General features: G+C 33.8%; 4 protein-coding genes across 4 annotated transcripts; 1 reads left to right on the forward strand and 3 right to left on the reverse strand.

Annotated features, from left to right (window-relative positions):
* The first annotated feature begins 7,623 nt into the window (after window positions 1–7,623).
* Window positions 7,624–12,686, forward strand: LOC114733771 (CDPK-related kinase 5). The gene is made up of 11 exons (XM_028921267.1): window positions 7,624–8,604; window positions 9,617–9,747; window positions 10,013–10,054; window positions 10,160–10,268; window positions 10,661–10,739; window positions 10,827–11,123; window positions 11,216–11,328; window positions 11,663–11,770; window positions 11,860–11,922; window positions 12,007–12,174; window positions 12,434–12,686. The coding sequence occupies exons 1-11, from the start codon at window positions 8,050–8,052 to the stop codon at window positions 12,572–12,574; spliced, it is 1,806 nt and encodes a 601-aa protein (XP_028777100.1). The 5' UTR covers window positions 7,624–8,049; the 3' UTR covers window positions 12,575–12,686.
* Window positions 12,687–19,491: 6,805 nt separating this feature from the next.
* On the reverse strand, window positions 19,492–20,646 carry LOC114733761 (uncharacterized; the record flags this gene model as incomplete). The annotated part of the gene is made up of 1 exon (XM_028921258.1): window positions 19,492–20,646. A coding segment is annotated over one exon (1,128 nt), but the record flags the coding sequence as incomplete, so codon positions are not given.
* An 11,131-nt stretch (window positions 20,647–31,777) lies between these two features.
* LOC114733746 (polyadenylate-binding protein RBP47B-like) lies at window positions 31,778–36,350 on the reverse strand. Its single transcript, XM_028921241.1, has 6 exons — window positions 35,820–36,350; window positions 33,964–34,444; window positions 33,113–33,195; window positions 32,833–32,963; window positions 32,511–32,607; window positions 31,778–32,131 (listed from the first exon to the last, which is right to left on the reverse strand). Exons 1-6 carry the CDS (start codon window positions 36,168–36,170, stop codon window positions 32,063–32,065), a joined length of 1,212 nt encoding a protein of 403 aa, XP_028777074.1. The 5' UTR covers window positions 36,171–36,350; the 3' UTR covers window positions 31,778–32,062.
* A 2,230-nt stretch (window positions 36,351–38,580) lies between these two features.
* Window positions 38,581–42,958, reverse strand: LOC114733747 (nodulation protein H-like). Its single transcript, XM_028921242.1, has 6 exons — window positions 42,882–42,958; window positions 42,314–42,546; window positions 41,971–42,229; window positions 39,654–39,833; window positions 39,310–39,465; window positions 38,581–39,144 (listed from the first exon to the last, which is right to left on the reverse strand). Exons 1-6 carry the CDS (start codon window positions 42,909–42,911, stop codon window positions 38,971–38,973), a joined length of 1,032 nt encoding a protein of 343 aa, XP_028777075.1. The 5' UTR covers window positions 42,912–42,958; the 3' UTR covers window positions 38,581–38,970.
* Between the last annotated feature and the right edge of the window lie 10,141 nt (window positions 42,959–53,099).

Below are 53,099 nucleotides of genomic sequence, written 5' to 3' on the forward strand. Positions count from 1 at the left end.
TCATATGTATATATATTTGGTGGCCTATCTATTTATTCATCTTTTCTGATGCAACATGTCATATATAATCCGCGTGCATGCACAAGCAACCTTGTATATAATATCATCTTAATTAATCAGCTGCCAAATTATCCTCCACCTCACGTAAGGCCTCACCTTTTAGCTTCACATAAAAAAAAGGCTATCTTTGACTTCTTCCTCCTTCTCACAAAAATACTAGGGCTCAATATACATACAACTGCTTCCATGCATGTTTCTTTCAATTCAATTTCTCTTTTTAGCAAAAGAATTCATCATCATCATCATAATAATAATAATAATAATACATCGGTTAAAAATGAGTTTTCACTACTACATATGAGGTGTAATTATATATTCCTCCAGTTATAAATGTAAGACTCATTTTATGATATAAATTATACCACAAAATGAATCTTATATTTAGGATTGAAGAAGTAAGTTATTTGTAGCTTGTGATTCTTGTTTAACAAATACCATAAGTTATTACCACTTATGTCTCCTTCAACTAAGAGACATAAAATCAAGTAGTTAAATTAGTTTTTTTTTTTGGGTTACAAAGTTAAATTAGTATTTTGTATTGGTAAAGGATGATTCCAGCTAGCTTGTAATTTTTTTTCCATTCAGCAATGTCATTTATTAGAAAAGAAAACAGACTATAAATATATGAATCCAATCAATGATGTTGTTGCTGCAAGTGAAACACTATAATTAGCAATTTAATTTGTTGGTGTGAAAACTGAATGACAACATCATCAATGCCATTTTAATGATCCATCATTAACAACACCTTATCATTAAATGTGATGTGTTGCAGTAGTAGCTAGAAGGCAAAAAGGCGTACAACAATTGAAAATTTGCTAATCAAATCTTAATAAAGAAAGATGAATAATGATATATATAGGTGAAGACAAAAACGATAACAACTGTGAAGCAAAGCAAAAGATGGGATCCAAATCCACGTCCACGATCATTCAAAATATCTGTGGCCTTGGTGGCTTCACAATGAAAGAATAAGAAGGGGGCATGGACAGATTGATCAAAGGCAAGTAGAAAAAGACAGAGAGAGAGAGAGAAGCAAGTGGAGAATAGTAACAAAATACAAGTTATGACACACACACACACATATATATATATATATGAGGCTAATGATGTATACTTGTGTTTTCATGACTTGTCCATCACAGATAGCCCTGTCACTGTGCCCACAGTTAATTATTTGTTCAAATAATGATGGCCCTCCTATTATTATTATTGCTAGTCTTCTCCTTTAATTATTACTATTACAAAAAGCTTAGGTAAATTAAGTCTCAAACAGTCACTATAGATAGGGCACGTTTTTAAATTTAAAACAGAAGTATTTACAAACTGTCCATCAACAAAATTCTTATATCGATAATGAGATTCGAACTCATATTTTTGTGAATTATAAGCTGACTCTTTTACTAGTTAGATTACTCTTGTTAGCATTGCTAGCCTCTTTATTGAGAGACATTGGAGGCTTATATATTTATCATGACCAAAATGTCCCCTCGCTCCCAGCTCTATTCTTTTTTTGGTGACCATGACAATTGGGATTTACAATTTTCACTCTTAAATTCACAAGTCAATTTTAAGAGTGGGTGGCTGAAATTCCACGCTTGGAATGAAGTTTTAGCCCCTCATCCTTCAAATTGACACACACACACACACGAATCTTATATATATGGAGTGGTGGTTGTGAATCTTAGACGTGTTGGATTGCTTGTAATTTTTTTTTGGGGGAAAAAATCTTGTATGGGTTTTTAGTCATCCACCTTGAAGTTTAACTTGTACGTGTGTAATTTTTCCTAATAAAACAGATTGCGTGAAATTTCAATACCACATTGTCGGAAAAAGTTGTCGGAAAAGTTGCCTCAATCGAAGGGGATGACCATGTTGCCGCCAAAAACAATACCTAGGGCATTCTCGTCATGACAAATATTTTATTTTTTCAAGAAAAGGCAAACATTATTGGTAGTAACTCGTAAAATTAAAAGAAGGAAAAATTGTTTGCAAAAATTCCTCATTAAAATTTTTTTAATGCTTTAAGGTATCTAAAATTTGTTCTTCAACAGACGCATGTAATATATTTTTAATTATGTATAAAAATATTCAGAATAATAAATATCTGCATATAACTGAGTATATGTTACACATAAACAAAAGACCCCTCGTATTCGCTTAAAAATCCGAGTTTTTAAACAAATTTACTTTGAGCAATAAATATTTTGAGTGGGGATTTTTCAATAATTTTCTCTTTCATTTTTTGGCTTAAGTCATTTCCCCTTAATTAAATTGGCTAATGGGCGTCACAATCAACGTAGATAAGCATCATTTTCAATTACGTATGCTAGGTGGGTGCATATCCTCATTGGAAGTCTCTCACGAATTCAAATCATTTGTGATACCTAACCAATTGCAATGCCGGGGAAAAAAAGTTTCTAATCATCTCTATATTTACAATCAAGTTCTTCAATTTGTTTTCAGACTGATTAGTTTAAGGAAATTTGCAAGTTACTCCCTCCGTTCTTTATTATAAGAGACATTTGATGCTTATGGCATGTTCCCATATATAAGAGACACTTAAAAGTTGTCTCTATTTTTTTGTATTGATTTCCTATTTTATTCCTATTTATTTTGTCTCCAACTCATACTCTCTCTCCCTCCCATTTCTCTTTCTTTTAATAATTTAATTATTCTCTCATACTCTCTCTCCTTATTAATGGGGGTATTGTTGGAAAAAACATTATACTTTTTACACATTAATTGTCCTCAACTAATTTTAACTGTTTTTTTTATCAACGTAATTTGGTTATTTGTCTCTTATAGTAAAGAATGAAGGGAGTATTAGTGGACTACTTTTCTAATATGAAAGCTGTGCCTGTAAGATCTCTTTGATTCGTCAACGCCTCTAATACTCTATAAACGTTTTTATTTGAAAGCAACGGCTACCCATAAAAGATGCGTTAATCCAATTGATTATTAATTGATACTACCCGGTCTTATTATAAGATTTTGTTTATCCTCTACAAACTAAGTGTTATAGTTATCATTATATGCAATTACAATTATGTAACAAAATCATTATTAATTATATTACCTCGAATCCTTAATATAAGACCAAGTTAACTTATATGAAGATATTAAAAAGTTACTAAATTACTTAATTATAATATATGTTACATGAGCTCTCAAAAATACTTGTGTGTATCATTACATTATATATTAATTTATAAGTATGGTAAATTAATTTTAAAAAAATAAATACAAATACTTTAAAGTAATTTAGTAACCTCATTAATTTCTACAAATTAATAAAGTGGGTCTTATATTAAATTTTGCATTTAAGAGAAGAAATGAATAGAGTTAGTGTATGTTTGAATATTACATTTGCATGCATTTAAAATTCAACTTTTTATTTTTGGAATGGAAGTCGATCGATAGAATTTTTGTGAGAATGATAAATTGATAATTTTTATGAAAAATTAATGTTTTTAAAAATGTAATCCAAACACACTTCACATAAAATTTCATAACTTCTATTGTCTGACTTCATTACATGCCAAAAAAAATTATATTATTATCGTAACAGTGCTCATGGACGGCAAAAGGGTCAAACTTGATCATATATCATTTTAGGCTAGACTTGACTGGAGACTCGAATATGAACACAATTAATTGCAAACGAATGAATTGCAGAAACATATATCAAAATTCAATGACTAATTATATATCAAAGGAGTTTATTGTCAATGTGACAATTTAAGTAAATTTTTAAAAAAAATATTTCTTCATTAAAATGTTCAATAATATTCAACTTTCTACTGGTACAAAAGTACTGTGCTAAATATATATTTCCATTTTTTAATTATTAACTATAGATCATAATAATGCGTCAAAATAAATATATTGAAAATTATTGAGTACTCTAGCGAGCTAGCTTAAAAACCTGTGAACTAATGACTTTGATTATAGACAAAAATAATTGTTTTTAGACATCAAAAAGGCTGAGCTAAGGATAAAATTTGTTTAAAAAGAACTACTGCCAGATGGGAGGAAAGGTGAAAGAGAAAGCATTGAGAAGATATCTGTATCTTCACCATTAAAAATTGGATTGAACAAGAATCGGTGCATATTGAGAAAATAAGTTGAATAGTTCCAAGACTAAACCTTCCAATCTTCCATGCGACAACTCCCAACGAGTGATCACATGCAATGAATATGCAAAACTATACAAATGCAAGGACAGATGCAAGATTTAGTTATGACATATAAGCTGATATTAAAAGAAAAAAAAGAGTATATATATATATACACACACACAAGATTTTGTGCTTAATACAAGAATTATGTAATTAATTTACAAATATTAAGAAAATTAGCTGAATTAATTATTTGTAATAAATGTATCACATATACATTTTAGTAACATATATTTTGAGAGATAAAAAAACATATAAAATTCATCCAATACTACTTTCAATTCTTAATATAAAAGCTAATTAAATATTCAATTTGATTGTCCTAAATATGAGATTCAAACCCACTTTATGTTCCATATTTATTTATTTTGCCTCCAAATAATTTCTATGGTGATTACACAAGTTAAGGAGTTTCCATTAATGAGTTGTTTCTAATGCAAATGATGATTAACAAAAATATTTTAGAAAACAACATTTATTTATTGTAAATAACCGATTTAACAAAAAAAATTTAACATCTGTAAATTAGTTATCTAGCTTTTATATTAAGAATTGGAGGTAGTATTAAGTACGGAGAAAAAAGGGGAGAATTACTATTCAATTTTGTATAAACACTCTAATCACTAAAAAAATCTTATTGATTAGATTAGCGCGTACCTAGCTTGGTGTCATTTCTGATATTAATATCACTATATAACTGCTTACTTGTTATAAGATTTTTTAGTGATTACTTGGCAGTCAGGTCTTATCATTCTCAAAGAACATAAGTTAGCATATGCATGCATGCATGCATGAAGGTTGTGCGTGGCATTGAACAAATCCACGGATCCTTGTCCCCCCAACGCTTTGTTCGATCGCCAAACGTTAACAAATCCAATAATGATTAAGGATCCCAGCTCCAATTATATTGCTGTACAACGTACGTACCAATACTTTTCTCCCCATTTGTTGATATTTTCTTAACCCTAGCGTTTAACATGTCTTCTTTCCAGGTTGGCTCCTTTTCCAATACTCATTCATATCTATCATTACGTACTCTTACGTATTTATAAATCTATTTATCTTTGGGAACACCGACTTGGAAGTGCAAGTTAGGTTATGGCCCCGCCATTCACACTTGGCTTGTGACCTGGGACGACAATGTTAATCTGCTTGCTTTCTTAACTTCTTCTTTTTCCAGAAAAGGAATTAGTAATTCATAACTATAATAAAAGTTTAAAACAGGGATTAAACAAGTATTTCTTCTAATGGGAAAAAGTATGAATCTTTAGAGTGATACGCAGGGGTTGCTTGTGAGTTACTCACTTTGGAGTAGTAGTTAGTGGTTGGGATAGCGTAGGCCTGCACATGGGGTTGCAATGTCCAGGCTGTGTTAGGGTTGGAAATTTAACCTCTATGCCTTGTGAATAAGTACAATGTCTTTATCATCCATGCTCAATTTATCAAGTTACATCATCTAATTCTATTATTTTTAAAACCTTTTAGTTTATCCTCATATATCTGATATCCATTACTTCTAATTGTATATTTGCACCTTTTTTATATTGTGAAACACACATAAAGCCGTTTTTATTATATCACATTTGGTCCTTAATATAAAACCTAGTTAACTAATTTGGAGAGATTAAGAAAGTTAGTTATTTATAATATATAGATATTGTCTTTTTTAAAATACTTTTATTAATCATATATTTGAGTTACCCATTAATAGCAATTTCTTAATATATGCAACTACTATATGGATTGCTTGAAGGCAAAATAAATAAGTACTAGAAACAAAGTGAATTGGGGGTTTTATATTTAAAACCAAATTAAATGTCACACAAACTCTTCTACTATATCAAGTCCTTAAGATAAAAACTAGTTGACCAATTTGAGTATATTAAGAAAATTAGTTAAGTTAATTATTAGTAATAAATAGGTGTTGTCTTCTATAAAATAGTCTTGCTAATAATGTATATTAGTTAGAATTACCATTTGATGAAATCTTTTAACACGTGTAACTACTATAAGGATTACTTTAAAAAAAAAAGATAAATATAAGAGACAAAATAAATTGAAATCTTATATTTAGGATCAACTTAAAAGTGAATCTCACTCTTATACTAAGTGTTGGAGGTAGCATCAAGAACCGATGGAGGGAGTACTAATAATGACCAATCATTAATACTTCCATCTTCGATCACAAAGCTGACCACTTCGTATTTTGTTCTGTTAATAGCTTCCCCCTTATTTTATTATTGCTCATTGTTATTATTTAACATTATTTTCTCAGATCATCCATACTAACATAGGTGTGTACACAATTTCGCAACTGAATTAACAAGATTATATTTTGGAAAATCAAATCCAACGAAGATATTAATCTACCAAAAAATGACATCAAGAAGTGTAGTCTAACTGGGTGACACCAAACATAACTTTGGTTTTTTGAAAATGTCAGTTCACCTGAGTTTGATTATAATGATGTAGGCGGTGCTTGGGAACCCATGCATTTAAGAAAAATATTTTTATACAAGTAGAGAGAAAACTTCTTTCATATTATTTACCTTATATATCATAAAATTATTGGAAAAAAAAAGTTTGTTCAAATTTTGGTTTCATAATGCAAGTTTTTCCTGCCTATCACATAACCAAACATTAGAACATCTGTAGCCTTTCTCAACTGGTAACCGAATTAATTAACTCAGACATAGCATTGTCTAATATCAATATTTTCATGATGCGATTCTTTATTAAAAATGTTTAGAACTAGGAGAAAAAAACAGACCAAACCAGCCAGTTCAATCAGAAAACTGGCCAGTGGTTCAGTTAGGTTTGGACATTAAATCGGTATCAAACTAGTCAAACTGGGTAAACCGGTATGAATCAGTAATGAATTGGTTTGAATGATTATGTTGCTATTGGTCATATTTTTCTGATTCAGCTCCTAATATCTTAGTGGTATATATTTGAATGAATTTTAATGATGATTTTGGTATCAATAATTATTAATTTTAGTTGTTAATGAATCATAAAGATCAAAATTTTCAATGTTATTGTTCTTTGCTTTTTTACAATCAAATTATTGTTATATTTTCTTGTATTTTGTTATCAATGATTATTAATATTATATTTTATTGTTTTTAATTAAATTATATTATTTTAATAAGACTGGCTTAATCGCAAGTTGACCTGTTCAGACCAACTGAATGATTGATCCTTGAATTACTATTTCAACCAATTTAGTATCCGTTCTAGCATTTTTTCCCCCCTTTTTGGTTTAGAAGTTAAAACTCTATAGGAAACAATTGTGCATTGTTGCCTCGTTGGTGACCAGTCCACAAGGGCAGAGGGGAACAACATGTAGCCAAAGCCATGCCAACCAATACAACAATCCTCCGTCTTCCCATCTTCTAACTCCACCTTCCCCTTCTCGCCCTTATCCAGCTTCCTGCATTTCTGAATTCCTCTCTCTCTCTCTCCCCTCTTTCCATTCATTTCACTAATAACTTATTTCCATGAACTGTTGAATTCATGAATCCTGTGCATGCCACGTGGCCACTCTGATTGTCCCCACCTTCATCTTCTCCATTAATCCCATCTTTTCTCTCTCTCAGCTCATCTCATGCTGCATTTAATACTAGGTGGTTTTGAGTCTTCGCCTCTTACTTTTCTTCTTCCTCACTGTATGCTTCTCTTCAATTGTCTGAGTCTTCGGCGGATGAAGCCCAGGAATGATTCTCATACTCTATTCTGGAATTTCTACACGATGCCACGAGTGAATTATGAGTGATATAGTGACCCAGCTTCTTTGATCGAACCCAACATGGGAGTTTGTGTCTCTAAGCCCCAGAAGCCGAACCCATACGGGGTTAGGCAAACAGAAGAAGACCATGATCGGTATGAAGATTCTTCTCAAGTCCCAAAATCCCCGCTTTCTCCCATCGCCAACAACTACAATCGGAAAGATGACGTCACGACCGGGAAGCAGTCTCCGTTCTTCCCCTTCTACAGTCCCAGTCCAGCTCATTTTCTGAAAAATTCTCCGGTGTCGACGCCGGGGGCGAGCAAGAGCGCGAGTTCGACTCCAAGGAGGTTCTTCCGGAGGCCTTTTCCTCCGCCGTCGCCGGCCAAGCACATAAAGGCTTTGCTGGCGAAGAGGCAGGGGAGGAAGGCAGCGACAGCGATACCCGAAGAGGGGGAGGAAGAAGAATCGAGAGATTTGGACAAGAGGTTTGGTTTTTCGAAGGAGCTCACCAGTAGATTGGAGGTTGGGGAAGAGGTAGGCAGAGGACATTTTGGTTATACATGCTCTGCTAGGTTCAAGAAAGGTGAACGTAAGGGTCAGCAAGTGGCGGTGAAGGTCATTCCTAAATCTAAGGTCAACCATACCCTTCTCCCATGTATCGTTCTTCGAATTCTTTCTCTATCTCACACGCCGTTATAATTGTTTTTGCTGAAAGTTATATTGGGGGCTATGACTGATTTTCGTTCAAACGGCACTGGTCTCCGAATTGTGGGGTACTTTGTGGATAATGCTTGAGGTTCTGAAGTCCTGTTTTAGTCTTTTCAAGGGGTTACTGTTGAAGATTCTTCTGGTTAGCTAATGTGGAAACGGTCTAAGTTTGCATGATAAAAAACTTCCTTTAATGAAACTTGATTGGATTGGGGAGAAAGCCTTTAACTTTATTTGTTAGGTTGAACTACGCAGCCGGTTCTTTCAGCTCTATCAATTTCCAATACGTCATTATACTTGGAAACTTTGTTGCTGAGTCTCTGCAATGACAGTTTATGACAAATCTGTCAAGAGGGCAAGGACTTGGTATATTCAAATGTCAAGTTGATGACTAGCAGCTGCAAATCACTGACTCATGAGCCAAGATTTTCAATACTTCACGTATGATCGTAAAGATGCAAAGAAGGATTTACTAGCTAGTTGATTGCTCATGATTTGGTTGAATGGTCGTCATCTAAGGAGTTTGCCTGAAAACAATCCATTATTGAAATTGTGACGGATTGTCACACCCCACGCCTGACAACTATCGAAGCTGACCAAAAAGGAAGTTATAGCTATTGAAAGCTATAAGGATTTGATTACAAACCTTTTAGTGATTGGAACTAAAACGCAATTGGGGAGGACCTATAGGGATGAATAAATTTATTAATATGTTTTAAGAAAATATAAAGATAAAATAAAAGTGAATATTAAATAATATTCCTACATTTTGGGGCTAATTTGAACTTGTGTATTCATGAATAAAACTGTTTTTTAATCTGGCACTTCTTTATGCCACTTCTGTCCATACCACTTTTCAATAAAGCATGATATCTAAATCATATATGGCATGAATAGTATTATAACTCACTTATGATTTCACCTTTTTTGTTGCCAGATGACAACGGCAATTGCAATTGAAGATGTTAGAAGGGAGGTGAAAATATTACGAGCCTTAACTGGACACAATAATCTGGTGCAATTCTATGATGCATTTGAAGACCAAGATAATGTCTACATTGTAATGGAGTAAGTTTGGTACATTTTCTGTCCTTTCAAGATTTTAGCACAGTAAAAGGTTTGCTGGTATTTTAGTGAAGGCTTTTTCCCCTTCTCGATGCACTTGATGGGATACTAATAATATACCTGTATTCCATCAAATACAACCCAATAATCTTGAGTCTTAGTTTCTTTTATGGTAATTTTGAATATTCTATCAACCTGAATTCACTCTGCTGTTTTCTTAAGAATTTTCCAAGTTTTGGACATGAATTGGGTGCTTTTGGCATTTTAGGTTATGTGAAGGAGGCGAGCTGTTAGATAGAATACTTTCAAGGTGATTCTTATGTCTTATTACATCAGCTCTAATTTTTGTTAAAAAAAACTTTTATCTTTGGGTATGTACCTTTTCCCTAACTGACATGGTTTAATCCTTCTGTAGAGGTGGGAAATACTCAGAAGATGACGCAAAAGCTGTCTTGATACAAATATTGAATGTTGTTGCGTTCTGTCATCTTCAGGGTGTGGTGCACAGAGATCTTAAGCCAGAGGTGAGCAAATACATCTTACTTTCTCTTGTTTAACTGAAGCACCAGTGTACATTGGATGGAGTTACAAATGCCATATTTGCTTTGCTGCAACAATAGTCAATGAGTCATAGCCTTGCATCTTGTTTTCAGCTGACTGGATTTTGAAATTTTCAGATGGCACATCTATGAGCAGTACCATTCAAGTAAACAGAATTTTGCAAAAATTGTTTAGTTACAGTTTCCAAGAAAATCATAGAAAAATATTGTGCATAATAGCTGCTCTAATGTAAATACCTGTTACTTGTATTTGTCACGCATCTAATATTTGATGAGTAAAATGGGTAAGTGAATATTGGCATTTCAATGTGGATTTTTAGTTTATTACATAACCATCTTGCTGTTTTACTTCTCAGAATTTTTTGTATGTGTCAAAGGATGAGAATGCTGAATTAAAAGCTATTGACTTTGGATTATCAGACTTTGTCAAACCAGGTTTGCCTTTGTAAAGCCCTACTAACTAGTTTTTTATCACCCTTGAGAATTTGTGGCATTTGCTTGATTCTTTTCCATGGCTTTCAGATGAAAGGCTCAATGATATTGTGGGTAGTGCATACTATGTGGCTCCTGAAGTTCTACATAGATCTTACAGTACAGAAGCTGATGTGTGGAGTATCGGCGTGATAGCTTATATTCTCTTATGTGGTAGTCGTCCATTTTGGGCACGAACAGAGTCTGGTATATTTAGGGCTGTTCTGAAAGCTGATCCAAGCTTTGATGAACCTCCTTGGCCGTCCTTATCTTCAGAAGCAAGAGATTTTGTTAAGCGCCTGTTGAATAAGGACCCAAGGAAGCGAATATCAGCTGCCCAGGCTCTAAGTGAGTTTTCTGACGTTTCTAATATCTAATAAGCTTCTGGGCTTCTGGAAAGATCATTTTCTGAATTGCCAGCGACATTCTTGTATTTGCAGGTCATCCTTGGATTAGGAATTTCAACAATGTAAAAGTTCCTCTTGATATTTTAATATTTAAGCTCATGAAGGCCTATATGCGATCATCATCCTTGCGCAAGGCTTCTTTAAGGGTGCGTATATTTTGATACTGAGCGAGAAGTAGAGTTTATTTTTAGACTGCTTCCTGTTGGAATCAAATATTCTTTTTAATTGCAATCTAATGTCTAAAGGTTTGTCTATAGCTTTTAACATGGAATTTAGTCCACAAAGTGAACTCACGTTATATTTATTTTTTCTCCAATAAACTGGGGATTTTCTTCTCTCTCTCTCTCTCTGCAACAAGATGCAATTGGGGCAATTATGTATTCTCTTTCTTAATGTGTTATTTATGCACCTTATATTGATATTTATAAGTATTAGTTACATTTAATCTTACTAGTTGTCTTCCATTGACCTCTCTGCCAGGCGTTGTCAAAGACATTGACTGCTGATGAGCTCTATTATTTGAAGGAGCAATTTGCTCTGCTGGAGCCAAGCAAAAATGGCAGCATAACATTAGAAAACATCAGCATGGTGAGTGGATAATCCACTGTCACATCAGCACGTAAGGCATGATGTATTGTTGAATACCAAGAGTTTCTCATGCATATTTGTCTTGGCAGGCGCTGAGGAAACACGCAACAGATGCCATGAAAGAGTCCCACATTTCTGACTTTATGGCCTCGGTAATACCTTGCTCTATACGTGTAGATGGAGCATGATTTTGACTGCTTACTGACTCATATCCATGAATATTCCTTGTATAACAGCTAAACTCATTACAATATAGAAGAATGGGTTTTGAAGAATTTTGTGCGGCTGCATTAAGTGTGTATCAGCTTGAAGCCCTTGATCGCTGGGAACAACATGCACGCTGTGCATATGAAATTTTTGAGAAAGATGGAAACAGAGCTATTGTCATTGAAGAACTTGCTTCAGTAAGTTCAGGACACTGAATTGAATCTTTTCTAATGGATGTCTAAATCTTACATTTGAATCTTGGTGTTGTTACCTCTTCCCCCCTCATCGCTGAAACTCCATTGAGAGGATATCGTTGCTCCATCTATTTCTAGGCAGTCACGAATTTGTATTAAGCTCATTTAAAAAACAAACCAAACCAAAACAAAACAAAACAAAAGGAGAAGAAAGAGAAAGAAATGGCTAACCCATATTATTTTCTCCGTACTGTTGTTTTAGGAACTTGGACTTGGCCCTTCTATCCCTGTTCATGTTGTACTTGTCGATTGGATAAGGCACACTGATGGGAAGCTAAGCTTTCTTGGGTTTGTCAAATTGTTACATGGTGTATCTGGCAGAACTCTTTCAAAGGTGCAATAGAAGAGTACAGCAATGGCTCTCGGATATACAGAAATTTCTCAGCTATTTGTGCTGCAAATGCAATAATATGTTGACTGTATATTAACATTATCTGCTGATAGTTCACTTGATATCTGGTGCTGTTGCAAGCACATCCCTTTACAGTATAGTTGCACAGGACATGATGATTCATACCCATTTGTTCACGCTAGAGCTCCAATTGTTCAAGACATTGAGTTCAGGCATGAATTGTAGAGTTAAGAGAAATGGGTGGTAACAATTTCATGTAACTTTATCAAGAAATGCTCGTGTATATACGATCTTTGTAATAATTCTAGTGTCAACTCGTAATGCATATCCTAATTTTTTTTGTTTCTATGGATCAATTACTTTGCTTTGCTGCAACCATGATTTGGTGGAGATTGGTGGCATTGTCAGCTGAGTAAGGAAGCAATTATGCGGTGGAAACTGCTGAAAGATTCTGATTATGATTGAAGTCTATCGTATAATCATAAGCTTTACCCCAAATAAAAACAGTCGATGGTCTATCACCAACTCTTGTTGGTTGAATTCTGCAAGAGTGAAATAGATTTAAAAGCATTACCAAGAATAACTGATGCAGTAACATTCTCTGTTCTTCTCCAAAGTCCAAGGCCTCATGAAACATGAGGGGTTTCTTCTTCCAGGAGGACTTTTCATAGCTGATAAACAGGGCCAGATGAAGGTGGAGGGGAGTGGTGTTATTTTCTGAAGAATATCAGGATGCATTCACATTAGAATATCACACATTTTGTCTTTAAAGAATCTGGCATGTCAAAAGGTCTGGTTTTTAAGTGCTGCCTTTTCTGTTTTCAGCCTATTCATTTGTTCTTATAAATAGGCCCAGAGATAGCGTTTATGATCCTCTTTGTATGATGTTGAGATAGATGCGTCAATGAAGAAGTATGTATTTTAATGTTTTAAATTGAGTGCACGCTCCCCTTCCCCCGCAAAGCAGGGAAATTGATTGTGATTAATATGTCCGTACTTCGAGGCCCCAAAAAGGAGCTGGCAGGCCCGATGATTTTGCAGGGCCCGTGATTGTATGCATATATGTATGGATTTGTAAGACTGGGCCTTGCTGCTAGCCCAATCGAAATGCTTAATTATTTGTATTTTTTAATATTTTATACTCTTCTTATTCTTGATATAAAACCTATTTAATTATTTAATTAGATTTAAAAAGTTAGATATATTAATTAATTATAACAAATATAAGATTTTATTAAAGCACCATAATTATCTTTTTTAATATCATCACTCTCTCTCCTATTTGAAGGAGCATCAATAGGGATGATTTAAAAAAAATTGATAAATATAAAAATAAGTCTTATATTTAAGATTAAAATCAACTCAATAGTTATATTCTATATTAAAGACCAGAGGAATATATTGATATTCCTATCTAACATTCCAATTTAGTAATTCATGGATTATCTTTTTCATTCATCTTTAAGGAAATTTTTGAATTTAGTCCATCAAGAGAGAAATATTTTAATATCTTAAATAGTTTAGTTTCATAAATTTATAACAATGTTATGTCCTTTTTCCTTTTACTTTGTGCAATGTAAAGACGTTACTATTTAATATATTAAGAAAAGAGAAAATGAGACCTTATATTTAAAACTAAACCAAAACCCTAAAACAAAGACCAGAAGGAGTATAGTAATTAATTCTAAAAAAATCCGCGTTAATTAATTCTGAAAATGTTCCCATGTTATGTTTCATTTTTTAATAAATTAGTGGGTAGGTTAAAATGAAATAATATAGAAAGTAGCATATACAAACTTTTATATTGCCAGGATGGAAACACATTACTCCTTCCGTTCCTTATTATAAGAGATATTTGATGCTTATGGCATGTTCCTATATATAAGAGACACTTACAAGTTGTCTCTACTTTTTTGTGTTGATTTACTATTTTACCCATATTTATTATTTCCAACTTACACTCTCTCTCCCTCCCACTTCTCTTTCTTTTAATAATTTAATTATTCTCTCTCATACTCTCTCTCCTTATTAATGAGGGCATTTTTGAAAAAAAAATTATACTTTTTATACATTAATTGTTCTTAACTAATTTTAACTGTTTTTTTATCAACGTATTTCTGTTATTTGTCTCTTATAATAAGGAACGGAGGGAGTATTTTTTTTTAAAATAAACCAAATAATTAAAAATAAAAAGAAGCGCACTGTTTTGTTGACGGAGAAGAACAGGCTGGTGCAGTGACGGAGCCACCGTTTGACTTTGACAAAGTCAATTACTTCGGCTGATTTGTACCAAAAAAAAGATTACTTCGGCTGATGCTGACACTTGTCCCCTCCCGCTCACATGCCCATGCGCCTCCCCATCCTCCTTGCGTATTCTCACAGATATTCATCAATAAAATTTCAATTGGTAAAAAAAAAAAAAAAAAACCAACTCGTATTAAAATGTTTAGCAAGGGAGGATTTTTATCACAAATTCACATGATTACTGTTGGTATAACATTAATCAGGTTGTTTGTACTCCCATTTTAAAAATAAAATTTAGTTAACTAATAATTTTCACATGTTAAAAAACAATTAGTTGATTATTTACTATTGTGTACGTGTAAAAAATAATAATACTATCTCGGATTCTAAATATATGATCTATTTTGTACTGTATAGTAGATCATATATTTAGAACCAGAGGTAGTGTGTATTATTTTTTTCAGAAAAATATTCCTCCCAAAACAGAGAAAGAGAGTATATTTTTTAAATTAGCCTCCACTCAATAAAAAAGTATCCGAAAATCTACAGACACAAATAGGGGGAAAAAACGATTAAGCAAAACCCAACAACATAAGACTACATGTTTAATACTATCTCCAGTCCTAATTATAAGACCTCGTTTTTAGATTACAAACAAAATCTTATAATTAGGACTAGATATAATATAAACTAAGAACTATGATGATGTAAAATCTGAAGGAACTCGGCAATTTGGCATTAATATCATTAAGATTTTCAGAACCATAAGAATGTACTAGCTATTTCTCTTCATTTTTTGGGGGAAAAAAAACTATTTCTCTATTAAAGAGTTATTAAAAGTGTCATTTTGTTAATTAAAAAAAGCGTGATGTTAATTACTAAAGGAGTTCAGAGATATATTTCTTCTAGCTCTGGCTAATTAATGAAATTAATTAAGAATGAATATATTATACATTTTCCAAATTCATTAGCCCTGGCTAACAACTCTATTGTTGGGCAAGGCATAAACTATAAAGAGGCAAAAGCGAGTTCATCTGTATGGTTGTTTTATTTTAATGTTACTTTATATATCTGGGTGGATACCGAACAAAATAGAGAGTTGGGTTGTTTGATTAAAGCACTTTTAATTTTTAAATAATTAACAATGATTGATTTGTTCCTAATGCCACCCACTCTCAATGCAAATTACACTTTTTGTCTTTGAATGCAATCTAGCTTCTTACTCCAAATTTTAATCTTTTTCAAATCAACAGCCCAAAAAAAGGGCAGTCAAAGGCGTGCAAGCCAATCTCATATGAAGTAATAATCATCCAAATTCAATTTATTAACGTAATCTTGTTCATAACCACTCCGGCGTTTTCCTTCTCTAGCTAATCATTCTATTTGGACTATTTAAATCTGATATGGACGATCCATATTTAATTTTTTTATTTTTAACTATGATTTTTTTAAAAAATAATTAATTAAAATATTAAACTTGTATCGTCTAAATCAAATCTAAATAGTCTATAAAGGATGAGCTTTGGGTGCCCAAACCAGTTCCATATGTTTTATGTTAATTACTTTTTCCCCCCTTTTTGGTACATTACTAATTAGGCACTTCAAAAGCTATAATTATATTAAGATCATAGTATTTGCCTTCGCATGATGACTTTACAATTTATAGTAATTTTATTTGTTACTGCTAATTAAAGTTGTTATATATGAAGACTAATTAAGAAACACTTCAATTCCATATCCATGGGACAACCATTGTCCATACAGATAGATCAACTCGCTTTAATCATGTTTTTCCAATCCATACCCTTGCATGTGTCGGTCGATGTTTTATTTTAATATGTCACTTTATTCTACTCTTACTTAGTCATTATTTACCAACAAAATCAATGGCTTGCGACCGCATTTATCATCAAACACAAGCTATATATAGCCAATACACGCACAACACTTTGCACACATTTTCCTATGGTGCATAATAGCACCATTTTCTTTAATTTTTTGCTCCTCTCGTGCCATATCATCATTATATATAAAAAAAAAAAACAATGACTAATGGATATTAAAGACAGCAAAAACAATTACAAAAATAAATTAATATTGATGCTTCTTAAAAATACCAACAATATTTTGTCAAGATAATTTCTATAATTTTTCACGTGCTATATATAATTATTTTACCTTTTTCATTCATATTTATCAATGAAATTAAGAAGATAGAATTTTAATTATAATGTTAATTAAGAAATATATGGAGTAGTTTGCAAAGGGTCTCTTGTTGAATCGACACAAGTTGCCTTTAACATAAAGCCTTGGATTTAAAGGGCGGGGTTACCTTTAATTTGCATGCATGCCTCCTCTCTAGTCCCTACTTCCTTTTCCATGTGTTTTTGTTTGCTTGTAGCATTATTAGTACTATTATATATTATTTTCAAATTTCAGAAAGAGTAACCTTATCATATATGCATGTGATTTCCTTATCAAATGAAATTTAGGATTAAAATTTTTAATTATCACTAACATAAACGACAATATATAATGAATAGTTTTTTCAGTTTAATTAATATGGAGTTGTGTGTAATGTTTAAAGAACATAAATGGGGAAAAAGGGGCAGAGAGAAAAAGGAAAGCAACATGATTATTACATAGTTTCAAAAGGGTCTCTCATTGAATCGACACAAGTAGGCTTTACATAAAGGCCTTAAGAGATAGAGGATAGGCTCAGCTTTAATATGCATGCATGCCCCTCCCTCGTCCCTACTTCTTTTAATTATCATATGTCTTTGTTTGTTTGTTTGTAGCTTTATTAATATTGTTTTATAATTTTCATATTTCATTTCAGAAAGATTTTAGCACAGATTTTTATCTTGTGTAGTCCCAACAGTTTGGGGTTCGGTTACTTTTAAAAAGGTTTGTTGTCATTTGTTTGATTAATTAGTAAATTAATATTTTGTTCCTCTTCTTAACACGTGTCTTCCTCCGATCCATCATGTCCCGTGTTAATTATATCACATAATATGGTTTGAGTAGATATGACCAAATCATCTTTTTTAATACTACTTCCGATCCTAATTATAAGAGCCAGTTGACTGATTTAACAGATTAAAAAGTAAATTGAGTTAGTTATTTGTCTTAAATAGGTGTTGTTTTTCCTAAAATATCCTTGCTAATCAAGTGTATTGACTAGAACTATCATTGTTAGAAGAGTACTTTGAAAAAAAATATATACTAAATATGAGAAACAAATTAGATTGGTCTTATATTTAGGACCAAAATAAAAGTTAAATAAAGTCTTATATTAAGATCGAGGTAGTATGTTTTAGAAAAGTTAATTCATACAAAAAAATCAAAATTAGAATATAATCTTACAGCCTATATATATTATATATATATATATATAACATGCCTTAAATTATCTTTTCTTTGTTAGTAGTTATTACTAGATTAGGTAGGACAAGAGGTCTCTATTGCCTACTTAATTAGAAGTCTGGTTTCTCTGAAGCGTATCTATAACACTATAAATCATCTATACTCGGGGCCGTGTTGTGGCCTAGGGCGGGTGGCACGCACACATATTATAATAAATAGCTTATCAAAAATTTGATTTAATCCAAAATATAATACATTTCTACATTTTGCTCCCCTCTAAATTTGTATTTTACTATCTAAAATGTTCCTACTGATTACGTATGTCAAGAGTTTTCCATTAAAAGGTAATCATAATTAAAAAGAGTATTTTGAAAAAATCAACTTTTATTTGTGTCCAGGAACTAATTTAACTAATTTTTTTAATATACTTAAATCAGTTAATTAATTCTTATTTTAAATCTTATATTAACCACAAGAGGCAGCATATAAATAACAATCCATCTGAAAAATAATATAATATAATATCTCATATTTAGGAATATAGTTTCGCGTGGGGTTACGTTCATTAATTTCAATGATATTAAACACTTCTTTTAAGTTTTTACGAGTTAGGATCTTCCATAAAAAAAAAATAATATCATGATGCATCACCTATGGGGTATAAAATGAAACATAGCTGCCTTTTTACCCCAAAAAAAAAAAAAAGGAAGAAAGAAAAATAGCAGTCTCAAAAATTAAAAAAAAAAAAAGAGTGTCCGCGCTGCTCACTGCTCCATCACGCAAATGAAAATGAACATAAGCTTTAATCTCTCCATCAGTGTTTTTTTTTTTTTAAACCCAAAAAAAAAAAAGTTCATTGTAAGCATTAAAATCTGTATGCTATATCTGTGATTAACTGAATACACACACACATGTATGTGTGTGTAACTCTGTATACATATACACACCTCTAACCTATGGTACAAACACGCTTTTCAAAAAAATAAGTTAACGACAATTCGGTCATCCAAATGCTAGGTCATCCAAATGCTACTCTATCCTAGTATAATTTATTAAAAAAACCAAAATTAGTTACCTGAATCTCTTGTGAATGTCTTGCGTGCAATTATATAATATATATATATATATATGTTACAATTATTTCCATACAACGAAACAGAGACAAGATGAAAGAACACGCTACCACGTTACTTAATCAAAATCTTTTTTTTTTTTCCAACCAAAATCAAGAAGGAGGAGAAGATCAGGAACATTGGTAGTTTTGTGAAACAAGAAATGGGATCATATATATAATATATAAACGTGTGAAGGAGGCGGCAATTTGGCTAGTTGATGATCCGATGGAGACTAGGATTGAATCCCAGGCATCCTAAAGGTCCGAGCTGCTTGTAAGGCAGCACCGTCTTCTTCTTCATCTCTTCCGAAGCCGCCCGGTTCACTGTGTAATGCAACTCATGGGGTGAAACCGCTCCTCTCCGTCTTGATGACACCGAACCCAAGCTCTCCGTCGACCGGAAACTGCTGTTCCTTACTTCCTCTTCCGCTTTCTTTGACAGAACCGCGTACTTCGTTAATGGGTCTTTACCGGCGGCGCGTCCCTCCGATGCACTCCGGAACAGTAGAAAATCTTTTATTCTCCATTTTCTGTACCCTTTTGAGAACGAAAGTGATGACAAGAAGGAAGCGTGCGATGATTTCGTGTTGCTTGTTGAAGAAGAAGTTGCCTTGGCTTGGGACAAGTCCTGATCGGAGACGTCGTCTGTGTCGGAGATTCTGAAAGGAGGCGCCGATCTGCTTCCTTTACGCCCTGAATTCTCCGACGAATATGAGAACGAAGAAGCCCTTCCTGATCTCCCTCGCTTTTGTTGCTCTTGTTCTACTCGGTCTTCCAGTTTTCTGGTTTTCTCAAACGAGTCAGAACCAAAATCTCTTCGATCCTGAATGATTTTCTTTCCCTTGGACCTGGTCGAGGACGATGAATGGAGCCCCTCCTCAGACTGCAACCGGGGCGACGGTGGAGGCTTCAAGGGGCGAATCTTGCCGCCGTCGAAGAGTTCGTCGGCAGAGAGAGAAGTCCTCTGTAAATGGCCACTGAAATCAAACTCGAAGTCTTGAATACCCAGCAGCGCGGCGGCATCAGGGAAGACGGTAGGTGTAGGACTGGCGGGGGCGCTGAAGAAGAGGTTGGGGAGGCGGCGGGGGCTGGAAGGGGAGGAGCAGGTGCTGTCGAAGATGAAGTCAGCCGGAGGTATAGGCGGGGCCCCTGCAACTCCATGGTTGGTGGTGGTGGTGATAGCAGCTAGTAGGGAAGGGGCTTGGGAAAATGAGGGAAGGGGAGAGTTACAGAATATATAGAGGAGAAGGAAGAAGAAGACAAGGCCAAAGATGGGGATGGGGATGGAGATGAGAGCGTAAAGCAAAGTTGACTTGACTACTTTACTATAAAATTTACTTTACCAACATCACATGATTTTTCCTGTTTGCAATATTTCTTATTTTGCCTCACGGCATTTTGTTATTTACTTTCATGCCAAAATTTTCTGCTTTTTTCTTTACGTATAGGTATCAAATTGAATTAGATTTGAGCGTTATTTGTTTTTAATATGATAATTGTTTTTAAAGACATTTTCTGCGTTCAACATATTCAAACTCGAAATCTTATATTTAAACAGTCAAAACAACTTCCATTAAAATCAACACACGTGACTGAAGTTTTACACTGATGCCAATTTTTTTTTTTTTTTTTAAAAAAGTAGAGTCAATTTTAGTATTTTACTCAAATGGGTTAGGTTTCATTGGCAGGAAATTCAAGTGCCGCCAACCTGACTTCCTGCATTTTACTATTTTTGCTCCTTATCTATTATTCCTGACCAAGCTTCATATGTTGTATGTACATTTGAATAAGAGTCGTGTCTTGTCTCCTCTATTACTTTATAATTTTGGGTAACAAAAATTTTCGAAGCAGACACAGAGCAATTGTTATTTTCGATCCTTAATATAAGATATAATGTATAATATAAGCATAACATGTATTTATAATTCACAATACTCTACAACCATTTCATAGAAGAATATTTGCTTAAGCCGCGCGAAAAACTGATAATACTACCTCCGGTCCTAATTATAAGAGTCAGTTGACTAATTTGAGGAGATTAAAAAAGTAAGTTGAGTTAGTTATTTGTCCTAAATAGATGTTATCTTTCCTAAAATATCCTTACTAATCAGATGTATTGACTAGAACTATTATTGTTAGAAGGGTTACTTTGAAAAAAAATGTATAAATATGAGAGACAAAATAGATTGGCGTCTTATATTTAGGACCAAAATAAAAATCAAACAGGGTCTTATATTAAGGATCGGAGGTAGTATAAACAAGATAATATTTTGCTGCCAAAGATAATTAATAATTTAAATAATCTTTGGAATTAAAGGGAGACAATAATAATTATACTTAGGGTTAAATATGAATTAAGGTGCTTGAAGGTGGGGACCCAGTAAGCATGAAGGGTCACCAACCCACAACATTCTAGGTTGTGCCAAAAACTCAAAGACGATGGCTCTCCCATCGAATGCCATTTATGAGGGTACTTTCATTTTCTTGACCAATTATGATTCATTTAGATTAGCTATCATTTTTACCCCATTGTCAAGATATAGGTACCATAATGTATATGGCTCTTTTAGTTTATATATATATATATATATGTATAGAGAGAGAGAGAGAGAGAGTAAATGTTTGTAATTTTTCAATTCTTGAAAATGCATGTTAATCCCCTTAGATATTTTTGCATGTTCCTTTAATCATATTGCATGGAGTTGTCACTCTTGAATAAAAATGATTGGGATCACACATATAGATATAATCAATTTTATTTGACATGTCCTAAGTAAAGTTATATGAAGAAATTAATATAAATTAACTTAAAACACCATTACTTTCGAAAATAATTAATTAATTGTATTATTAATAAGTAGTGACTGAAGTCATTTATTTCGGCCTCTCAAAGCCAACTTAACTTGTCTGATCTGGGAAGCATCCCTTCTGGTTCAGATTATTTTGGATCGCTCCTTGCAAATTGGAAATTTTGTGCTTTCGTTTCATACAAGATACATCAAATATTTCTCTAACTAATATTCTATATTCTTTTGATACTTAAGAGATCGACGATCGTTCCGATTCCGTAAGTTTTTCAACATATGTTTATATAGTAATTCTAGGATAATAACAATAATATTAATTTCAATACTTGATGCTTAAAATACTTTTCTCTCAAGTAAATTAAATAAGTGAGAAAGAAAGATTTTTTTTAAGTGAATAACCACCCATTAATCAGGTTTAGCTTTAAATTTTGATTGTTTTACATTAAATTTTATGAAATAGAAGCTTCAATCTATTTAATTAAGACATTTGCTTTTCCTTAACTACATCACTTACTTTTATAATATTTCCTTATTTGACTTTAATTTCCTGGTGGCTACATGGTTGTTGGAAATCTGGAATTACATTTACAAATTATCTACAGTCAACTAACTAATCCACAAGCAAATTAATTATCTCATCACAACAACCACAACTATTAAGAAGTGAAACTCCATGTTTTGTTCATTCGTAGAGTTATATTTTAATTTAGGGCCTGACAAATAAAATTATATGTCATTGATAAATATCTCTCAAGCCTGAATAATTTTCAGTCTGCTTGCACTTTACCTATAATGATTTTCTTTGTGAAGCAGAAATTACGGGCCCAAATTAAAAAAAAATTAAATCTACAGAAAACCAAAGTTAAAAATGCCTTGATTGAAGGGAACCCAAATAATAAAAGGTAATGAATTGATTTTTGAATTTATGAAATTTGACATTAAATCTGATTCAGTGACATTAATTATATTCCTTAAACATCTTTTATTATTAGATATACGATTGTGAGTTTGACCTTTTACGCATATAATAAGTGCGTGAGTTTCTTTCTCAAATAAAAGATGAAAATAAGGTAATCAAAACATTACCAGAGATGTGTGTGTGTGTCTGTATGTACATATATGCATATATATATATATATATATATATGATGCTGGATATTGGCTTCTCTCCTTTGCTCATTTCCGTCTGCTTCCTCTCCATTGTCCATCTCCACCGTTGGATTATAACTTAAATGGTCTAAATTTAATATTTTTAAAAAATACAAATAAATACAAAATATTTTTAAAAAAAGATAATAAATAAATAAAGGAGAAAATCTAGGTCAAATTTCTTATAGGGAAAATGGCAAATAAAGACCTTCGAAAATATAAAATGGCAATTTGGGTACTTCAATTCACAAAATAGCTATCAGAGACCGGTCCTAAATTGCAATTATGAAATGTAGGAGAAAAGTCAAAAATGCCATTCCCTTTCTCTTCCTTCCGTCTCATCCCCCCCTCTTTTTCTTTCTTCTCTTGCTCTCTCTCTCTCTCTTCGTCCTTTCTTTGCTGCTGCTGAATCAAGATCAAAGCATTGCACTCTAGTCCTCACCTCAGCCACGTCTCTCACTTTAGAATTTAGAGGGAGAGAAAGGTGCTGCTATGTTTTGATTCTTCCACCATAGCTCAAAACCCTATCTCCATTTCCACCTTCCATAGCCACAAACCTGGTGCAACAAAGAAGGATTGTACCTTAGAATATTTGGTAAAGTTTCAGCTTGTACTATTATCTCTCTTGTAACAAAATAATATTGCGATGGTTTGTTGGATTTTGAATAGAAAATCTACTTTGAAATTATTATTCCTTGTCTCGGAGAGAGAAGGAACAGTGTAGCAAAGCATGTTGGAGCATTGTTTTATGCTTGTTTAAGATTATGTGTAATGCTTACAGAGTGTGATATTCTGCCCCTGCTTGAACTAAGTACCAAATCTGCAACATTATTTGATTCATCTTTTATCACCTTGGATATATCAGAACATTATCAATTCATTATGTTTTTCTACTGTCTAAAACAGGGCTTTATGCATATCTAATAATTATCTTACCATAACTTATGAAAACTATACCAAAAACTTGAAGATACTTACGCCTTATCCTTGCTTACACTCATTTTGAATTCCTCCTTCTTTCTTTACTTTGTCTTTGGTATTGTCTTTGTGAGTCAGGTAGTTATGGAGAAATCAAGAAATGAAAATTCATGATTAACTTTCATTAGTCAATTTATCAGTTTCATGGAGAAAGTCAAAGGCTATTTTAATGTGTATGTGTCTTTTTATATATAGTTTGAACTTTTTTGTGTGTACATACCCAGAAAACATACCAAGATCATATTGGATTTTGTTTGCGTACAGGACAATTCTTCCAAATGGAACAAGATGTCAAGAAATTCTTTGAGGACTATGGTTAGATTAGGAAATACATTTCAATTTGATGGTGACAAGTTCATAATCTACTCCTCCTTAAAGAATGAAAGCTTGGATGATTCATTGCATGTGAATGAGGAAGGGAAGTCAACTTTATGATGGAATGTAAGACTCAAGATTGCATGAGGTGCAGCTCGTAATTAGTTTCCTTGTACAAGGGGTTCAACTCACTGAACTTGTCATTAATCTTACTAAACTTGTCATTTACTGCTTATCAGAAGTAGTTGCTGTCAGAAATCTGCAAATTTTAATTTCAACAGAGAAATTTGAAATTGTATGAAACCTTATGGGAACTTGTTATTTGCTATACTCAATTTGTCATTTGTCATAGTAAACTTGTTACTTCGTAAATCAATGTGAAAATTCAGTCATTTTGACAGAGAAATTTGAAATTGTGTGAAAACCTGATGGGAACTTGTCATTTGCCAAACTCAACTTATCATTTGCCATAGTAAACTTGTCACTTCGTAAGTCAATATGAAAATTCAGTCATTTTAACGAAGAAATTTGAAATTGTATGAAAATCTCATGAGAACTTGTTATTTGCCATAGTAAACTTGTCACTTCATAAATCAATGTGAAAATTCATTCATTTTTTTGAAATTGTATGAAAACCTTATGGGGACTTGTCATTTGCCAAACTCAACTTGTTATTTGCCATAGTAAACTTGTCACTTCGTAAATCAATGTAGAAATTCAGTCATTTTAATGGAGAAATTTGAAATTGTATGAAAACCTTATGGAACTTGTCATTTGCCAAACTCAATTTGTTATTTGCCATAGTAAATTTGTCACTTCGTAAATCAATGTGAAAATTCTGTCATTTTGATAGAGAAATTTGAAATTGCATAAAAACCTTATGGAAACTTGTCATTTGCCAAATTCAACTTGTCATTTGTCATAGTAAACTTGTCACTTTGTAAATCAATGTGGAAATTCAGTCATTTCAACAGAGAAATTTAAAATTGTATGAAATTCTTATGGGAACTTGTCATTTGTCATATTCAACTTGTTATTTGTCATAGTAAACTTTTCACTTCGTAAATCAATATGGAAATTCAGTCATTTTAACAGAGAAATTTGAAATTGTATGAAAACCTTATGGGAACTTGTCATTTGTCAAACTCAACTTGTCATCTGCCATAGTAAACTTGTCATTTCATAAATCAATATGAAAATTCAGTCATTTTAACAGAGAAATTTGAAATTGTATGAAAACCTTATGAGAATTTGTCATTTACCATACTCAGCTTGTCATTTGTTATAGTGAACTTATCACTTCTGATAAGGTTTTTATACAAGTTTACATTTCTCTTCGTAAATTATAATTTCCAGAATTCTTTGACAACAACCAGTTTTTTACAATGAAAGGAGGTAATAGTTGTTAATTCGAGTATATCAGTAGGAGATGAGATTGTAGAATAAAGAGAGATTGTGGAGAATGAGAGCTTTTATATGAAGAGTACTATATTAGGTTATTAGCATTACATGTTTTGCAGAAAATTAAATATGGAAGCTACACGGTTAACATGTTTTCATTTTTCCCATTGCAAATCAATGGGTTGGGAAAAACATGGAAGAACGTCATGGTTCTGGAGAAGAAGAATGAAGTCGAAGGAGAGTAGAAGAAGGAAAGAGAAGCAAGAGGGGATCGAGAGAGAGAGAGAGAGAGAGAAAGGAAGTCAGAAATTTACGTTTCTAATATCATAAGAGAGAAGGAGAAGGAGAGTAGGACGAAGAGAGAGAGGAAGAGAAGAAGGAAAGAGAAAGAAATGGGGTGCTGGAAGAAAGAGAAAAGGAAGGGCATTTTAGTCATTTGGGCTTCATTTCATAATTGCAATCTAGGACCTGGTCTCTGATAGCAATTTTATGAATTGAAGTACCCAAATTGCCATTTTATATTTTCAAGGGTCTTTATTTGCTATTTCCCCTTTCTTATATCCATATATCAAGCTATCCAATTATATGTGACCATGTATTATTTTTTATTTCATATGAGTTTATAATTAAATGCTATTAATTTTATTAATATTTTAAAAATGAAAAACATGGTTATTGAAGAATTTGACATAATGAATATAAGGAACTTATATAAGTATTATCCATAAATAAATTCAAAGCTACTAACTATGGTAGTTTAAAACTCCCACAAAAAATATTTGAAAAATAATTTTTAAAATTATTAAGTTTGGATTGTTCAAATTACAATTTAATATTGGAGAGAGCAGTACTGAGAAGGATAAAGAGGCAAAGCGAATTTGGAGATACTATTGCAAGTTGGTTGCCAATTGCCAAAGGATTAGCTAAACAAGTTTATAAATCACTTTCAGGTCTATTTTGAAAAATGGTGTGCCGCAAGAAGCGGTCACATCAAACATTTCTTTTTCTGGAGAAAAAACAAAGGATGGCTTATTTCTTTGGCATTTTTTGGAGAAAAATTTGTTTGCATTTTTAATTTTTTTTAAAAAAAGAGTAGGTACTACAATGGCAACTATCTTGATTTCGCACATGCATGAATTGGGTACTGTTCGGTGGTTAGAATGGAAATGGAAATAAAAATAAATATAAAAGAAAATTTGATGAAATGGAATAGATTTTTCTTCTTTTTTTTTTTTGGTTTGGCGGGATCAGAACAATTTAAGAAGAAAAAATAGAAGATAATCATATGACCCTATAATTTGTCAAAATACTCCTTCGCTCCTTAATATAGGATCTAATTGTTGAGTTGGTTTTAGTCCTAAATATAAGACCCATTTCTCATATTTATCAATTTTTTCTAAATTACCTTTATGGATACTCTCTCAACCATAATCAAGTAGAAGAGGGAGAAAGGGTATTAAGAAAGATGATTATGGTGTTTTAGAAAAAACGTGTCACATTTCATATAATTACTAACTTACCTAACTCCATTAATCTAATCAAATTAGTTAAATAGGTCTTATATTAAGGATCGGAGGAGTATTTATTAAATTATCAATAACTTATATTTATTTTTAAATATAAGAAGTAATTAAATACTCCTCTGGTCCTTAATATAAGACCCATTTAACTAATTTGATTAGATTAAGGAAGTTAGGTAAATTAGTTAATTATAAGAAAAGTGACACATTTTTCCTAAAACACTATAATCATCTTTCTTAATACCCCATCTCCCTCTTTTACTTGATTATGATTGAAGGAGTATTTATAGGGGTAATTTAGAGAAAATTGATAAATATGGTAAAGGGGTCTTATATTTAGGACTAAAAGTAACTCAAAAATTAGGTCATATATTAAGGACTGGAGGAGTATATTTTTTAAACTTGTTTTGTCTTGTTTTTCAAGGCTTGATTTGATCAAAGCAGCATAATTCTGGAAATTCCAAGTGGTAGAGAGAAATAACAGCCTTACCTCATTCATTCACCTCGTTTCTCTCTCACTTAACAGACACAAGTAGTTAACTGGAATTGGCAGCACTGGGGCCCACTGATCCATTTCCCATGAAAAGTTTTATGTATGATTTTTCCCATACACTTCCTTCCATCTCTCAGTTAGGGGTGGAAACAGGTCAGGCGGCCTGTCAGGAGCCTATGACCTGGCCTGTATTTGGCCTGACCTGGCCTGGCTTGTTTTTTAAAAAGGATAGACTCAGGCCTGTTTGAAGGCCTGTTTAGTTAAACAGGCCAGGCTTAGGCTTTTTAAAAAGCCTGTTAAGCCTGTTAGGCCGGTCTGGGCCTGTTAAGAATTTATAATTATAATATATAAAAAAATTAATTAATGCTATTATTGTTAATGTACTCTTTTAATTTATTTTTTAATTTTAATATATAGTTAATAGCTTAATCTTTTCTTAGATTTTGAAGTTTAGATGACAAGTGAAGATAAAAATATAATTTAAAATAATAATATTAATAAATAATGTGATTTTTAAATCTTAAAAAAAAATGGGAAAGAAAAATTTTGTTTCAAGAATGATAAATTAACTAACTTATGTATTATGTTAATTTAAGTATGATATCCTCCTTATTCATTATAAAATTAGTTTTTTTCCTCTTTATTTATTTGTCTTAATTTTAATTTTTTGTGTGTACTTAAACGTAGTCTTATTCTAAATTTTAACATATAATTACAATTAGTTTTCAATAACATTCTTATAAATTATAATTAAGATATAAATAGTACTTATGATACTAAAATTTAAATAAAAGACAAGACTAAAAATTTAATTATTATGTACGTTTTTTTTAATCTTAGCTTTTTAAAAAAATAATTATTATAATTTGAATTTTTTAAAAATACAGGCCTTTTAACAGGCTTCAGGCCAGGCTCAAGCTGAAAAATAAGCATGTAATAGGCCACAGGCCAGACTCAGGCCAATAGGCTCCAAAACAGGCCTGGCCTGTTAAGAGCAAGGCCTGACCTGACCTGTTTCCACCCTTACTCTCAGCCTCTCACAAGAATCATCTTTTCTCATTTGGACTTTTTTGACTCAAATTTCAAAATTCATATGCTGCCCTATCACAAAATTCCGCTTGTCATTAAAGCAGTCAATATGGGCCTAGCCCTAAAAACCGGCCTTAAAAAACAACGGCTACCCCTATTTTACTTTTATTTTAAATTTTTTATTTGCTTTCTTGCGACATCACTCCGTATCAATCCCAACTTCATGTTCAGAATTTAGATGATGAACTGTAGTGTGAGTTTTACGAATCATGACTTAAATTATAAGTAGCATGTTTGACCTTTAGGGTGTGTTTGGTTGGAAGGGAGGGAAAATGAGTCCCTCCCCTCATTTGGTTAAAAATTTTGGAGGGGAGGAGAGCTAAAATGTCCCCTCCCCTCCCCTCCCTCCCCCCATTTTGGCTCCCCTCCAAATTGAGGGTTTTTGGAGGGGAGTCAAAATTTTGGACTATTATGCCCTTATAATTTTTTTAATATTTCACTTCTACCCATAAAATATATTATTATAATATTTATTTCAAATAAAAAATATATTATCCTAAGTAAAAAAAATAAAAATATATACATTATTATAATTAAAAATATATTATAAAAATTATTTTAAAATAAAAATTATTTAAATAAAAAATTATAATATTATAAAATTAATTGTTTTTTATAAATATATTATTTATTAAATATATTTTAAAGCTAGAAAAAAAGATAGCCTAAAGAAAATAAAATTTCATTTTTCTTAGAGCATATAAAATTTGTTAATTTGATTATTTTAAATATATTATTATATTAATTAGAATGAAAAATTACTATACCAATTTTTTAATACACATATTAACATGATAAGACTGAATTTTGATTAAATTATATAATTTAAATTAAGATGTAAATTAATTTATATAATATATCAATAAAAAACATAAACTAATATATAAGGGTAAAATGGTAAATTGATTATTACTATCCCTCCCCTCCCCTCCTTGAACCAAACAAGGGATCATTAAATACCCTCCCCTCCCCTCCTTTTTAATCAAACCAAACAAGGTGAGGATGAAACCTCCCCTCCCCTCCCCTACCTCTCCCTCCCCTCCCTCCCCTTCCCTCCCCTTCCCTCGCCTCAAACCAAACAGGCCCTTAAATTATCGCTCAAATTGTTGAAAACATAAACTTACACTATGTTTGGTACGGGGTTTTCGGAGGGGAGGGGAGGGAAGTTGCTCCCCTCCCCTTGTTTGGCTGGTATAATTTTTTAGGAGGGGAGGGGAGGAGCTCCCCTCCCCTCGTTTGGTTAAGATGTTTTTTAAAGAGGGGAGGGGTTCTTCTCCCCTCCCCTCCCCTTCTAGCCTCCCCTCCAAAAGTGGAGTTTTTTGGAGGGGAGGTAAGAGATGATATTTTAATTCCTTATATGCCCTTTCAATTTGTTAACCTCTAATCAATCATAAACATTTCTACATAATAGAGTTCTTTTGAGCATCTAATAAGAGATTATTAAGATAATTATCTCCAAAATTAGTGAGCATTTGTAAACTTTTTTTCTCTTCTTCTAATTCTAAGAGGCCGTTGGTATTTTCTTTCACCTTCAAGGTCTTTTCTCTGATTGAAATCTATCACTTGTGACTTTTTGTCTTGATATTCTATAAGTGTGTGACTGTATCTTGTAAATCAAAATTAGTGAATTGTATTATATATATAGTTATATCTTAACAAAATAAAAAGTGAGAAAATTCATTTAAATTTTATGAGGCTAAAATAGTCAATTTTTTTAGAACAAAATAAGGTATTATTAAAATTGCTCCCTCCCCTCCCCTCCAATCAATCCAAACAGGAGATCATTAAAATCCCTCCCTCCCCTCCCCCTCCCTCCCCTCCCCTCCCCTTTGTAGCTACCCTCCCCTTTCTTCCCCTCCCTTCCCTTGATTAAAATCCCTCCCCTCCCCTTCCCTCCGTCAAGCCAAACATAGCGTTAGGGTTTGAATCGTAAATTGCAATATTACTTCCTCCGTTCTTACCATCAAAATCATGTGATCCAAAATGTTAGTTAAATTTAATTAAAAATAATAAATACATAAAATATATACAAAATTTTTAATTATATACTTATTTGTAAACAAATATATGAGAGATAATAAGTAAAAATACATAAAAATGGGAACCCAATAGCCCCAGGTTTCAGGGAAAAAGGGCTTTTAGGCCTTCCACCTGGCCCTTCAAAGATAGGCTCCTCTGTACTTGTCTTATTGAGGAATCCTGAAGTTAGAGGAGCCCAGATTCTGTGTTCAGCTTCCCTTGTGCACCTCGCCGTTCATACTAGACTCTAGCACGTACAAATTGCAGTACAATCAAGACTATCTTAGTAATATCGTGAAATAACACTCCTCAAATACCCCCCCTTTTTATTAGAAAGTTCGAATAACTAATTCACAAACAAGAAACTGTTAGTTAAAATGAATTTAAAATAATAAAGAAGTTAGAAATATAGTTTTATTTTTAAGTATGCTTTTATAATAAATGAAAAGAAATAGAAGAAAAAAAATTGTGCGGAAAAACATGATAGAGGGAGTATGATAAATGAAAGACAATAATTAAACATAAAATTAGAAAATTTGCATTAAATATTAAAATAAATTTTAAATTAAAACTTTCAAAATGAACTACACCTCTCCCCCAGATTTGAAGTTTATAAACACCCATATTCAAAGTTTATAAATAAGACCGAAAGGAGTACCTAGTACTTACTTTGTTCCCACCTCAGTAAATCATCAGGGGTTAATAATAATGATGATGATGATAATTAAATTGATAATGATAAAGAATCCAAACTAAATAATGCTACTACATATGTTGAAGCACACTTCAAAATTTCAAACAAGATATTAATACAATCTTAAGAATCTCTCACACCAATATTAACCAGCTACAAAATTCAGCATGCTGCAGCTCTGGTAAAAGGGCGATGAAATTCATCCTACTTCAATTTTGGCTTCTGCCTGGATTTGCAATTGTTACATCACCGCTGTAAAGCCCCCTGCACTTAAGCAACAGCTTGCATTTTCATGCCTGATGCTGTCTTACGCCATAACCTTGTCCTCCATGGTGACCTCCATTGGAATCCGACCTCCACTGTGAAATCTCCAACCCAATAAGTAAAACAAGAAATGGATTTATGGGTAAAAAATTTGAGCCTTAAAAAGTTTTTTTTAACTTTTTCTAGAACAAAAATTCCAATTGGGTTGCTAATTTACAACTCTTCAGACACATTTTAACAATAGAACCTGCAAATAGAGAAAGCTTGCAGCTAAAAGGCAAACTGGAAGAAGATAGACGGTTAATGATGTCTATACTCCTTTTAAATGGAAAAAAAAAATGGAAATGACATAATTTGATGCGTAAAATGTCAAACTTAACATGATTGACAAGAGAGTGACGTTCTTATCAATAGGCCCAACTGACAGGCAAAGGCAAAATAACTAAAAGACAGAACTGAATTCCAACATCTTACATGCTTGTTTCCTGGACTGCGACCCCAAGAAAGACGCACAGTCTGCTTCCCTATTACTGTCCCATTCAACGCCTGAATTGCCTCTTCTGCATTCTTTCTGTAACAGACAGCAAAAGACATAATTGAATGGCTAATTCAGCCAAAAATATATATGTATATAATACTGGCAATGATGGCATTATTTACAGCAGTTATCAATCATATGATTCAAATTATAACAGGTTGACACAAATTCACATGCATATGTGCACATTTTAAATTTTGGACTACTGGGAACCGGGGTTGAAGTTATAAACTATGTTATGGGACACCACAGGAGTACCTGTTAGCAAATTGAACAAAACCACACCCCTTTCCAACTGGTATCTTTACAGAGACAACCTCACCATACTGCAAAAATGGTTGTCTAAGATCTTCATCACTGATGTCAGAATCAAGCCCTCCAACAAATATCTACGTTATATAAAATAGATGAGTTACTGATGTGTACAGAGAGCAAGGCAATGACAATTACAACAACAAGAAGCTGGCGAAACAATAACAATTATTACGTTTTTTTTTTTACAAGCAAAAAAAAAAAAAAAAAAAAAGATCTTACTCACAGTTGTGTTAAAAGAGTCCCCTTCAGACTGGGAACCTTGGGCCATGGCACCATTAGAAGAATATCCATTAGCCAACACCACAGCTGATAAAATATCAAAATCAAATTTGAAATCATAACCAACATTTTGGCACCGGAAACAACGCATCTAGCAACTAAAAACAAAAATAATGAACTAAAGCAGGAATTTAAATCCTCTTTACTAAATTAATTCTGAGGACTTTCCCAATTGTGACAAGTTCCTAGACATAATAAAAATTTGAGGTGTACGAGAAACAGAAATTATAATTTAGGCATGGGAATAAAGGTTTTCCAGGATAAAAACACAACCATATAAAAGGAAAAAAAGAAGTCTCAACAAATTTATGAGCGTATTTAAAAAAAAAACAGAGAGAGAGAGAGACATTTACTATAAGCATAAATCTATAAGCCATAACTGTTTTGAATAGATCCTACTTAGCTTACCAAGTCACATTAATTAAATAGTCGATAATTAAAAATATTTGAGTCACAATAACTCCTAGCATTAGAAGATGAAGCAAATACATTAGTATTTGATTAGCTTAGTGAAGAATAAGCACAATACCAGCAAAATTAAGATGAAAAAGTTTAGAAAGGATAAAAAGCAAAAATAGAGATACCTAGAAAGGCGGTAAAATAGAATTTACTTGTTAGAATTACAGCATACATAAGAACCACATGACATCAATTCATAAGAATTCTAATTCCTATAAAGGAGGATATCATTACAAATGCAGGAGTGAAGTGCATTAATATCGGTTGCACTACAGAAATAAAAATACTTAACAGAGTATAGTTCAGTCCATTTACAATAAGTGCATCATTACAAACCTTGTGAAGAGTAATGTTGTTGATGTCCGAATGATTTCTTGGGAGTTGCAATACTTATTCGCATTGGCCTACTTGAACAATATTGACCATTCATTTCAGTCAGGGCCCTGGATCTCTCATTTTCATCAGCAAACCTAACAAAACCATAACCTTTTGACCGGCCAGTGCTCGAATCAATAACAACTTTTGCTCCCTTAACAGATGAATATCTGCTTGCAAAGGTTTCCTGTAGCATAGCATCAGTAACATCTACAGCCAAGTCCCCAACAAATATAGAGTAATCTGAACTAGCATCAGATCGCCTATCACCCGAACTGAAAGCAGCCCAATTTAGGCGAAACAGCTGATCTGTATTCGGCATCATAGTACCATTGTAGTTCTGTAAAACTTTCTCAGCTGTTACCCGCGTACAAAACTCAACAAATCCATATCCCTCAGACTGACCAGTTTGCTTGTTGCGTATAACCTTCACTGAATATACCTGTAAACACACAAGCTTTGCATAATTACAGCTGTTGAAACACATTAATCTCAGATTCAAATCAACAGAAAACAGAACTACGTTAACTGCACAGAAGCATTTTGAAAGCCAAACAGAACACTAGGATCAATAGTTGAAAATTCTTACACAATGTTAGCTTAGCACTTGATAGTGTCACGGACTCATAAATCTAAACCAAAAGAGGCATGTTAGGGAAAAACATTTAGCAAAGTCTCATCATGAACCAACTAGCGTATCTTCCTAATAAACCCACGTCAACATTTTTACTAAAAAGGTAAGAGTAACTCAATGAGCGTCAGAGCAGATAGCCCGCCCATCTTCCACAGTTGAAAAATGAATAGATCTTAACTATACAAACAGGTCCAATAAACCGATAACAATTCCATCCAAAAACTTGGGATAATATTCCTAAAGTTGTCATACATAATATCAACAAGACTGAGGTCTGCTTGAATGCAGTCAGTAGTGTCTTCCTAGGGTAGCAACAACAACATGGGGTGTGATCAATTAAAATGATAGGGGTGCCAAGTCTCACCAGGCTTGATTCACGTATGCATCACTTGAGCTCAAGCTTACTAAGGTCAAAAGACATGCTCAAGAATGGATTGTCTAATGCTCGTGAATTCAAAAGTTGATTCACCCTGCGATGCATACATTAATCATCAGCCCGTTCATTTACGTTGTGAAGAAAGCCCAAGCCAGAAGTTAAGTTTTCAATGAACTAAACTTGAGGTAAGCTCACAAGATGATTGCTGATGATAGGGCTAAGAGCCAGGTCAATTAATGCATTTCTCGTTATACGACAGAGATAGAAAGGGAAGGTCATTTTAAGTAATGTATGACTCACTATGAGAGTCCAATAAGAAAAAGTACAGTGCGGTATCTAAACAAAGAACCAGTGAACTCATTAGAAAGCTCAGTTGACAGTTTAAACATGATTGATTGTTTTTAATACAGTAGAGAAACCAATGGGTTTCACAATGATAGAAAACTATCCCGTACCACATGTCAAAACTCATGGCTACAGACTGAAATATTTAAATTATCTGGAAAGGTTTGTTTCCTTAGTTACAAAATCAAATTTTTATGAAACATAATATTATAAACAAGCAAGCACATGAAGATACCACTCTAGTCGTATTCCTTCCTTTCTCTAAGTTACAAACGGTTAAGATATGCCTTCTAACTTCTAAGAATATTTAACATAGAGCCAATTAATTGTATTCAAACCCAGTCTTCCATAAATTGCAATGAAGCATAACATATAATTAGCGTAAAAGGCGACATATAGAGCAAGGGGGAGAGGTTGGCCAAGGGACGAAAAATAGAGCAAGAGAGGGAGAGGTGGCGACACCTCGCCTGTGTGAGCAAAGCAGCTATTTAGGTAGTTCTCGTCCATCCAATGATGCAGGTCACCGAGCCAGATCGTCCTGATCTCATCGTTGGAACCTTGCTGGTGGTGGTGCTGCTGTGGCGGCGGCTGTTTCAAGTGGGGGTGGTGGTATGGCGGCTGATAATATTGGTGAACGTAAGGGATATAATGCGGCGGATACATCATCATCTGGTGCTGCATCATCGCCATAGCCGAAGCTGGATACTGCATGCTCATCCATTGTTGGGGATACTGATGCGGCTGCGTCCACTGCTGCGGCTGCTGCTGCTGCTGGTGATTCAGATCGGCGGCGTCGGAAGTTGGCTGAGCCATAAGGTTGAACTTTTGCGTCTCCTTAGTTGCTTTCTGTGTCCGTGACTCTTCGTCTCTGTCTCCCTCTCTTCACCTTCCCGTCTCCGACAATGGAAGTTGCTACCCGCGAGATGAGAGAGAAGGAAGAGAGAGGAGGGGGGAGGGGCGATTGTGTGTTGCTTGGGTTTGGGTTTGGGTCTGGGTCTGTGAGGGGCGCACACGCTAGTATTCCTGTATTACAGGTTGGATCTCGCTCGGTTACGCCTCGGTTATAACGTCGCCTTGCCGTCTCTTTTCACGTGGCCCTCTGTGTGGGACCCACCTCAAGGAATCGACGGCTCTCCTGCGTTTCTGGGTGCTTCCCCACCGCTTCCGTTATTATCCTCCCGTTATCTCCACTGTTATTAATTTTTTATTCTTCATAATTTCCTAAAATATTATTCTTTTATTTTTATCCAATCAAATTAATGTAAGCGGATCTTAAAGGTATGATGATATTAGTAACGAGATTTTTTTTCTAAAGAATTTATATATCTTGATCTGATCAGCACCTAAGTATATGAGGATAAGTATATTAGCTTTTTTTTCCTTTTAAATTATCATACTCTCTTTAAAGTTTAATCTAAACTCATAATTTTCGGATTTTAAAAATTAAAAAATATATAATTTGGGCAGATAAGTAACTATTCTTTTGATAGCTGCTCATAAAGAACAAATACTCGGAGCATATATAAAAATTAAATAACTAATTTATAGATATTAAAAAAAATTGGTTAACCATGTGAATTAGATTTACCTCTTAATTAGAGCTCATTAATATATATAATCAGTAAGAATAATTTTAAAAAAATTATAAGTTTAAATGATAAAACAAATTAACGTTTTATATTTAGAACTGTCTCTTACCCAAAATAAAAATAAAAATAAAGCCATAGTAAATCATAACGAACTGGCAGAAAAGCCTAAAGTCTCTATTTATTATGAGATGTTGTTATGTAAGTGACCCTAATTAATAAACAAACATTAAGAATTAACGATGCATGCATGAACAAAACTCAGGTTCTCTTCGAATGTCTAAAAGAGAGAAAATGAAGAGATTAATAAAAATAATTAAAGAGCGAAGTTCGTTGTAAGTGATAATAACAAGTGAATAATCTCATCTTTATCTCTGTTTCTGCTCGTTTTTTCTTGGAGGATATCCAGTCTAATGCATGAACTTAATTGGGCATTACTTTTGCAATAATTAATAATAAATCTTCAATTTACGGCAACTAATTTTGGATAGGTTAAGTACGTTGTTTACTATATCATCTGTGGAAGCATCAAGGTAATTAATTATGATCTTTAAGGCATGTTTAATAATCCATGTCTCTTTGTATCCTATATGGCATTAAACAAACCAAATTTATTTTCCCCTTGTTTAAATATTTAATTTAGAATCTAATTCACGGTATTAAATTTAATTAATCTTGTGGTGAACTTTGAACAAGGGAATGAAAAAGCAGATGAGGTCAAAGTCAAATGTTAGGGAACGTTGAATAGAAATGGGCATATGCAAAGCATGGTGTAATGTGAAGACAAGAATGGCTTTTAGATTTTTATCATAATACTACCAACTATGTTTGATATAAAAAATAGTTGAATAATTTAAATAGATTAAAAATTTGTCTCATTTATAAATTGATATACAATCTAATAATACACATAACTATGTTAGAAAAATTATATAATATATGTTATAATTAGATATTAAATAATTTAGTAACTTTCATAATCTTCTCAAATTACTCAACTGGATCTCATTTTACACCGCCAAGGCGGTGGTTATCACAATAATGAAGCCACCAAATGCATGCATATTGTGGTCAACGTTGGAACAATTGAATTGTAGTAGTTGTCTTTTCTTCCCTCACGTGTCAATTTTGACTTTCTTCATAACACCATCCAAAAGATAAAACGGGGACTCGGATGTTTATTCTGGGAAGATTGAGTCCCTTTTCATCAAGTGCCATATGAGATGAAGCTTCCTATTTAACCAGAATTCCATGAACATTCCACACTTCTTTCTTTCTTTCCATCTTCTCATATATACTACCTTCGGTTCTATTTATAAAACCGTGATTGCAGACTATAAACGAGGTTTTATAGTAATACTTATTTGGCCAAGAACAAAACTTCTATGTTGGCTTTAATAAAAAGAGAAATGCACATGTAGCAAAAGAGGCCCACTAGACATCACACACACACTCACACCTACGAGTTTATTGTGTCATGAAATATGTTCCCAAAAATCTCCCACATTAAAGAACTTGTACTAAACTCTCAAAAAATTTCAGAAGTTTGCTCGATGAGCTTGCCTTCACGAAAATATACAGAAACGCAACCACATAATCTCCCTTACCTAGTATTTAATGTCCTCTGTTCATGTTTCTCCTATTTGTATATTCACTTAGAGTTGTTTCTTCAACATCTATGTACTCATTAAGGAAAAAACTGACTTTACAGAAATTCTGCAAATTTAAATAACAACTTATCTTGACAGCTCAACTGCTAGTGTCAACTATCAAAACTAAAAGATAGACAGAGAGGGGCTATAAAGAATGAATCAAATTGGATTAGGGGAGCGGAATGGGATTGAAACTGGCAACAACAAAAAATTGAAAGAGCCTTGGCCAAAATTTCGAACAGGGCGATTATCCATCCTGTTGGCTCCTGGAGCAACTTGTGACTAAAGTTTCAGAGATGAAGGCAATTAGGCAAACAGAACCAGATGAGCTATGTACATTCCTAGCACCTTGCTGTATTCTTGGATGGAGGAAGCTTACTTGCTATAATCTGCATGAAGGAAGGTCTCGTATGGTGTCCCAGTGAGTGTATTCCTCACATCGTTCCAATTTTCAACTTGACCTGATATTGGTCCTTTATGTATCTTCACCTGACGGCTCGTCAAATCTCTTCGAGGGACTTTGAGAAAATCTTGAACATCCGTTAATTTCTGAAACCAGAAAGAAAGAATATTAATGGTTAATAGGGTAGTTAAAAAAATCATGAATTGATAATACTAATCCGTCTAAGTATACAAAAGAAGATGAACTCAAAGGAGTTGTTTTAGTTATTAGTTGGTTTGATCTTTTTTCGCATCATATGTAGTACGACTTACAGTGTTGTTTTTGACAACATCTTCATAGTACATGATAATGTGCCTGGTGCTCTTGAAATATTCCAAAGCCTTAGTGGCGGTTCCATTCACTTGGTTCAGATTGGATATCAGCAATGTCGTATTGATTGTGGGCTTGTATTGCGCAAGTATCTCTGCCTGTAAACCACTGTCAGAAATCGACAACATGACAGAACAAATATTTTGGGTAGGAAAACACACAACTGACTTTAGTTGCGTCTAAAGAAGACCTTTGTCAACATGCACAACCTCAGATATTCAACTTCACATATGAAGCACACAAGAAAATATATCAAGATAAGCATCCACGGGGAGGAGAGAGAGACCTCATGGGGCGAATGAACGTGAGACTTGTGAGTCCCATTTAACAACTTAGCATCCCTATCATATTGATTTGCAAGTACAGAAACCATTCGACGTAGAAGATTCCTTCGGAAAAGAAATATGACTGAAACACCGTGTGTTCTGAAGTAATGCACTATCTGTTCATGATGCTGCATCAATCCCTGTGAAGATTACAAAAGTATGATATCCCAAATTCATTACACTCTCCAATGAAGTATGCACGGAGCAGAAGTTAAAAATAGCATATCAGGCATTTGAACTATATCATCTTTTCAGTGAACACAAAAACAAATATGGGCAGGACAAGGGTCAACTGATGTAAAATTAAGATCTGACTTAAAATAACATGAAATGAAAGCAAAATGAAAAAGAAAAAGCGCATCAATGTTAAATTGAATAAAAAGCCTCAAATGAAAAAATGAGAACAGAATAAGATCATTTTTTTCACTAAAATGAATTAACCGAAGCAGAGGACATCTAGTTTTGCCTATTCAAATATTGAGCTTTCTTCATCAACCAACTTTGCAGGAAAAAAACTTAAAATTTCTAATACTTTGCACTCTTCAGCTTTCTTCCGAGCTCAGACAAAAGTATGGATACAGAGACTGACGCTATTAGACAAGGAAATATAAAGTGTCCATGTGCAACTAGATCTGCCATAGAGAGTCAACTTTCATGTTAACCCTCTATCTGACTCTGAGGATTTGAATCATTTGGCATTCATTTTCTTCGTTGTAAGATTCAATGGAATATATAAAAAAAATCCTAACCTTCATCAAAAATAAATGTTTGTTTGCCACCTCTTTCAGAATAGTTCTAACATCATTTACAATTATCTTTACTACTTTTCCCACTTATGTCCGGACTGAGAAAAGATATCAGAAACCCGTAGTCTCCATAATTCTCAGTTTCTACCCCCTGCTACCCTTCCCACCCATGTTATGTTACAGTATTTTACTGCATAAATGAACAGCCTCACATTTTGGTCAACCTTTACCACAATATGATGAGTAAAACATACGAATTTTCTTTGAATATTTGACAGATGACTGCCAACTCATCCCTTGAGAACCTATATGAGAAGGCACAACCGTGCTGATATGGTTGATGAGGACAGAACACGACAAAGGAGGCCAGAAGTTACTTGAAGTTATTGATGGTTCTGTTTGAGCGTTCCTTTCACGTTTTGGCATGTTTGAGCACATTATGTCAGTGTCGTGTTAGTGCTGTGCTTAGGAAGTTATCAGTGCCTGTGCTACCTTTCTGCCACATTTAGGATCAGTTCATGAGTCAGTTTTCGTTTATATATGTAGATGTAGAGTCTTGGTGTCTTTGTCTTGAATTTCAGAATTATGTACTAGGAGAACCTCCACTTCAAATTTATTTTCAAAACTTACACAGACCTGTCTACTTTCAATTTTTCATTTTCTGTCCCATTCCGTTTGTGGTCATTTGTTTGTCCTGTTACACATAATGTTTGACCAAATTACATCTCCAAAATTGAACCAGCAAGAATCCTAGCTGCACTCGTGGTTAATTCCAAAATCACACCAAGTGAAATGATGCTTCAAAGCCTTCAAAATTGGACACTACAATACCTAAGTTGCGCCTTGTTCTACAAGCTCAACTAAGGAGCTCAAGACCCAAGCCATGTCTATACTCTTACCCTCCCATGAATAGCTCACTGTTCAGCATCCAATGTCAACAGTACAACTGCTAAGTTGCACCCCAGTTCTTTTCCTATTATCCATCACTACTATGATGTGTGTGAGAGAATTTGTTTGATTCTTCTTGCAGAAAATTACAGGTTGCATTCTAAAGCCCCACATATCCATCCGCTTTGGAAGGTCAGAATCTTTAACTTTATTTTAATTCATTACCAGAATACTTAAAAGGATTTAGCTTCCCTCTCAGATTTTCACTGAAGATACAACACTTCTTTCTTGAGATATAGTCAATGACGGTGCGTAACAAAAACATTGCACCATCTTAGACGATTCCTCCAGCACTTACTGAATGAAAGCAAATATCAAGCATGTTTACATCCATTACAAATTTTACAAAGTACCATAATTCATCACTTTCATGTGATACTGAGTACTGACTGCCAAGCAATCCGTACTTCATTACTTTTACATAAAGACCTTCTAACGGCATACCAGTTTAGGAAGACCACCCCCGTCAAGATGATAGTCAGCATTCATACGCCAGGAGAAAAAAAAGGATAGCAAAGATGATTGTGAATGAAACCAAATATTAATAACACCAAAGGACATACACAAATAAAACAAGCAATACCTGATTAAGCATCCACTTCAAGCCAACTGCAGCTGTGCACTCGTTTTTGGAAGCACTGCTGAACCAATCTAGATTATAAACTTTGTCCAGAGTTTCCACAATTGTTGAGATATTACTTCTTCTCACTTTAACAGAGAAAATCTCTCCATTTGAGCTTATATTAACATGGCTGTTAAGAAAAGTCTCAAACCATCCACTCCCAGATCTCTGCATTGACAAAATGGCAAAGTTCCGGACAGGATTGCAAGCACATTCAGCCCTAACAACGGCACACCAAATAAGCAATGTACGTAAGATCCAAGCAGATTCAGGAACTAAATCCAATTCCTTAGCAGTAATTTACCTGCTATAAGTTTTGGGTTTTGGGTAGTGCACGTAAGGGATTTCCCAAGGTTCAATGATAGGTTCCGGGCATGCCCTTTCCGTTTGGATATGTAAAATTCCAGCCTCGGTTTGAACACCAGCCTGCTTTAGACAAATTGAACATATATACACCCCACAGATCATTGCCAAGACCAATACGACCATCCTCCATGCAATTGTTGACTTCTTGAAAGTCTTTAAGAGAAAAATGTCCTGGAATCATAAAATACAATATTTTATTCAGTTTACAACCAAAATATAAACAACTACATGTGGGCTTCAACTCAGTTGATTTAGCACAACAATGGAGTTACTGGGCTAGTCAGATGCCAGTAAAACCTCAGGAAACCATCCAATCACAGGTCAAGAAGGAGCTTCAATTTGTACATATCCGTTCCAATTTATTAAACAACCAGATCGAACAATGTCACATGGAACCCCATGAAATAAAAAAAAAATTAATGATCATACAGAATATTTTGCCTCAGATTTTGGAAGATTCAAAGGCAAAGGGACAACAGTACAGCACATGGTGGAGTGAGACTAACCTTAGCGAAGGAAGAAAGATCGTCAGCCATGGCTGCTGGTGCATTCACAAAGAAAGCGATTGAAAAGGCATTGGAAGCAGCTGCGAAACTAGCTTTGAATTTTCTTACTTTTCTCTTCCTAAAGCATTTCAGCTCTGATTGCTGCAAAACCCACGAAGATTGAAGGAAAAGCAAAGCCAAAAGAGGTTCCTTGATGGCTATAAGCTTTTCCTCGTGAAGAACAAAATGATTAGATGCTCCGAACGTTGCACGCTGTCCTGCGCTTTCTTTATTTGTTGACAGTCCACACACTAATCTTCTCCATCATGTTGCTCTCTCCTTCGGCAGAGGCTCCAGCAAAGTAAAGTGCAGTGAGGCCAAAGCAAAACGACGTGAAATAATGATACAGTGCCACGTGAAACGACACCCGAGTGGCATTGAGAATCAGGAAATTATGAATTAAGAATTAAGGAAATAAATAAATACCGTTAATTCTCATAATTTATTTATCGGGTTAATAAAGTGAGAGCCCATTCAATTATATAAAATGTCTTCAGAAGTTGTTGGACCTTGACCTGTGTTTCTTAACTTTTTAGGCCTTTATTATGCTTTTGAAATTATTTATCCATATTGATTTCTTTTTTTTTTTATAGAACATATTGATTTCTTTTGATGTGAGGACTTTTCAATGAGTGAGATCAAAGTCAAAATTATTACCCAATATTAAATTTAACTAATCATTTTATACTTTAGCTACACTTTTAATCATGGTGATTATTTGCCTTAATTTTTCCTAGTGGGGGGATTAATAGAGAAACATGACAAGAATCGAAGTTGGGCAATAAATATCATTTTAAATTTTAATATAAAAGTTATTTAATTAATTTAAATAAATTAACAAAATTAGATAAATTAGTTAATTATATATATGATATTCCGAAAACACATTTGTGTAACGTTAAATTATATATTAATTTATAAACTAAAAAAATAATAAATACTCCTTTGATAGTATTTATAGAACAGAAAAAGAAGATTTTTTTGGATTTATTTATAAGGCACTAAGAGAATTTTTTGTATGAATATATAATTTAACCCTTCATTTATTATTACGTTGATTTTGTTTATATAAAGTATAACGTATACTCCCTCCGTTCCTTATTATAAGAGACATTTGATGTTTATGGCATGTTCTTATATATAAGAGACACTTAAAAGTTGTCTCTACTTTTTTGTATTAATTTTCTATTTTACTCATATTTATTGTCTCCAACTCACACTCTCTCTTCTTTCCACTTCTCTTTCTTTTAATAATTTACTATTGTTCTCTCTCATGCTCTCTCTCCTTATTAATGAGGGTATTTTTGAAAAAAAAAATTATATTTTTTACACATTGATTGTCTTAACTAATTTTAACTGTTTTTTTAACAACGTAATTCGGTTATCTGTCTCTTATAATAAGGAACGGAGGGAGTATTAAATAAGGATAAAGTTAGAAAACTGTTAAATTTTAAGTGAAAGTTCATAAAGTTTAAGATTTTTCTTGGTGCATGTGAAACACTTGATTTACAAATAGTAGAAGCGTATAAAGTAAAATGAACTAAAAATTATATTTAAAATTAAGCTTATTCCCTTTTCATATCTCTTATATTAAAGAAGAGAATATATACACACACACAAATAAATGTTGGCATCTAAATGTTGACAAGGAGAATCTGAGGCGTGGTACATGGAATAGAACAGGTGTTATGGGCATAGTAAGAACAGAATGTGACTCTGATTCAGAGGCCATTCCGACAGAGGCTCTCTGAGATATTTATTGCCACACAAGGACAGTTTTTTTTTTTTTTTAAATCCTATATATGATGTTATTATTGTTCGGTGGGGGTGAGGTGATTGGTGAGGCAGAGCCAGGCTGGAACTGGCTGCCCTCATCATGAGCTAACAATATCATAATTAAACAAAAATTTTAAGTTAAAGCTGGCATTTAAATCAGTAACTATTATGATTAAAAATCCTCCCGAAAAAAAAAAAAATACTCCCTCCATTGCTTAATTTGCGAGTTAGCTCGATGGTTAAATATGATCGTAAATATAATATTTCAATTCAGTTTGTTTTTTATAATTATTTTTTTAAATAATTTACTGAACTTATAAATTAATAAATATTATGACATCATACAATAATATTTTAGAAAAATTATGTTATACTTATTATGATTAATTGATTTATTTGACTCCATTAATTTACCTGAATTAACTAACTACTTGTAGCTTTCATTTTAAAGACATGCGATGGCATAACAATTGGTGCTTCTTTTTTTTTCCCTCCTAATCTTGTGCCCTCTCGATTATTCCCATAGAAATAGGCATATAGATAGTGAAGATTGAAGAAGTTTAAAAGTGTTTTTACGGTTTACGAAATAAATATGTGGAGAAATTTATCTCATTTTATAAAAAAGTGCTTCTGAGAATTATTTTTGAGGTTTACTAAATACCCCTGAATGGAAGGGCAGGTGGGTTGCTAGCAACCAATTTTAGACACGTGGGGTCTCACTCTGCCAAAAGGAAAAGAAAACAACTTTATTTTGTTTGGTAGTTTGGTGATATACAGAGCACTTTTGAAAAAAAAATTAAAAATTATTATTGGGGTGCAACGTGGAACAAGATTAAAGAGCTTGAACTTTCACAACTTGCTCCAGTTGGCTCCCGTAATCAATTAATCATGATACACATAATTGAGATTTTTTTTAAAACTAAACACAAGTATCATTCTATTAGAATCAATCGTACTCCGGGTACTGTTCAACATTAAATGTAAATATGTCTTCTAGTAAAGATTAAAACAATATTCCACCATGTTACGAAAAATTAATCTTTTCACTAGACACAATTTTATTGGTTTTTATTAATATTTAAAAGTTAGCCCAATATTATTAAGTTTCCGGCATCTAATTGGGAGACTCACGGGCTGTGCACGGATCCCCCGTGATGAGGATGCAAGCCCATCAAAACTGACCCTTTGGGCCACCCTTTACTTTCTGGGCTTGGTCTGCCACATATTTCTCCCGTTATTATGAGGAAGAAAATAAAGGGCTAAAAAAACCAACAAAAGTTGCTCCGGTTGGTAAGGAGTTAGCTCATGATTTACAAGATCATGAGTTTGAATCCTACTATTGATATAAGAATCTTGATGATAGACAATCTGTATGTATCGAGATAAGCGCTCTTTGAGCCTAAAGCATTCTCTGTTAGGCATGCTTTGACCCTGGTAAACTCTCAAAACTCAATCCACCTAACCTTTTGTACATCGGGAAAAAAAATAAAAGGCTAAAATATTTATTAAGAAAATGAATGAAATGAAAATTAATAAAATACTTGGAGTGTGAATCCATCGTATTGCAATAAATCTGAGAATATTTTTGGAGTATTACAGTTTTTCAGAGATTTTATTACCGGAAAAGTTTACCCAGTTCAAAAATTATGTTATTATTTTGACAAAGTACCTTTTTCATTAGAAAAATATCACACGCTACTTATTGAAGACTAACCTACAAGACCCTATTGCAAACATGCAAGCGCGAAAACAACTAAAAAGTGAGCTTTAATTTAACCAAAACAATTTAGTGATTATATTTTAAGAGATACTCGGGAACATAATCCCAAGAGTCTGAAAACATTTGGGGAAAAAAATTATAATCCTCACATTGCTCATGGTATAAATTCAGATATCCTTTATGCAAACCACATGATAGATTAAGAATATTTTCCTAGGCTAAAATAATATTCCTGATTTAAATATTAAAAACGATTAAATTTATTTTTTATAAATTAAGAATATTTAAAACTCTTCCCATGGGCCATGGCCTCCCTCAGTCCCTCCTACAATGATTCGTTAACGGCGCTGTAGTGGATCGCGTCTCACTCAATCCGGCAAAGAGCCTAACCATGGGTCCGCCAGTACCAAAATTTTAATTGGGTGCCGACGCCAACATTTGTCCCCCACGTGACAATCCAAGCTGGCGCAGCAGGATTGGCCAGCATGAACACAGTGCGAATGAGTTTGGGGAGAATTATAATAAAAATTTTTAAAAAAATATAATCACTAGAAAGTGTCAAAAATTATAAATTTTATAATAGATAAATTAAAAAATATTTTAATTTTTTTGTTTAAAAAATTTTAGACAAGTTAGGTTTTGAAAACTCACAAGACTTTTCTTTTTTTCCCCCTACAACTCACAGAACTTTTTTTTTTTTGTGGTACTGAAATTTTAGGAAAAAGGTTAGGCTCATCCATGATCCAAGGGTAGAACACCTAATGCCTGATCCACTAGGACCTCTCCCTACGAGCACAGGAGCATGACAAGCAAGTCTTTTTTTTCTGACTCAATAGGTAGAAATCTTTTAACTTCACTCTACTGTGATGATACCTCCCCAACACGCATTTTGATATAAAGCGTACCAGTTCACTTGCCTGACAATTTTGGGCCAAGATGATGACCCGAAGTTGAACATGGGCTCTGATCGGGACTTCGAGAAGATGGGATGGGAGAAATTGTTGGGGTGTGTGGCTGAGGAGAAAGATGGGTTGAGAGAGAGAGGAGCGAGGTGGTTTGACTGAGCCGTTGAGGAAGAGTGCATGGGACGGGCGGGTGGACCGTTGCTTTCACATGTTTGACCCGAATCGCGAGCAGGTGGACCCGCTTTTTAATCTTGTCGCTGATTTTGTAACTAAAGTCCTGAGCGTTGTCTGGTTCTAGTTTTAGGTGGCAACCCGTGTGTGGTTGAATAATCTGGGACTATTCTCTTTAATTGGTTGCTTTTAAAAATCTTTATGTGTTTGCTATAAGTTATGTGTTTGTTGTCTGAATACTGCATTTTGAAATTTGAATGAACACATAGATTGAGCATCAATGGAACGGAGTGTGGCTAGAAATGAAATCCGAAGGGTAAAGTTTCAACGATGACAACCAATCAAATTAATAGAAAATTTGACTACCTGTTATTCAAATGATCAATTCATATTCCACTTCGGTCTTTAACGTACACATTCCTACCTAATCAAAAATGCATTAAATTGATAAAAAAAAAATAAGATTAACTGTTATTAAATTTTTATCTTCCTCTGTGTATTTATAAATCATTCTCATATCTCTTAAATTTTTCTCCTTTTATAATAAGAATTAAATAAAAATAAAATTAAAAAATGATCATTAAATACTGACTATTCTATAAGTAACTTGTATTTAAGACCAAAAATTTCTCTTGCAAATAACTTATGTTAAGAACTTGAGTAGTACTCTATATATGATTGAATGAAGCCGGCCATGAGCAGAAAATTTAATTAACAAAAATTCTGAAAGAAAAAAGGTTTGTATTGAAATGAAGTGATTTACTAAATATGAAAATACGGTAATTTTTTCATCCTATTAATTAGCCATCAAGGCATATATATATTAATTACAAAGAAAAAGGTAACAACGACTCAATGAGTAATTTTTTCCCTTATAGTGACAAAGAAAAAGGAAAACGCAAGGAAATCAATCCCTGACCCCGTGAGTAAATTAAATTAAGTCAAAACAAATAGCCACACTCAAAGCCAGGAAATGAATCAGTGGCCCATTTTTCTTGCAGTGGCCAACAATATTTTCTATGACATTTTAAAATGAGACCTTTTTTGACGATGTCCGGTTGAAGGGTCAAAGAATATAAAGATATTTACATTTATAAAATAAAATTATAGGAAGTAAGAATGGATCCAAAGCGATATATAGCCATTCTCATTTCTCACCAGAAGAATCCATAATTTCCTGTAAAGAAATCATGTTTTGAAAAAAAAAATCATATCCAAAAGTATGCATAATGATTTTTTTAAATTTCTTTAAAAAATCAAATTTAATATCCATCTATTCTAACAATATTTATTTTATATGAAAAGGATAGGTACTGGTAGTAGTATTATTTTCTGGTTCATACAATTCAAACGTAAATCCCTCAGAGATACAGATACGTCAGCCACTGATTCAAGATGGACGGGCCCTCACATGACAATTGACATCAAACTTTTCCACACGAGCTTCTAGAAGAGTGGACTCATTGGGAAGTTTTATTTATTGGCATGCTACCGCCGACCCTTAACTAATTTAAAAAATTAAAAAAATCATACTTTTATATAATATTTTAAAAATATTTATGTATATTATTATATTATATATCAATTTATAATTAAAATAAATTAGTTAAAAATTATAAATATAAATATTTTAAAATAATTTACACCAAACAATTAAAAACTCAGGTTTTGATTTTTAACAGGGTTGATATAATCTCCTGTTTACTTGCTGTTATTTTGGTTTTGATCATTTAATGTGTAAAATAATCTAAATTTTTATTTAATTATAGATATTAATATTTTAAATAAAAAAATTAAAAAATTAAAACTTATAATTTAAAATTTAATAAACCAACAGTGAAACGAGCGGAACTTGAAAGCTTTTCAATATATCAGAATTGTGGCCAAAAAAACGGATGAATTGATGGCTTTGTCTGACCAACCGTTTTTATTGGAGGATGTGAAGAACAAATACTGTTAAGCCTCATAATAAATCCGATATCAGTCTCCGTAGTCCGTCCTGCTCTTTTTAATAACTGAGCTATCCCCACTCTTCCATCGCATTCCCCTCTCCGATCTCCATCCTCCTCGCAAAACACCCTTCATGGATCCCAATTCAGTCCCTGATAACGATCAAATCCTCCGCCACTTTCCTCCCTGGTTCCGTCTCTACAAAGACGGCCGCGTCCAACGCTTCATGGGCGAAGAAAAAGTCCCCGCCGGCATCGACCCTGTTGCCAGCGTTCAATCCAAAGACATCATCATCAACCCAGAAACCGGCTTATCCGCTCGCATGTTCCTCCCCAAAATCGCAGGCGCTGCTGACAAGCTCCCCTTGCTAATTTACATCCACGGCGGCGCGTTCTGCATCTGCTCGGCTTTTCATCCATTTTACCACAGACACCTCAACACCATCGCCTCCGAAGCAAACGCCATTGTTTTGTCTGTCGACTACAGGTTAGCCCCGGAGCATCCTCTCCCCATCGCCTACGACGACACGTGGGAGGCGATCAAATGGGCCGCGGCCCACTCGAACGGCGGTGGGTCGGAACCCTGGCTCAATGACCACGCGGATTTCAGACAGGTGTACTTCGCCGGAGATAGCGCCGGCGCAAACATCGCCCACAACATGGCCATGCAGATCGGCACCGACGGTCTTCCAGGGTTGAATCTCGCCGGGATCGTTCTGATCCACCCGTTTTTCGGGAGCGATCAGAAGGACGAGCTGATAGCGTTTTTGTATCCGACGATGGCGGGTCCGGATGACCCAAAAATAAAACCGACGAAGGATCCTAATCTGCGACGGCTGGGTTGCCGGAGAGTGCTGGTTATGGTGGCGGGAAACGATTTTCTGCGGGAACGTGGGAGGACGTATTACGAGGCGTTGAAGATAAGTGGGTGGGAAGGAGCGGTAGATATGGTGGAAGCAGAAGGTGAAAGCCACGTGTTTCATTTGTACGATCCCTCCAAAGAGAAGGCTCAGATCCTCGTGAAGCAGTTTGTCTCCTTCCTGACCCAGAAGTAGACGACGTCGTATTCTTCCGATTCCCAAATTAGTAAAGTATATTTTCTCCGGGCCATCTTTTGCTATTTGGAAATAAAATTCAAGTTGAGTGCTTAGTGAATAATTGATTTTGTTTTACTTGAATTCATAGAATTTTCTGATGCTCACATTGTGTGTGATGCCTTTTTTTAGTTAACAGAGTGATCTCCTACCACTTAACTAATTAAATTTTTTAATGTCTATCACCAAAAAAAGGGGTCATGCATGAATGATAAATAATTCTATAAACAATATAAAATGCACATTACCATTGTTATTATTTGAAATATTATTTATGTTTTTTTAATAAATAAATAGCTGCGTTTGTGAATGACGCGTGAAATTCTTAAAAAAAATAAAAAAAGAAAAGAAAAAATTGCAAAAAAATTTTTTAAAAAAATTGTTGTCATTTTTTTATAAATTGTTGTCGAAATCAATATTAATATTGTAACAGGTTTCTATTTATAATTTTTTCATTTTCAAGGTTTTTTTTTTGGTGATTTTCTCAAAAGAAAATTAGGGCCAAGGTGATTATTCTGATGAAGAGTTGAGCGTAATTCATGTTAAAAGGCAATAGAAGATTTTAAAGTTGTTTCTTGAATTGTCCGGGAGAATGGATCCAAAAGGGCAAAGATCACACTGATGTATTTATTGACCGGGCCCAATGAGGTAACGCCGTGAAGGCGTGAAGCTCCAGAGGGCCAGAGTCCTAAACTCCTAATGTCCAATGTGAAAAGAAATATAATTTATTTTATAAATTTTAATTTGGATTTATTTTAATATTTAATATATTTTTTAATTTTAATTTTAATTATTTGTTCTCATTCTTTTGTTATGATATCTCTCAGCACATTTTCTTAAATTTTTTAATATTTTTTTATTTATTATAAGGATATATTTAAAAATAAAAATATATTTTCAACCTATTTATTATTTTTAGCTAATTTTAACTAATCATTCGTTATCTATAAATTTATTATTTGAAACTTAAAAAAAGGTAGTAGTTTTTTTTTTTGTTGACAAAAAGAAGGCCCAAGCCCAACTCACTACTCATGCTCAACTCTTTCTACCCCATTTACACGACAGCTACCCCCCATTCCTCGTATCTTATCTTCTTCGCATAATCCCTTTAAGATCCCAGGTTCCTCTTTCCAGATCTGTAAAGACCCAACCATTTCCAAACTCAACTTCGCAAGAGCGTCTGCCACAGTGTTCGCTTCGCTTCTCGTCGAATCCACTCTACTTTGACTTCCCACCTTTGATCCATTAATTCAGCAATCTCCTTCCATAAACAACAGGTAAAACTTTCTTCTTTATACTTCCCCTTCAACCTTCTGACAGCTTCTCTCGCATCAACCTCCAATATTACCTTTTTGATTCCCAAATTCCAAGCTACTTCCAAACCTGTCCTTATACCCCAAGCTTCTGCCTCTTCTGGTGTACAGCGTCCTACTTTCGCTGCAAACCCAGAAACCCACTCCCCTTTCTCATCTCTTACCACACTAGCACATCCCGCCACTTCCTGCTCTCCCCTACAAGCTCCATCAATGTTAAGCTTGAACCATCCTGCTTCTGGGGCCTTCCAAACTCGTCGCCCTTCTCCTTCAGGATCAACCTCCATTGGCAGCACAAGGTTGCATCTTTTCGCCCTCATAATCTCACGACACGAGTTCAAGCATCTGAGGAGTAGGCGGAACGCCCCTTCATCACCTCGCGCCTTACTTGGGTTAAAGATTCTCACATTCCTTCGTTTCCATAGGTTCCAACAAATCACCCCAAAGCAAATATTCCAAGGTATTCCTCGAAATCTCTCCTCATTTTTTAAATTCAGCTTAATCCATTGGCCTGTCTGCTGGTTAATACTATATCTTCTTAACCCATCCATCATACTCCAAACCTCCCTTGCTTCAGACAGTCACGTAAAACATGACTGGTAGTCTCTAACTCCTGACATACATCACAACTCCCTGACACACCGAGCCTCTGATTCCTCAACGCATTAGTATGTAATCTGTCATTGGTAGCTAGTCAGAGGAACAGCCTTACTCTCTCCGGCCCTTTCCATTTCCAAATTAGGTCCCAGTCTTTCCCCTTAACTCCCCACTTCCTCTCTTCTAATAGTTTATAGGCACTCTTCACAGTGAATATGCCGTCTCTATTTCCTCTCCATAGATCCTTATCTCTTCCTCCATCCCCTCTCGGCGGGGCTTTTGCCCAAATCTTCCCAACAACTTTTTGGGAAACAATGAGTTCAATTAGCTCCTTATTCCACTGTCCCTCCTCAGTTACCATATCAGCAACCCTACAATCACTTTCTACTAAATCTTCACCCCTTTTGAAATCCTGTAGTGCAGTCTCATTATCAACCCATCTATCCCTCCAAAACAGCGTGTTTTGACCATTCCCCACACCTTTCCAACTAAAATTACTAACCTCTTCCCAAACTCTTCCCAAATCCTTCCATAACGTTGACGCCGAAGCTCTGACTATGGGGAAACCAGTTATTTCCCTTCCATCATTATACTTATTTAACAGTACCTCCCTCCACAATCCTCCACTTTGAGCTTTCAGTTTCCACGCAAGTT

This window comes from Neltuma alba, unplaced genomic scaffold (genome assembly GCF_004799145.2).
Source record: "Neltuma alba isolate B1F8T4 unplaced genomic scaffold, ASM479914v2 tig00013031_pilon, whole genome shotgun sequence".
In the NCBI taxonomy this organism is placed as follows: domain Eukaryota; kingdom Viridiplantae; phylum Streptophyta; class Magnoliopsida; order Fabales; family Fabaceae; genus Neltuma; species Neltuma alba.

Coding starts and splice junctions, on each gene's coding strand:
- LOC114733747 (XM_028921242.1), bottom strand. CDS start 42,911: ATGGCTGACGATCTTTCTTCCTTCGCTAAG. Junction 42,547..42,881: donor ATCTTTCTTCCTTCGCTAAG/GTTAGTCTCACT, acceptor TTATGATTCCAG/GACATTTTTCTCTTAAAGAC. Junction 39,466..39,653: donor ACGTTCATTCGCCCCATGAG/GTCTCTCTCTCC, acceptor AGTGGTTTACAG/GCAGAGATACTTGCGCAATA.
- LOC114733746 (XM_028921241.1), bottom strand. CDS start 36,170: ATGGCTCAGCCAACTTCCGACGCCGCCGATCTGAATCACCAGCAGCAG. Junction 34,445..35,819: donor GCTTTGCTCACACAGGCGAG/GTGTCGCCACCT, acceptor GTGTGTTTACAG/GTATATTCAGTGAAGGTTAT. Junction 33,196..33,963: donor ACAACATTACTCTTCACAAG/GTTTGTAATGAT, acceptor ATATTTTATCAG/CTGTGGTGTTGGCTAATGGA.
- LOC114733771 (XM_028921267.1), top strand. CDS start 8,050: ATGGGAGTTTGTGTCTCTAAGCCCCAGAAGCCGAACCCATACGGGGTT. Junction 11,329..11,662: donor TGCGCAAGGCTTCTTTAAGG/GTGCGTATATTT, acceptor CCTCTCTGCCAG/GCGTTGTCAAAGACATTGAC. Junction 11,923..12,006: donor TTTCTGACTTTATGGCCTCG/GTAATACCTTGC, acceptor CTTGTATAACAG/CTAAACTCATTACAATATAG.